The 72089-nt window shown below is 42.5% G+C and overlaps 1 long non-coding RNA gene across 1 annotated transcript; it reads right to left on the minus strand.

The window, feature by feature from the left end:
* Window positions 1–9363: 9363 nt before the first annotated feature.
* On the minus strand, window positions 9364–30145 carry LOC126260244 (uncharacterized). The gene is made up of 3 exons (XR_007546633.1): window positions 30066–30145; window positions 19996–20066; window positions 9364–9669 (listed from the first exon to the last, which is right to left on the minus strand). It is a non-coding gene; the product is annotated as an uncharacterized LOC126260244 (long non-coding RNA).
* Between the last annotated feature and the right edge of the window lie 41944 nt (window positions 30146–72089).

Below are 72089 nucleotides of genomic sequence, written 5' to 3' on the forward strand. Positions count from 1 at the left end.
GGTCCTGATCCCGACCGACATAGAGGTGCACTTTAATAGTTTAGTTTCTTGAGTTTCCGCATGTTAATATCTAATAGTCACAGTTCTCGCGTTTTCGTTTGCATCGGAAAGTAAACCGATTTTGTGACATATTACAAGTTACTAACCAGAGCCGAATTATTTAGTTGCACCTGAGTGCTTCAGTAGTTAGGTTTTTGAATCTCTGCGTATTAAGATAATTTGTTAGACACAGCACCTGCGTTTTCCTCAGTGTCTACAGTAGAGATGCGAAGCACGTGTCGATAGTCCGTATATCTGCATAGTTTAGTTTCCCACGGTCTTTAGTATGTACAGGGACTGTGATTGTTGTGTGCAGATGCGAGCCGAGTTGGTGCCACTGCCCTCTCAGCTTCAGGCTGTGACGGCTTCGATTACACAGTTTGAGGCTGCGGTGGATGGACACCACTGTTGTGGGCCGGCCATGGGAATCCAACGGACGTCCAGCACGTCCGAGTCCTCCGATCGGTCCTCACCGGTGGCCAGCCCAGTTACTGCTCGCACTGAGGTTGACCCTTCACCTACCGTCGAGTGGAAGGTCGCTCCAGGGCGTAGCAGGCGGCGAAAGACTTCCCAGGCGGCCGTAAATAAGGCCTCCCCTGTTTCTCACAGGTTCCAGGTGCTGTCTGTGGCTGACACTGTCGCCTGTCCTCTTTCAGAGGAAACCTCTCAGTCTGTAAGATCCGGACGATCACGGAGGGTGGGATTATTGGTAGTTGGGAGCTCCAACGTTAGGTGCATTATGTGGCCCTTTAGGACATGGCTGCCAAGAAGGGAAAGAAAACCAATGTGCACTCCGTGTACATACCGGGAGGAGTCATTCCAGAATTGGAACGGGTCCTTCCGGATTCCATGAAGAGCACAGGGTGCAGCCAACTGCAGGTAGGTACCAATGATTTGTGTCACTTTGGATGAGAGGAGATTCTTTCTGGTTTCAAGCGGCTAACAGAACTGGTAAAGGCTGCCAATCTTGCTTGCTAGATGAAAGCAGAGCTGACCATTTGCAGCGCAACTGACAGGACCGATTGCGGACCTCTGGTACAGAGCCGAGTGCAGGGTCTGAATCAGAGGCTCAGACGGTTCTGCGACTGTGTAGGTTGCAGATTCCTGGACTTGTGCCAAAGGGTGGTTGGGTTCCGGGTTCTGCTGAATAGGTCAGGTGTCCACTATACGCAGGAGGCGGCTACACGGGTAGCAGGAACTGTGTGGCGTGGACTAGGCGGTTTTTTAGTTAAGACGGTCTGGGGAAAACACAAGAAGGGCTTCAGTAATAAAGGGTGCAGGCTGAACACAGGAGGAACGTAGATACGGGAACCATCGGTATAACAGTTACAAATTACCGTAGCTGTGTTCCGAAAGAACCAGAGCTACAAGTGCTAATAGGAAGCACTGATGCTCAAAGCGTTATATGCCCTGGCTAAAGCCGGAGATAAGCTCATCCGAAATTTTTGCGAAGAACCCAACGGCATTCCGAAAGGATAGGCTAAACACGATTGGCGGTGGCATGTTTGTTGCTGTTGGTAGTAGTTTATCTTATAGTGAAGAAGATAGTTCCCGTAGGGGCAGAGGTCATTGTTGGCAACCGGAATAAAATACACTCCTGGAAATTGAAATAAGAACACCGTGAATTCATTGTCCCAGGAAGGGGAAACTTTATTGACACATTCCTGGGGTCAGATACATCACATGATCACACTGACAGAACCACAGGCACATAGACACAGGCAACAGAGCATGCACAATGTCGGCACTAGTACAGTGTATATCCACCTTTCGCAGCAATGCAGGCTGCTATTCTCCCATGGAGACGATCGTAGAGATGCTGGATGTAGTCCTGTGGAACGGCTTGCCATGCCATTTCCACCTGGCGCCTCAGTTGGACCAGCGTTCGTGCTGGACGTGCAGACCGCGTGAGACGACGCTTCATCCAGTCCCAAACATGCTCAATGGGGGACAGATCCGGAGATCTTGCTGGCCAGGGTAGTTGACTTACACCTTCTAGAGCACGTTGGGTGGCACGGGATACATGCGGACGTGCATTGTCCTGTTGGAACAGCAAGTTCCCTTGCCGGTCTAGGAATGGTAGAACGATGGGTTCGATGACGGTTTGGATGTACCGTGCACTATTCAGTGTCCCCTCGACGATCACCAGTGGTGTACGGCCAGTGTAGGAGATCGCTCCCCACACCATGATGCCGGGTGTTGGCCCTGTGTGCCTCGGTCGTATGCAGTCCTGATTGTGGCGCTCACCTGCACAGCGCCAAACACGCATACGACCATCATTGGCACCAAGGCAGAAGCGACTCTCATCGCTGAAGACGGCACGTCTCCATTCGTCCCTCCATTCACGCCTGTCGCGACACCACTGGAGGCGGGCTGCACGATGTTGGGACGTGAGCGGAAGACGGCCTAACGGTGTGCGGGACCGTAGCCCAGCTTCATGGAGACGGTTGCGAATGGTCCTCGCCGATACCCCAGGAGCAACAGTGTCCCTAATTTGCTGGGAAGTGGCGGTGCGGTCCCCTACGGCACTGCGTAGGATCCTACGGTCTTGGCGTGCATCCGTGCGTCGCTGCGGTCCGGTCCTAGGTCGACGGGCACGTGCACCACTGGCGACAACATCGATGTACTGTGGAGACCTCACGCCCTACGTGTTGAGCAATTCGGCGGTACGTCCACCCGGCCTCCCGCATGCCCACTATACGCCCTCGCTCAAAGTCCGTCAACTGCACATACGGTTCACGTCCACGCTGTCGCGGCATGCTACCAGTGTTAAAGGCTGCGATGGAGCTCCGTATGCCACGGCAAACTGGCTGACACTGACGGCGGCGGTGCACAAATGCTGCGCAGCTAGCGCCATTCGACGGCCAACACCGCGGTTCCTGGTGTGTCCGCTGTGCCGTGCGTGTGATCATTGCTTGTACAGCCCTCTCGCAGTGTCCGGAGCAAGTATGGTGGGGTTGACACACCGGTGTCAATGTGTTCTTTTTTCCATTTCCAGGAGTGTAATAATTGAATAATTTTACCGACCTCCCAATTCAGATGATACAGTTGCTGAAAGGTTAAAAAAGACTTGAGTTTGATTTCAAACACGTACCCGGTTGTGAAAATACACTTGACCTCTTGGCAACAAATAATCCTTAGTTAATAACGAGCATCAAAACGGATACAAGGAATACTGTATATAGGGTTGTCGGAGCTAAACTGAATATAGTAACTCATAAATCCTCCAAAAATAAACGAAAAAGATACCTGTTAAAAAAAGCAGATAAAAATTCACTTGACGCCTTCCTGAGAGGCAATATCCACTCCTTCCGAATTAATAAGTGTAGACCAGATGTGGCTTGAATTCAAAGAAATAGAATCGGCAGCAATTGAGAGATTTATACCAAATAAATTAACAAACGATGGAGCTGATTGCTCCTTGGTAACTACACAAAACGTGTCACAACACTATTGCAGAAACAACGAAACAAACATGCCAAATTTAAACATGCAAAATCCAAGAGATTGGCGATCTTTTACAGAAGCTCGAAATTTAGCGCGGACTTCAATGCGAGATGCTTATAATAGTTTCCACAACTAAACTTTGTCTTGAAACCTGGGCGAAATTCCAAACAGATTCTGATTGTATGTGAATATGTTGGCGGCAAGAAACCACCAATGCCTTCTCTGCGCGACAGCAGTGGAGATACTATCGAAGACAGTGCTGCCAAAGCAGAGTTACTAAACACAGCCTTCCGAAATGCCTTCACAAAAGAAGATGAAGTAAATATTCCAGAATTCGAATCAAGAACAGCTGCCAACATGAGTAACGTAGAAGTAAATATCCTCGAAGTAGTGAAGCAACTTAAATCACTTAATAAAAGTAAGTCTTCTTGTCCATACTGTATACCAGTTAGGTTCCTTTCAGAGAATGCCGATGCATTAGCTCCATACTTAACAATCATACACAACCGTTCGTCTCGACGAAAGATCGATACCCAAAGACTGGAAAGTTGCACAGGTCACACCAATATTCAAGAAAGGTAGTAGAAGTAATCCACTAAATTACAGGCCCATATCATTAACGTCGATATGCAGCAGGATTTTGGAACATATATTGTGTTCGACCGTTATGAATTATCTCGAAGAAAACGATCTATTGACACACAGTCAGCATGGGTTTAGAAAGCATCGTCCCTGTGAAACACAACTAGCTCTTTATTCACATGAAGTGTTGAGTGCTATTGACAGGGGACTAAGGACTGATTCCATATTTCTGGACTTCCGGAAGGCTTTTGATACTGTACCACACAAGCGGCATGTAGTAAAATTGCGTGCTTATCGTCTCAGTTATGTGACTGGACCTGTGATTTCCTGTCAGAGGGGCCACAGTTCGTGGTAACTGACGGAAAGTCATCGAGTAAAACAGAAGTCATTTCTGGCGTTTCCCAATGTAGTGTTGCTCTTCCTTATCTGTATAAACGATTTGGGAGACAATTTGAGCAGCCGTCTCAGGTTGTTTGCAGATGACTAACAAAGTCATCAGAAGATCAAAATAAATTGCAAAACGATTTAGAAAAGATATCCGAATGATGCGAAAATTGACAGTTGACCCTAAATAACGAAAAGTGTGAGGTGATCCACATGAGTGGTAAAAGGAATCTGTTAGACTTCGGTTACACGATAAATCAGTCAAATGTAAAGACCGTAAATTCAACTAAATAACTAGGAATTACAATTACGAACAACTTAAATTGGAAGGAACACACAAAAAAGTTGTGGGGAAGGCTAACCAAAGATTGCGTTTTATTGGCAGGACACTTAGAAAATGTAACAGATCTACTAAAGAGACTGCCTACATTACGCTTGTCTGTCCTCTTTTAGAATACTGCTGCGCGGTGTGGGATCCTTACCAGACAGCACTAACGGAATACATCGAAGATGCTCAAAGAAGGGCAGCACGTTTTGTATTATCGCGAAATATGGGAGAGAGTGTCACTGAAATGATACAGGATTTGGGCTGGACATCATTAAAACAGAGGCCTTTTTCGTTACGACGGAATCGTCTCACGAAATTCCAAACTCCAACTTTCTCCTCCAAATGCGAAAATATTTTGCTGACACCGACCTACATAGAGAGAGACGATCACCACGATAAAATAAGAGAAGTCAGAGCTCGTACGGAAAAAAATAGGTGTTCGTTCTTACCGTGCGCTTTACGAGATTGGAATAATAGAGAATTGTGAAGATGGTTCGATGAACCCTCTGCCAGGCACTTAAATGTGATTTGCAGAGTACCCCTGTAGATGCAGATGTAGACGTAGATGTAAAGGTAGCGTCCCTGACGTCTACCCCTCTGCCCTCCCTCTCCGGTCGGCGGGTCGCCTATTTATAAGGGGGGTTGCATTCGACACCACCCTTCTGGAACGTTCCATGAAGGCTGTTTTTTTCGTGACCGTCATGAGGCTAAAACGTCACTTCTTGCTGCTAGCACGTGATTTTGCTCGACGTCCTCAGCAAATGTCCCCCTGGTGCTTGTGCCGTCCAAGGGTCAGGCGACTGTGCTTGCTACTAACCTAGCGATGCTCCAGGGTTCGCTCCTTGTTAGCAGAACAAGGTTCGCATAGTGGCTTCCGGCGTGTCAGAGAGATATTTCACAAGCCTCTCCCTCGGCAGCGGTTTCTAAACTTTCTGACAAAATCTGAATACTTCTCACTTATCCATTTTACCATTCTTAGAACTGAATATTTTACTATATACGACAAACAGCTCGAAATTGCCCCCTCCACATTAACTTTTTGAAAGTTTGGAAGCTGGGCAGGAGTAAGGAACATTTACTGATGTATTCAGAGAAGAACGACCAAGGAGTCAGGAGAGAGTTGAGGGCGGAGCGTCAGACAGATGGGAGTTGCCAGACGTCTGGGGCTGTTTGGCACACTTTGTTGATCTCGAGGAAATGTGTTTGATGTCCGTTGTAGCACGATCCACAACCCGAGCAGCTCACTTCTCTTATGTTTCTGATACACATCTTATGTTGCTGATTTAATTCGAATCTGTATTTTGTTTCGATTATCTAATCTGTGACCTACACAGGTAAGGATACATTGGTGCTTCGTATTTCATACTGATAACACCAAATGGGCGTCTTTATGTTGGTGACGCAATGGCAATTAAGAGACCACCGAAACGCCAATGAAGGTATTAAATCGTCATATAGAGTACATTTGCGTGATAGTGAGTATATCTCCAATAATAATGGCACACTGGAGGTTCTCTGTAGACTTAATAATGGCAAATTAATCACTAGTTTTGAGGAAATTGAAATGTATACAGCCTTAAATAAACACCCTGAAAGTGTTGCAAATGAAGAAAGCAACTTAAAAAGTAAAGGATTCCTGGGGAACTTCAGGCGTCTGTTGGATTCATGGTGGATGCCACATTGGCAGCACCGCTTAATTCTGTTTTACTGTAACGAACATTTACCTCAGTAGGTCGTCTACGTCCTGTCTAAATATATTACTGTGTCCCTTCCCCCCACCTCTCCCCTATATCACCCTGATGACTTTAAGCAATACTTACGATATGAATATGAATGACGTTCATAATAATTTATGTAAATACTTTATGGGCATGGCCTAGATATATGCTCTCTCTATGTGTTTGGTGATTTGATACCCTATCTTAAGCTACGAATATGAATGGTTTCCTTGATATTTTATGTAAGGAATTTAGGTCCATGGCCTTATTCTTATTATATTACATCTGTGATTAAATATCATACAGGGTGTATCGGGTTTAAGTAAAGATATTTTTGTGTTTATTACCTTAGTAGGTACACACGTCAGTGTGTTGGTTGTTTTTTGTCTACATTGAACAGTATTCCCTCAAACACATCATATAATTTACTACCCGATTTTTCTGCGTGATCTTAATTGCACCACTAAGTGGACCATGACTGTCAATACACATTAACCATTAGCGTCCGTGTGTCCGCACTCCAGCACCTTATCTGCCCTCCAGAGGAAAGTCGGCATTAATGGCTTGCTTTCAACACGTTCTTGGAGGTATTACCCAGCCTAAAAACATATGACTTGTAATAGCTATAATTATTACTCTGCATATGACGTATATGCTGATGTAATGTTGTTCAGTACACCGTCCTACCGTCCTCGGCCACCAATAGAAAGATCTGCACTTACACCTGTTACATCCTGTATATGTTTCCATTCCCCTCCCCATGTTTCTCCTACCATTCCCTATAACTTCCCAGTTTTTTTTTTTTTTTTTACAACGAAGACGCGGTTAGTGGTTATAATTTTATATGTCAGCCAAATTGCTTCTAAGGACTGGGGCAAAGCCATAGAAGTATTCAATTTTAACTGTGACAGAGATCACTCCTTTCTTACTTCTTTACTTTCCCCTCCTTAACCGGATTTGGTGCACTTTCATATTTTGTAACATGGATGTGCGTTTAGTGTTTTTTAGATGCATGCAATTTCTGTAAGTGCACAGGACAGACGATACAAATGACGTTTTATATGTGTATCACATGTCCTTATTGTACTTAATACAAAGTAGTTAACATCTCTGTTATTAGGTTGAGGAGTTTTACCTTATTTTGCAAAGGGAGCAAGTCGTTGTCGCTGTCCTTACCTACGTTTGATGCGTGCCACCGATGAGACATCCTTTATCCATACAGACCTGTAGCTTAATAAAACATTTGGGTATGCTTTAGGTCAGCTGTTTTATGTCTGTCTGCAAATGGACATACAACAAGAATAAGATTGACACTGGTGCATGAAATGATGGGGTGCATAGTGAATTGTTCTTCAGAATGTACTTAAGTTATCTTGTGCATGGTTCTGTCACTTGCATTATAAACATTCTTTCCTTATGTAATATATATCGTGTAAGTGTTTCCTAGTAACACCTTCCACTTCGCACCCTGATTCATTAAGGAATCGAACCCTGGCTAGTTTTACAAGCATCTCAATATTTATGACGGCTTATCTCCTGAACTATGCGTACTACAATGACACAATTTTGCAGGTACATTTAATGGTACATGCGGATACTGTGTGCAAAAAGCGTTGCAAATAGAAGTAGTAGTATCGAAGTGATAAATTAAAATATCATGCCTGATACTGAAGTTTTAATGCACGAATAGAGAAAATATAGTAAGGGATAAAGCGTTTTCCTTTCCTTATTTTGTGAGAGGTATCACTGAAAAATGTTTCGAAAAAGTTTGCAGTTGTATGTGAAGCTTGGTGGAAGTCGTTAAGTGGTATCATTCTCCAATACTGGATGAATATAGTCTCAACAAGTTGCACACTGTTAGTTACATTGCATCGAGACATATACACAGATGGTAACTTTAATAGACTCATTATGTTAGATCTTTAACATAGAATTATATCTCTTTATGAGTAGATTATGACGAATTTTAAATTTTTAAATTCAGTCGATACTTAGATGAAATATTCAAAATCAAATTTTTGTTGGCCCTTTAAGCCAATAGATAAGCAATTTGCATATGGATTTGTGCCCCACTTAGGCGTTCAGTAATATAGATTCGTAGATAAGTGGTTCCACAGGTGGGCTAGTGGACGAATTTGCGTGCTAGACACGTTGCATTCTGTTACGTACAGGTTATATGAATGTAAGTACTAGGCTGAAATTTATGATGAGCTGACGACGCTACCATTTGGTTCTTTGTTATATGTAAGTTTAACATGCGTTACATGTTTTATTCTGTTTCTGATTTGGTATATTTAGAAGTTGTTTCATAATGTCTTGGAAGTTGGAATTGTCCAGTAGCAAATAAATTTGAAAATTTTGCAGCCCATAACGGACATTGTTTACGTTTAAAAATATATCATAGCTGTGGACCCATGTATAAACAAAATTGTAAATCACATTATCTTTCAGTGGGTACTCCTTCTTCTTCCTTTATATCGTCGCTTGACTGTCCAGGTTTCCCCCATATCTGTAAATTGCTTCCAATCGATTATCTTTTTCTGTTCAAGAACGAATAACGGGAAGTATTTATTCCCCTTTGTAGACTCCTGTTTTCGTATCAAAACTCGATTATCTTTTTCTGTTCAAGAACGAATAACGGGAAGTATTTATTCCCCTTTGTAGACTCCTGTTTTCGTATCAAAACTCTCAGATTATCCAATACAGAAATTTATGTGTTGAAGTGTTGTTGCGTAGTGCTCGAACTATTTTCTTATAGTAAAATGCGTGTCTGTGTATTGTGTATTATCAACAAATGTAGCTATAAGACTAGTGAGATTGTCTTAAAGTTTAGGATATGTTGCGCACAAGATCTGCACAGAGTCCTTGTAAACTAGAAATATTTTTTTTATTTATGGTCAACAATTTTTGATTAGATCTTCCAACACAATGAGCACAGCCGATTGCACTCGAAGGAGGAGGCCGCCATGTACTACTATTAGAAGATATTTTTACAGACAGCTACCACTATCTGGGTTCAGTAGCTGCAGCGATTATGGTGGTGGTCGCTAAACTCAGTGGAACACGTGGTGGTGGTTGCCGTGCCCTCCGTGGTCGATGATCTTGTAAATAGTGTGCGTGTGGTGGATCTTCTTCACGTGGTACGGCACTTGGATGATGATGTGGTGGTGCCTGCAACAAGAGCGCCCATGGTGAACGGCTACTGGAGAGCAGAACGAGGTAGTGAAGCTTCCATTAAGGTTCCTTGTGCAGATGTTATTTGACCATGAATGCTTCTCAGATGCTATTAAAATAAAGAAAAGCAAGATATTTGCTACAGATAACATGAACATTCTATGCGAGACGTACCATAGACGAGCTGTTTCTACCGGGCAGAATTACACTCTGGGACCCACTATGTTAACTAACATAGTGATTCTCAGGATGTTCGGTTACTCCGTGGGATTTTGTTTCACTCGGATTGTTTCAGCACGAACAGCGCTGGAAATGTTTTTAGGGCTATTAATTCTTGCTTTTCTTTTGTGTCAGGAACACGCAATAAAGGTTTCAACATGTATAATTCTTCAGGATTAGTAAGATTTTGATGGAGGTTTTCGGGTCAGTAGCCGCTTTCAGACAGGTATGAAATAACTCTTCCTGATCTAGTCAGTTCTTGATGCTTTGTTGCATCACAACAGATGGTAGTGATGAGGCTGTGAAAAACGTAACTGTATGAATTAATTAACAAAAGAAACTGCTCTTCATTTCATTGTGACATGAGCGATTTAGGGTCTTCTAGTGTATCTGATGAGGAGGCTAGAAGCCTCGAAATCGGACATGGTATAATCAAGTCAGGAGCAGTTAACTGTCATCACAGGCGATTATTTTTTCAAATTAAGTGGAAAAGATCTTCAATCGCACACTGTGTTAATGTCTTTAACATAATGAGGATTATTTTTACTAAAAAATTGATAGCAGAAGTGATCTGAATGGCAAAGGTATTCGTCGTGTTCTGGTGCGATAGTTCGCAGTACTTACACTCTATAAGAATGTGACATTCACGAGATATACACTACTGGCCATTAAAATTGCTACATCAAGAAGAAATGCAGCTGATAAACGGGTATTCATTGGACAAATATGTTATACTAGAACTGACATGTGATTACATTTTCACGCAATTTGGGTGCATAGATCCTGAGAAATCAGTACCTAGAACAACCACCTCTGGCCGTAATAACGGCCTTGATACGCCTGGGCATTGCGTCAAACAGAGCTTGGATGGCGTGTACAGGTACAGCTGCCCATGCAGCTTCTACACGATACCACAGTGCATCGAGAGTAGTGACTGGCGTATTGTGACAAGCCAGTTCCTCGGCCACCATTGACCAGACGTTTTCAATTGGTGAGAGATCTGGAGAATGTGCTGGTCAGGGCAGCAGTCGAACATTTTCTGTATCCAGAAAGGCCCGTACAGGACCTGCAACATGCGGTCGTGCATATATCCTGCTGAAATGTAGGGTTTCGCAGGGATCGAATGAAGGGTAGAGCAACGGGTCAAATGGCTCTGAGCACTATGGGACTTAACTTCTAAGGTCATCAGTCCCCTAGAACTTAGAACTACTTAAACCTTGCCCGAGGCAGGATTCTAACCTGCGACCGTAGCGGTCGCGCGGTTCCAGACTGTAGCGCCTTTAACCGCTTGGCCACCACGGGCGGCGAGCAACGGGTTGTAACACATCTGAAATGTAACGTCCACTGTTCAAAGTGCCATCAATGCGAACAAGACGTGACCGAGACGTGTAACCAATGGCACCCCATACCATCACGCCGGGTGATACGCCAGTATGGCGATGACGAATACACGCTTCCAATGTGCGTTCACCGCGATGTCGCCAAACACGGATGCGACCATCATGGTGCTGTAAACAGAACCTGGATTCATCCGAAAAAATGACGTTTTGCCATCGTGCACCCAGGTTCGTCGTTGAGTACACCATCGCAGGCTCTCCTGTCTGTGATGCAGCATCAGTGGTAACCGCAGCCATGGTCCCCGAGCTGATAGTCCATACTGCTGCAAACGTCGTCGAACTGTTCGTGCAGAGGGTTGTTGTCTTGCAAACGTCCCCATCTGTTAACTCAGGGATCGAGACGTGGCTGCAGCCATGCGGATGAGATGCCTGTCATCTCGACTGCTAGTGATACGAGGCCGTTGGTATCCAACACGGCGTTCCGTATTACCCTCCTGAACCCACCGATTCAATATTCTGCTAACAGTCATCGGATCTCGACCAACGCGAGCAGCAATGTCGTGATACCATAGACCGCAATCGCGATAGGCCACAATCCGACCTTTATAAAAGTCGGAAACGTGATGGTACGCATTTATTCTCCTTACACGAGGCATCACAACAACGTTTCACCAGGCAACACCGTTCAACTGCTGTTTGTGTATGAGAAATCGGTTGGAAACTTTCCTCATGTCAGCACGCTGTAGGTGTCGCCACCGGCATCAACCTTGTGTGAATGCTCTGAAAAGCTAATCATTTGCATATCACAGCATCTTCTTCCTGTTGGTTTAATTTCGCGTCTGTAGCACGTCATCTTCGTGGTGTAGCAATTTTAATGGCCAGTAGGGTACTAATTACACTCTGCTGGAGAAATTTTCTATTCAGTCGCAAATTTCGCTTGATAATCCATGCGATTGTTCTTTTGATAGCGAGTGTACGTGCGTTACTGAGTCGAATTCTTTTCGGCAGTCAGGGAGTACGCCATCTGCCTGACTGCCTTGATCCATGGCTTTCAGAGTGTCAAGTGAGAAAAGGGCAAGTTGTGGTTCACACCGTTGATGTTTCTGAATCCATGCTGGTCATTCTGTTCGAGATGTCGGTGCAAGCTGTTGTTCCATCAAGGCGAATTACGTGACGTTGTGCGTGATCTTCATAGTCGTCGGGCACCCTCACGTTTACTCGAATTTACTAGAAAGGAGAGAAATACGTTAGCCCCGAGTACAGGTGTCAAGAGACAAATATGTCAAGAGAGAAGGGGCTGCTAAAATATTATATGGACGAACAATTTGTTTACTGAATCGATGAGAATGACCGCGTAGAAACAGTAGGACGTGCGAATATCGCAGAGAAATGGAAGCTGTTCATTGACAGCTCGAAGAGAAGTGTGTCTTGTTGAGTGATGGTAACGGACTGGCATCTGATCCTGCTGGTCAAAAAAATGGTTCAAATGGCTCTGAGCACTGTTGGACTTAACATCTTAGGTCATCAGTCCCCTAGAACTTAGAACTACTTAAACCTAACTAACCTAAGGACACCACACACATCCATGCCCGAGGCAGGATTCAAACCTGCGACCGTAGCAGTCCCGCGGTTCCGGACTGCAGCGCCTAGAACCGTCCTGCTGATCACCCAGTGAAAATGAATGAAAACGACGTAACAATGAAAAGCAACGCTGCGAATTTTTAATGTGAGAACTCTTGAAGCTTTTTAAGTAAAACAAATGTTATTAATATTCTACAACTTTATTCTTCATGTCTTCATATTTATTTTTCAATCACCCTGGAGACGAGTATATTCCTCCCAACGAGAGACCAGTTTGTTCATACCGTGACTGTAGAACGTTTGACTCTCTTGACACAGCCACAAATTCACTTCTCTTTGCACCGCTCCGTCGCTATCAAAGTTAAGGCATCGAAAGCGTTCTTATGTTTTGGAAATACAATGGGGAAGACGATCGAAGTCAGGGAACCCAAGGCGTCGGATTGTTGCCGATGTCGCAACGCTTGTGTGTGGTCTGGCAGTGCCTTGCTGAAGAAAGGCCTCTTTCTGCAGTTAAAAAGTCGATTACAGCACGCTGGTTCTCTCGCACAATACGTTACTCACCGCGATGTTACACGCTACAATTTTGTGGCCTCTACTGGTAGAGGGCTACAAATATGCATACAGGAAGAAAAAATATGTAGGACGTTAACAACGTTTGTTTTATTTAATAAGCGTCAGGAGTTTTCACGTGAAAAATTCATAGACATTACTTTTAAGCACGTCCTAGTAATTCCGCATAACATAAAGTAATCTAGTCAGAGCCGGAATGTTCGTGGTGACGCGAAGGTAAAATGGATGCCATTGGGTAAATAGAGAGAGTACACAAAGTATTCTTGTTATACATAGCTATGGAACATCTGTGCAACGGAAGAAGACTACAGAAGAAGAAAATGGCCTGCGAGGGTCTACATGACATGTTGGCGACAAGAATATTACGGACGAGCCTCATTCTGACCGCAATAAAATACTATCCTTCCCCCTTCGTCCGGCATATCAACCATATCAAGCCAGGCCTGTGAATCAGTTCGTGTAAGCTCTGGGAAAAAATGGTGCTTGCTGCGACCATGGCCGCTCGATATTTCCTACAGTGATGCACGAGAATTTAAAATCCGGCATTTTTGATGGCCCTCAATTAAGCCTTTGATGAAAAACAATATTTTTTGGAAAACATGAATAACTTGGAAATATTTCTGAAATGACAACATTTTTCATATTTATTTGTAATTAGTATTTTCCACACTATTGACCAGTTTCGACTATTACGCCGTATCAAGCGGTAGTTGATGTACTTGAGCACGTGCTACGAAGCTGTCCAGACATCAGCATATGGGAGACAAATATAGAACTTAGGGCAAGTAACCATATGTACAACTGTTATAAACACAATAGCTGAAACGAGAACACTACCCAGCGTTAGTCAGTTGTGATAAAATGAACTGGCCTGCCGAGGTGGCCGAGCGGTTCTAGGCGCTACAGTCGGGAACCGCGCGACCGCTACGGTCGCAAGTTCGAATCCTGCCTCGGGCATGGGTGTGTGTGATGTCCTTAGGTTAGTTAGGTTTAAGTAGTTCTAAGTTCTAGGGGACTGATGACTTCAGAAGTTAAGTCCCATAATGCTCAGAGCCATTTGAACCATAAAATGAACTAACATAGGAATCAACTGGCGCTTGGGAGTATTTTCGTCTCAGCTATTACTTTGAAATTAATTTTGCACCAATAGTACACATGACTACTTGTAAGTATAATGGCTGTTATTTCAGCAGCTTCCTGACTGGTGTGATGCCAATCCTTTCATCTTAGAGTAGCACTTGCAGCCTACGTGCTCAATTATTTGTTGGATGTATTCCAATATTTGCCTTGCCCCACATTTTCCACACTCTACAGCTCCTTCAAGTGCCGTGGAAGTTAAATCCTTGATATCTTAACACATGTGCTACCATCCTGTCTCTTCTTCTGGTCAACATGTTTCGCATGTTGCTCTCCTCGACGATTCTGCGCAGAACACAACTCATTTCTTTTCTTCTCAGTCCACCTGTTTTCAACCTCCTTCTGTAGTACCAAATTTGGAACGTTTCGATTCTCTTCTTTTCCGAATTTCCCTCATTCCGCGATTCGCTTGCATACAATGCTGTGCTCCAAATGTACATTCTCAGAAATTTCTTCCTTAAATGAAAGCCGTTGTTCGATACTAGCGGACTTCTTTTGGTCGGGAATGAAGTTTTGCCTTTGTCACTCTGCTTTTTATGTATTTCTTGTTTTGTCCGTTGTGTGTGATTTACTCCAAAGGTAGTAAAAGTCCTTCACTCCGTGTAACTCGTGGTCCAAATTTTGATAGGTTGGTCGCTAATCTCATTTCTGATACTCCTCATACTTTCACCGCTTTTCGGTTTACTCTCAATCCGCAGAGTGTAGTCACTAGTTTGTTCGTTCCATTCAACAGGCCATCCAATACTGCCTCAGATTCAGTATGTCATCACAGAATATTATCAATGATACCCTTTGACCCTGAAAATTAATCACATTTCTGGAACTTATTTTTTATTTCCGTCATCGCCTTTCCGACGTTCAAGTTGAACTTTAGGGCAGATAAGCTACGTCATACCTTAAAATCTTTTTAATCAGATCACTTCTATGTTAGCTGCTTTGTACGTTCAAGTACATCTGACTGTTGTTTAAAGACGTACAAATTGTTGTTCTTGTACGTACTGTGTACAATACGTCTTCCACTAGGGGTTCTACCTATTTCTACCTATTTTTGTGTCCTGAACGGGGTGATTTCAACAGAAACAAGCGTAACTTCATGTGTGCCCCAGGGCAGCGTTATAGGTCGGCTGCTTTTTACGATTTACATAAACGATCACGTTGATGGTATTGACAGCGGCATTAGACTGTTTGCCGATGACGTTATAGTCTACAGGAAAGTAGTAACACACGAAAGTTGTGAACAAATCAATGAGAATTTGCAGAATATAAATGCGTGGTGTAATGACTGGCAGTTATCTCTCAATATTAGAAAGTGTAACCTACTGCGTATAACAAGGCGAAAATCCCCATTAATGTAAGAGTACAAAATATATGCCCACTCTTTGGAAGCGGTAACATCAGTTAAGTATCTGGGTGTGACTGTTCGAAATGATCTCAAAATAAATGATCACATTACACAAGTAACGGGCAGGACGAACTCTAGCTTGCGTTTTATTGGTAGAATCCTGAAGCCATGCAGTCCTTCAACAAAGGAAATTGCTTACAATACGTTAGTTCGTCCAGTATTGTTCATCTGTATGGGGCCCTTACCAGTTGGGTCTGATTCAAGAGATTGGGACCCAAAGAAGAGCGGCAAGATTCGTGACTGGTACATTTAGCCATCGCGAGAGCGTTACAAATCCCATAGAAAGTCTAAAGTGGGACACACTTGCAGATATACGACTCGCTAAACGGAGGGAGCTGCTCACTAAATTCCGAAATCCAATCTTCACCGAAGATGTAGAGCATATATTATCACAACCAACTTTCAAATCGCGCAATGATCGCCATTCAAAGATAAATTATAGCTCGTACTGAGGCGTTCAGTCGTTTTTCCCTCGCGCGATCCGTGAGTGGAATAGATGGAGGAAGTATGACTTTGGCGCGATTTGTGCCCTCCGCCACAAACCACTTGGTGGCTAGCGGAGTATATATGTAGATGTAGATTTTCACTTTTCATTTTTCATTGTCCAACTGTTTTTCTCCAGTTCGACAAATCCAGTTAAAGTGTCTTGGTTTTTCTTATGTCTCTCAGTGTAAGAGCTTGCTCTCTGATGTCTTTACCTTCACTACAGCAAAACTGATAGTGCTCTTACTTCTCTTTTCTATTATTCTGTGTATTATTGAGTTTAGGAATAGATTTTCTTCTCACTGCGAAAATGACCTACAATATTATTATCTACAGCTTGGAAGCATAAGCTGTTAGCTGAATATACCGTAGTTCTCGCATCATGTCTGCTCATAGTAGCTGCGGGATTGTGCGCATGATATCTTACTGAAAGTCTGATGGTATGTCTCCATATTCATACATTTTGCAAGCAGAGTTGAATAGCCGTTGGCTGCCATTTTCCCGAACGATTTTAGAAGTCTCTTAAGGCATACTAGCCAAAAAAAGGCCAATGGTGTAAAATGAACACTAGTTACTGCCTCTAGATTACGGGTTCCTGGGTTCGATTCTCGGCCGGGAGAGTTCCTTAGCTCTGGGACTGGGTAATTGTGTTCTCATCATCACTTCCTCTCATCTTCACCTACATGCAAGTCGACCAAGTGGTGTCAAACAGAAAGACTTGCAGCAGGCCGCCGAACGACGCCGGGCGTGTATTCCGGCCAATAATACCACGCCATCATTTTCACAGTGTAAGGCGGAAAATATTGTCGCTTCAGAAATTTTGTGAGATTGTGGTAGGCCTACCTGCCTGAAGAAAAGTAACCTTGCAGAAAGATGCTTGGTGAACTTTTTCGTAATGTAGTGAGGAACCTACTTGGTAACATATGGGCAAGCAAGTACGAGGTTTTAGATGAAGCACTGCTGATGTCAACGCAACGGCTACGCAATATGACTGCCTCAAGCTTGGTAAAGACAGTATTTTATTGGTTGTCGCACTTTTTGTGCCCTTATAAGTGTCAAATAATGTCTTACTTTGAAATGCGAGACAATAATCACTAGTCACAATTTCTGCACTACAGATACTAGTACTGCTGCCATGTGATTGCGCCTGTAACGCTCTAGACTTAACGTCTTAATAGGTTCCTTGAAAAGTCGTGACATCTGGGAACTTAAAAGAGTCTGTAACATAGTAAAATAGTGTTTGGGTCAAACAAACATAGTTTATGGATTAACAACATAGTTTATTAACGCGATAACAAATCTAAGAAAGTCTTTTCTTTTTGACGAAAATATTCGACATCCCGCAATAGGTGCCGCAGCCCACTACAGGACTGTCACTTCCCCGCCCTGTATCACAGAATTCGTAAAGTAAGGATTGCGTGACGTTACTCATAGACTTAAAAAAGATTCACAGTGTGACTGATGTTAACCCGCTTTCTGAAAGAATTAGATCTGTACACTAATGCATGAACAATCGTTCAATAAACCCATTGAAAACAACCTGTAAAATAAATTATGGGGAACAGATTGTGGATAGCTTTGAACTCAAGACAGAAGTGTTGCGAGTATCTTAACTCTCATCTTTAGTTTTGTTCTAGAGAGTGTTATTTACGAGTGTTGCAAAAGATGGAGTAGAGAATGTATTGAGTATGTGTACAGATTACATTATAATAACAGTAATCTGACAATACATTATTTACCTTGGACAAATGATGTTGTGAATTTTTCAGGTTATCTTGACACAGCTGCTAAATAGTTTACTTCAGAAAGAACTACAAGTTTAGACCCCGAATATCAGTTTAGAAAACAGTCTGGAAAGTTCAGTAAGTCAATATCCAGGGGCCTAATGGTAAAGTAGTGAGTAATGGAACCGGTAGAAAGGTCTAAGTATGTAAGAAGTCAGATGGAGCCCAAAAACACTAAGAAAGAGGCTCTTAAGGCAACTGTCAACAAGATGGAAATGAAGTATGTGCTGTGTTGAGACCTTGCACTCACTCAGCGAGCAACCAACAACACAGACAGGTTATGTGAGCGTGGACTTCACAGGCGACATTTCTTAAGAGATCTGAGAAGGGATGGCTAGCCTTCCGTGCCGGCCGTTGTGGCCGAGCGGTTCTAGGCGCTTCAGTCTGGAACAGCGCTGCTGCTACGGTCGCAGGTTCGAATCCTGCCTCGAACATGGATGTTTGTGTTGTCCGTATGTTAATTAGGTTTAAATTGTTCTAAGTCTAGGGGACTGATGACCTCAGATGGTAAGTCCCATAGCGCTTAGAGCCATTTGAACCATTTTTTGCTGGCCTTCCGTGTCACCACCAGGCAGCAACCCAAGTGCCGCCCGAGGTCACTGGCCCCACAGACATTTTCTCCTCCACTGGTTATGTGATCAAAAGTAGTATCTACAGTATCTGGTGACAGGGCTACCAGTTCGCTCTGATGAGTGTTTCCTGGGACAGGCACCGATTGCAAAAGCGTTCGCACAATCAAGATCTCACTCTGGAGCCATTGCTACGACGCCACTGCTGTCCATGTCAACCTTTGGCTCCAGGAGCTGCCAGCTATGGATCTCCTCCATCTGTGGCCTCTACACTTAAGAAACGTGGCCGCCGACGCTGTGAGCAGCAATTGGACGTCATAACATTTGTCTTTGTTTTTCATCAGCAATACACCGCATATAAAGTTTCGTGTGTCACTGTGGGGCTTTCTCGTGCATGTCCCTTCAAGACTTCAACTTCCGGACGTCCCTTCCGGACTTTGACTGTGCCCTTGCTTATTGCATGGATATTAGATTTCTGGACTTTCAATTTACTGTGACTTCTTAGGCCCTCAGCCTTCTGACATTATTATTGTTATTTAAAATTCAAGAAGTGAATTGTCTTCAGTTATTATGTTCCAGACTAGCTCCTATCGGAGAAGATTGTTTACGTGTGTTACCATAAATTTAACGCTCACTTTATACCTGGGTATTTTTCCGGCGCCGCCTTCGTTGGACATATCAGTACCACCACACAAAAGATGTTTATAACAAATAATCAGTGTCCACAGCGCCAAGCTCATACTATGCAGTACAGTAACGATGAGTCTGAGTGAGATACTGAATCTAGTCGAAAAAGAGATTCATGTGGCAGAAGATACATGTGAATAAAGTAACAAGCATAATTCGGAGGAAGAGTTTCTTCTATAGTCATAAATGAAATCGTTCCTATCGACTCGTAGTCTAACTTTTGAATCATAAAACCGGAAAATACTCTTTCGGAGAAATAGAAGAACTAGAACATAGTATCTTGAAGCATTGCTCTCTAAAGAAAAGAATTTCCACCCAAAAGGTAAGAAAAAGAGCAGTGAGACGTGAACCATGGAATACAAGGGGGCACACCGAAGGAGAAGGCGAGAATACTGGGAGAAAGAGCTGAAAGCAGAACGGAATGGGAGGTGATCGATTGATATGTTTTCCGTAACTGGCCGTAGCGTAAACATGAAAATTGTACGAAGATGGTACTCTGGATGAATATAAAATGTCCTTTGTGTTGTTTATGCTACATTTGTGGAGGTACTTACTTTTTGCCACCACCGTAACCGCCGCAAAGACAGACCATGGCACCAGCCAACAGCAGCGCCAACACGCGCACCTGAAGACAGAGGCAAGCATCAAGTTCGAAACGCCATCCTAATATATCTTTATTTTCCTTATTTTTACAACTTTTGGCATGGCTCAAGAATTGATAGAAACACATTAAAGATATGAGAGAGTTCTTCACTGTATGAGTCACATATTTCAGTTTCCAGGGAACGCAAATTACAGCATAAATGATGAATCGCTTTGTAAAAACTAAAGCTGCATTGGAACCAAAAGGATAAGGTTAATCACGGAAAGAGGGAAACTAAGAGCGATAACTAATGATTAATTTTAAATAATCGTAACGATTTCCTCACAAACAGGCGATTCAAGTACAGAAAAAGACTACTCGATTTCCAACAGACGTTTGCTTAAAGAGAACGAAAAGCATTGGTTTAGACATACAGTGCCCTTGTAGCGTTACATTTTCGTTGGGACCAAGTGCTAAAAGTCTCATACGCAACGTAAGGGCTGTTTGCTTATATTTAATGTTAGGGGGGAGTGCTCCTATCTGAGGATAAAAAAAGGCGAATAAGCAAAATTTTGGCATGCGAACATGCTAACGCTCATTTTAACATGCAACTCATCTCTCGCTCCCACAAGCTCCTCTGTGACTGTAATTCGCTCACACCCACTAGTTCATCGCTGTAACTCGTTCATACCTATCCACTCCCGCTTGCCCATTCTCACTCACTCATTCAGGCCAACTCATTGTCATTATCTCTCTGTGTCTCTCTAACTGCCACTGTCTCCTGTCTCTCAGCCACGTTCTCCTTCGTTCAGTCCTACTACTGTTGTCTCCTCTCACTGTCACTGTCTCCCTCTTGCTCTCTCTTACTGCTCCTATACAATTCATTTCTTTCCACTAGTGCCGATTCTTCTCTCCGTCACTCTCTCTTGCTCCTTGTGAGTGTCAAAGACTCTGTCTCTCACTATCACTGGCTCTCACTCAGTTTCACTTTCTCCTTCTCTTTCGTTCTCTCCCACTGCCATTCACTCATTCACTCTTTTCCTAGCAATGTTTTATCACTGTCAAGTATGTTCCATTACCTACTGGTACCTACTCTGTAGGAATCAGCATGGGTTTCGAAAAAGACGGTCGTTTGAAACCCAGCTCGCGCTATTCGTCCACGAGACTCAGAGGGCCATAGTCACGGGTTCCCAGGTAGATGCCGTGTTTCTTGACTTCCGCAAGGCGTTTGATACAGTTCCCCCACAGTAGTTTAATGAACAAAGCATATGGATTATCAGACCAATTTTATGATTGGATTGGAGAGTTCCTAGATAACAGAACGCAGCATGTCATTCTCAATGGAGAGAAGTCTTCCGAAGTAAGAGTGATTTCAGGTGTGCCACAGGGGGGTGTCGTAGGACCGTTGCTATTCACAATGTACATAAATGACCTTGTGGATAACATCGGAAGTTCACTGAGGCTTTTTGCGGATGATGCTGTAGTATACCGAGAGGTTGTAACAATGGAAAATTGTACTGAAATGCAGGAGCATCTGCAACGAATTGACGCATGGTGCAGGGAATGGCCATTGAATCTCAATGTGGACAAGTGTAATGTGCTGCGAATACATAGAAAGAAAGATCCTTTATCATTTAGCTATAATATAGCAGGTCAGCAACTGGAAGCAGTTAATTGTATAAATTATCTGGGAGTAGGCATTAGGAGTGATTTAAAATGGCACGACCATATGAAATTAATCGTCGGTAAAGCAGATGCCAGACTGATATTCATTGGAAGAATACTAAGGAAATGCAGTCCGAAAACAAATGAAGTAGGTAACAGTACACTTGTTCGGCCACTGCTTGAATACTGCTCACTGGTGTGGGATCCGTACCAGATAGGGTTGATAGAAGAGATAGAGAAGATCCAAAGGAGAGCAGCGCGCATCGTTATAGGATGATTTAGTAATCGCGAAAGCGTTACAGAGATGAAATATAAACTCCAGTGGAAGACTCTGCATGAGAGTCGCTCAGTAGCTCGGTACGGGCTTTTGTTGAAGTTTCCAGAACATACCTTCACCGATGAGTCAAGCAGTATATGGCTCCATCATACGTATATCTGCGAAGAGACCATGAGGATAAAATCAGAGAGATTAGAGCCCACACATAGGCATACCGACAATCTTTGTTTCCACAAACGGTACGAGAATGCAATAGAAGGGAGAACTGATAGAGGTACTCAACGTACCCTCCGCCACACACCGTCAGGTGGCTTGTGGAGTATGGATGTAGATGTAGATGTAGATGTAATTTTTTTCTCTCACACCTCACACCTCCATTGTCTTCTGCTTTCTTTCTATACCACAACCAATGGCTACTGTCTTCCAGTATTTGTTACTTTTCCCTCTGTTTGCCACTGCCACTGTGTCTGCCACAGCGTTAAAAAGTGCGAATATGTTCACACGTCAAGACGAGAAAAATTTTAAGATTGGTGAGGAAGGCAGAATGAGGCAACTGGTACCCCACTTTTCAGTCAGAGCTATTAAACGGGAGCTTATTCATCTTTTTTATGCATTATTAGGAGCACTTTTCTCATTTTTATGCTGGTTTCTTTTTCTTCCCTGCTACAAAAGGTCATGTCACTCACACGAAAACAAATTCATGGGACAGCAAAATTGTGATAGTTTACTTAGTGGAATTTAAAAAATGCAAAACTAATTTTCACCTCAGACTGGATTTTACGCAGACAAAAATTTAGCATTATAAGGGGCTTAGTTTGTGCTGTTGCCCCGGATGATGATTACACGAATATTTTGTCAGTATTTGTAAGCGGTGGGTCCTTGAGGTACGGCACTATGCGAATACCGAGAAGTAAGTTTAAATATTTTTACTAACAAAGGAGGATTGTAAAACACGCACGCTACGTGCGCCCATCATCACTGTGTGTGACATTCTACGCGTGTGACATTTTACGCGTACAAGTAGGATAACTTTGAACCTCTCTGTCTCGGAAACGAACAAAGATGACAAGTTTGAAGGCTGTTCCAGATCAGAATCTTAGGAATATATAGCAAAAATTATTGCCATTTTCTCTGCGTAGCCATCTTGGAATCGGCGGCTCGGTTTTGGTATCCAAAAACCATGTTTTTATGGTGTTTTTCGATAGTGGATAAAGATTTTTGGTAACCGGAAGATCGGAGTTCTGTTTCAACGTCTAGAGAATATACCTTTAAAATCCGACCAATTATCTGCTGTTAGTTGTTTAGATATCCTATGCTGACACCGAAAAAAGGGGGGAAACACATTTGTCGAGTTTTCTCAGGAACCGCCCATGAACCAAAAAGTGTCTACGTTAGCGCATTAAGGCGCACTGTAGGAGGTGTCTAATCCAAAAACAACTAACCGATTTGTTTCATTTGCCTAAGCTGGAGGAAGTAATATTCCAGCTTAGACTGTAAGCCTACTATAGGATAGTTACAGCAAGGCGATCCTTCTGATGACTATACAAATGGTCCCTAGCCCAAGGGTTGTCCAAAGCACTTGACCCTACCTTTCTGTCGATAACAGAAACAGAGGTACGAACCCTACATAATTCCATTTTTACATGTGGCGTTTCGGAACATACCGATTAGCACCCAAAAACGAAATTGTACAAATGCAAGATCATCGACTAAGTTTTTATAAAGCCATAGAAATCATAGTTTTGATTGGTTAGTCGCTTGACTGTGGGTGAAAGCAATGAACAATGACATCGAAAATCGTTGCTCTCGTCAGTTGCGAAGTTCACGCTATTAATCGATTTCTGTGTGCATAAGAATCTACAGCTGCTGTTATTTATCTAAAATTGAACCAAACCTACATGAATGAACTCAGCAGACTGAGGCGTGCCACCAAAAATCGGGAAAGTGTCGACCGAAATAGTCTCCCTCCACGACAACACGTATCGACACTCCGCTGCCCGAACAAGCATAAGGTTCTTCTTGCAGCTGAGGCAGTAGCTTGACGGACGATACTTAGAAGAGGACGAGTAACTCAAGACCGCCTCCATCAGCTGGTTCAATTTCCAGGTGGATAACTTCCATGCAAACGGCTGAAGAAACCAGTGCAATGCTACGGAAATGTTTACAATGAACGGCGATTATGTGCAAAAGTAAAGTAGGTTTGTAGACACTGAAATCTCCATTAAATTCTTTCCCTAAAAACATTACTTTTATGACTTTTCGAATACGCATCGTAGTATCTCAGTGATGATTCCAATGAAATACCATAGATGACATTTGGACACTGTTTTGCCGGCTAGAATCGTCATTATGCGCCTTGAAATAAGTCACACACCTTACAGTATGAAAGGGAAGGTTGTGCCACAATGCGTCATTTCATGGCTTTGGTAACAGGGGTAAAATGAATCGACGCAATTTCTTTTAACAGCACGAGCTTCGGCGTCTATTTCACGTACTGTTCCGGAAAGGCACATCGAGAACAGAGTGCGTCTCCACCATAACACAGTTTGATTGAAAAACATCGAGCACTGGGTATACTTACTCACTGATTACAATAAAACATTTCAGAAGTTAAGCAGAATCAAATTATTTCAAGTCTTACTGTTCAAATGTTTTTGTCAGCAGTAAGTAAGACGAATACAAAGTTTGTGTGACATAATATATACGACGCAACCTGAAATAGCCCAAGAACTTAGATAAGGGTGTCCTTTATCATCTCCTCAGTTAAATTTATATGTTGTTGAAAATAATAACACCACACAAGACACAATGCTCTCTGCCGGCGACCGAGTGATTTTATCTGTAACCGGAGGAGATCTGCGTGCACCTGCTCATGAAACTAGCAAATGAGTGGGGGAGAGTGTTCTCCCTTCCAACACATTCAGACTTATTTTCAGGCTTATGCCTCTAGCTGTGCCAGTAATAAAAATTTTAAATGTATTTTCTTATTCCACGTTTAATGATGGTATTCAATTTTTTGTGCTGCACTATTCTTCTAAAATTATAAAATTACTCCAGGAAAGTAAGGCTTTTCCAAAAAAAAAAATCCAAGGTGCAGCGTGGTCATGTACGAAGAAGCAAATATTCCATTGAAATTGAAAGATGTTGCTGTCGAGAAAACATTGTCAGTATTGTATTTAATGGGCTACCTGTTACATGATTACTTTACCACAAATCAACATTCAGTAAATGAGATCAAATCAAACAGAAGTATTATCAGAAACGAGCTACAAGTGAAATACACACTGTAACAGAATCCATTGGAAAATAATAGAAATTCTAATTTTCAATACAGATAAAATTCTTAAGATGTTAAGGAAACTTAATTTATTTGCAAATATCACAAGTTGCTTGATAAAGGCTTCCTTCCATCTCAAGGTTCAAGACGGTACACGGCCGACGAAGTATGACTCAGCTGTCCAAACGTTATATAACTGGTAAAAAAAATTGTAGAATTTTACTTGCCATAAAATTCTGTTATTGTTTTGTATTGCGCAGCACTTAAATGTGTAGAGCTCCTCGAGATGTTTACAGATGCGGCACAAACCACAACCTCATATCTCTCTCTCTCTCTCTCTCTCTCGAAAAAAAAAAAAAAAAAAAAAAAAAGAGGAGGGGGGATGAGTGTGAAATGTGGGAAACTATTTACGGCGTTTTCCAGTGCATAATCCTTCATGTGATTCTAAAGTCCATCATTAGCTTGAAACACTTATCAGGAAGCATCATGTATTCATAAGAACACTGTCCCCCAAGTACGACACTTCTTCCTCTACACTCTAATATATTCAGGTCAGAAACATCAGATCGTTTAGAGGTTATGAACGAGTTAGGGCCAAAATAGTCATTAAGGACAGAGTAGCAAAATACATTAGCAAGCTCCTGTATCTTGGGTGTAACAGTAGTCGTTTATCAAATGATGATGTGAGCCGAGAAGCACAGGAATATCTGTGTGACACAAACGGTGTTATCTAGATAGGAGAAAAGATACATTGCTTCAAGTTTGTAAGGCAATGGCGATAGTAACGTTCTTTTGTGGACGTTAGTGTAACACATTTACTAAATAACAAATCAAATGATACAATGTACAGTGATGAGATTTATGAGAGCAGTAGCTGACTAGACATTACTTAACAAGAAAAGAACTGAAGATATCAGAAAGAATTAAATATATTTAACTTGAATGAAGAAATAGTGAAACTCAGGAACAACTGCAAAGAATATGTAACAAGTAATCAACAAACAAGAAGACTGAAGCCACTGCTGAATTATAAGTCAAAACAAGGAGAAAGATCGGTTGGCTGAAGGAGAGATGGAGGAAGAAAAATGTTTGAAGGCGTTGCAAGACTGACAAGGCTGAATTCTTCGTGCTAATTGCTTGTATCTAGTGGACATGTTTCCAATATTTGTTCATTATCAAATCCGGGAGATTGAAATAAATGCGCGAATCTGCCTCTGAGGCTGCTGATAATGAACTCAAAGTGTCCAGTGCTAAAGCGTCGAGTGCACGCTGACAAGCGATGCGCCACGAAACGACATCAAGAAGGCGCTGACCCGCACACTGACGGAGAGTGTGCAGCGCTTCGACCATAAATATAACAGACTGGCCCTGACGTCATTTTCATGGGTCCAACATCTCTGGGCTAAAGTCACGTGAATGTTAGCAAAACATGGTTGTTTCGTGTTGCGCTTATGGCTGTACTCAGCGTTTTGTCGGGGGAAATGGCATTACATTTCACGTGTAAGTTTTTCTATGATAGTGCAGATGCGTTTATTGAAATCTGCTGAAGTGACTTTCATATGTTTTTACACTTGAAATGGAGTATCACGTAAATTAAAGTGTTGAAAGTGATGCCTGTAAAGTCAGACTCATATTACATTTTGGAAAGTATCTGTGATAATTCAGTTACAGAAGTAAGTATAACTGTTTCTCGTTCCTACACATAGGTTCCCTAAGGCTCAAAACCGAAGGCAGCTTTGGATACAGGCCCTGAAACGGAAAAACTTTAAGCCATCTGCAGATACGCGCCTTTTTGTATATACAAGTGAGATTATAATAAGGTAAGAGCACCTATAGTCGACACGTGAAGAGAATTTTTTTCTAGCTTCTAATACTATTAAATAAATGTAGGCTCCAAAATTATTTTGTAAAACTTCAGAGTCTCACCTTTCACTTAAAATATCATTTTTTAAACTGATAGTTTAAACTTTTGTAAAAATAGTAGGAACTGAACTTTGAAGTGCACCTAATATTTATTGACCTGCTCCTAAAGTCGACAATTTTGGCAACCATAGTTGACATAATTCCCACATCCCATTTTCTTTTATAAGTGACTAGAGCTCAAAACGCGGCGAATCCAATGTTTAAAGTTTTGACAAGAGCCCCTCTTACTGTTTAAAAGAATTTTAACGACATTTTAATTTAATTGATAGTTTATAGTAATTTCGTCCCGCTGCCCACCAGAGGGGCGTTCGATGTATTTGTTAGATTTTATAAATGGTACTGTGAACAAATCCAAGTGAAATGTAGTTCTGACATAATTTTTCGCAAATAAAAAAGAAATTTTGGTTGGAAGCGTTTGGCAGTATATGGGAAATGTGGGTAAAATACGATACAAACATAGGATGGCAGACTGCTGATTTGAAATCCCGCCACGTTTTGCCAACAGTCACGTGGTTTATGTTGGAGCCACACCAGCCCTATAGCTTCTGCACCCAGACTTCGAGAGCATCAGTACTGAGAAAAAGGAAGATGATACTTAGCCTGCGTTCTACAAGTAGTAATACTGAATAAAGTAATTGCATTTAGCAGACACAGGAAGCTCAGCAAGCAGCTTCATAATGACAAGATTACTTTTCTTTCATTTTTAGAAATGAAGAGTTCCTTTAGTTTGAAAGTGTTTTGTAGAGTTCATTTTGTATTCCTGCCACCGGCCATCGTAACTTCTTCCGTTTCTCTGTCGGTGCTGAATCCCACAGTAGCGGACACAACACCAAGATCGAAATACACCTAGTATAAGAACAAGAAGTATAAATTTCAGTTAAGAAAGTGAAGGAGATGGTATTTAATGAGTTCATGGGTGCTGTAACATTAGGGTCATTCAAAGAATCTATAAAACGAGAGTGTCATGATGTAAAAAACAAAACGCTGCAACATTTACGTTTTTCCATCTACAGCACGATACATTTCTAAATACTAAACAACAATTATTTTACATTCAATGGTAACACAGATCAAAAACGAGATGGGCTAGCCGTGGCCTCATCCATATCTGGCACGATTGCAGACATTTTCATTAATCAGCTACAACAGAAAATAGTCAGCAACCAGGAACTCTAATCAAAAACTAGTGTATTACAAAAGACAGATAGACGACACGTTAATTTTAGTCGAAGGTCACACCAGTAACACCAGTAACATCATTAACTTGTTCAGTAACGTAAACAAGAAAATAAATTCCAGAGCTGTATACCAGATAATTAGTAGGTTTAATTTCCTGAATTTGTGCAAGGAAAATCACAATTGGCTCAATGTCAAGATATAAAGGAAAAAAAATATCTTTCAGCACCACAGTCCCTGCCACATCACGTCACGCAGATACACCCAAAAAGTTTTCAAAAGAAACGATAGTAGTCAAAACAAACAAAGTTTCCTTGAACAAAGAAAAAAGGGATAACCAGTTGGCCACCTTTAAGCAAACTGTAATGCCCAATGATTTCCCCAGCTTAATTACTCAATGATAGACAAAATGCAGAAAGAAAATGAAATGACTGGTTCTATGGAAGAAACTACATATACGGATACAATTGAACTGGTTTCCAGAATACCTTTTGTAAGTAATATTTGCCCTTTCCCCACTCCCCCCCAAAAAGCAAACCTACTTAGATCACAAAAAGGGAAATTAGCTTTCTCCACAAACAACAAACTACAACAGAAGTTAGTTCACATCTTAAACAATAAGACTCAGGAATACACAAAATCACATGTAAAACGTGCTAACCTGTTACATAGGGCAGTCTGGCAGGAACTTTCATACTACATACATCGAACAGATCAGCTGTTGGAAACACAACCAATTCACAAAATCAGCCATAGCAACCCAGATACGAGTAAAAAAATCATTTGAAGAAGATATTTTAAGATACTCCATGATTTGTTAGTAGCACATACAATGGATTAATGGTGGAGCTGCTTATCTTTGTACACCACAAAATGCAAGGAGAAAAAATTCTCACTCATAATTCAGATGGTGAATCAATTAATTTCTTCAAATATCTCTACTGTATGTAACAACTACAGAAAATCCAAAAATATATTCATTCCTTCCTACACTGCACTCAATATTTGCAAAAAAATATTATATAATAGAATATAAATCATAATCGATAATTTAAATAGTAGTGTTAGGACAGAAGTCATAATTGGCAAATTATTCTAAATAATGTAATTTAACAGACTGTAATTAAACTCTTTAGGGACCCAAAATGTCGTAATACATTTGTAACATAATTTGATTTCACAGAAATAAACCACGTGAGTGATGGTTTGCGTGTGTGTGGATTTATGTACAATGAAAGAGGCGCACTACTTATTGGTAGACAGACAAGAAATAGTAGTTTCTAACATCAACACGTTGGAAAAACACAAAATTTATGTTTTTCCATTTTCTGATTGCAGTAGAAACACAAAAAATACAACTGCAGTACAAGAGAATCTGAACAACACACGCAAACATAATATACTAATGTAAATATTTGCACTTGTTAATGGGACTCATTTCTCGAAACGCAGCGTCCTATACATGAAAAAAACTTATCTCCTGCAGTGTTTCAGCACTGACTTTCAAACAACATGAGTGTCTACCTCGTTGGTTGTACATTCAGGAATCCCGCAATGTGCTCGGCACATAGTTTGTTAAACGTATGCAAGTCTGTTTCTTGTTAGCAGCATATGCGGAACACCGATGTTATGAGACACTCTTCTTCGTCTGAGACGTGTGATAGTTGGCAAACAACTGACACCTGCAGTGGCAACGGTGGAAATAGATGGTGACGTCTCTTACCAGGGCGGTGATCTGCATTGCTGGAGCCGGTGCTGTTACGAAACGAAACGCCCTGAAGAACGGGCGCCGCTTTTATAGCACCTCCCGACGCGTTTCCGCCTTTCTTCCGCCATCTGTTCTCCTGTTTCCCTCTCTCCTAGGCTTTCTATTATAACCGTCTCGGCAGCTAGCCAGCGTAACTGATGCATTCTCCTGACTCATGGGCTGCCAGTTTCTTTGTGCATATAGAGAAAGCTGTGCTAGCCACTTAGGTTTTGTATTCCACGGTCCGAGTCTCCTCGAAAGCCGAAACCCGCGGAAGATAATAGCTGTGGAGCGCGGATGCTGCTAATAGATTTGATGTATCAAGCACCACACCCTTAGTACCTTCTGCAACGGTGATTCAAATGAAAACCTTAACAATGCCGTCAAATTGTTGAAAGTTATACCATCGATTTGGTAGTTTGCAGCACCTGTCAGTCACTATTTCGACAAATGACCAACAGTTGGCAGCCTGTTGTTGCGTCGAGGATATGGAATTTGTGTCAGTGGGAATATGGCCGCCCCACGTCGACTTGCACCTCTCTGGAGCAGCTATTTTTGCGCGTTTTCTGAATAGTTAAGACGTTAAATCTGTGGATGAAAGCATTATGCGGTGCTTTGTGTGTGTTCCTTCAACCAGTATAATGGGTGACAGTTATTGAATTATATCAAATAAAATCTTTATAACTTCTGAACGGTTTGCGTCAGGACGTCCAAACTGCACGGTTGGCCGCGAGCCATGATGGGAATTAGTATGCGCACGCGCACGCGTACTGTTGGTGTCGGTCTCGTGCACGTGAAAACGTCACGGTACAGCGTGCCTGAGCGTATAGCGTATGTGAAGGCCTACTATGCGAGCAATAATAGCCCAACTGCGGCTCAAAGGAAGTTTGCGACCCATTTCAAGCTCAAGACCACCGGTCAAGGTGTGCTAACAATCAAGGATTTGATTCGCAAGTTTGAGAGAACGGGTAGTATTATTTATGGCAGTGTTGCCAATGTCGGTCGTCCAAAAATGGTGAAAACGCCTGAAAACGTCGAGAAGACACGCGCTGTGTTTCAAACCAGCCACAGGAAATCGATCAGACGAGCTGCACAACAGGTGGGAATCAACCAGGAGACACTGCGACAAATTGTTGTTGAAGACCTGCATCGTTTCTCACACAAAATTCAGCCATTAAGCCCCAGTGCCTTGGAACGGCGGTTGTGTTTTGCCAACAATACTGTCCATAGAACTGACGAACAGGATTTTGATGTGAATATGGTTTGGTATAGCGATGAAGCCCATTTTCATTTGGATGGCTTCGTCAATAAGAAAAATTGGCGCTTTTGAGGGATTGAGAATCGGCATTTCGCGATCTAGAAGTCTGTTCACCCTCGACAGGTGACTGTGTGGTCCAGTCAGGGAATAATGGGTGCGATATTAATTGATGGCACGGTGACTACCGAACGGTACGTGAAGTTTTTGGAAGATGATTCCATCCCCATTATCCAAAGTGACCCTGATTTCGACAAGATGTGGTTCATGCAAGACGGAACTCGACCCCATCGAAGCAGCAGAGTTTTCATGTCCTGGAGGAGCACTTTCGGGACCGCATTCTGGCCCTGGGATGCCAAGAGGCCACTGGTATGGGCCTCCATTCACCGGCATATTCTCCGGATCTGAACACATGCGACTCCCCTTTGTCGGACTATATATTAAAGACAATGTATATAGCAATAACCTCAAAACCATTGCTGAGCTTAAAACAGCCGCCCAGGAGGTCATCGACAGCATCGATGTTCCGTCACTTCAGCGGGTCATGCAGAATTTCACTATTAGTATGCGTCACATCATCGCTAATGATGGCAGGCATATCGAAAATGTCATAACCTAAATCCGAATGTCTGTAGTCACGTTTATATGTTGAATAGAGCGTGTGCACGCCGTAGTTTGTCACTAATTCACGTTATTTTTTCTTTTTCATATAGTTCCTGGTACCCTGTACAAATGGTGCAGTAATTTTGAAAACATCTAATAGCACCTGTGGGAGACTCTCAGCGCTCGGGCCAGGCAAATCGCGTCGTGACGGACGAAAACATTATCGCAGTTGAAGAACTTGTGAGGGAAAACAGGAATGTTACTCTAAACTGAATAGCCACTGTTTTAGATATTCGTGTTGGTTCAGCACTCAGTATTGTCAACGATGTGCTGCGAATTAATGAAGTGTCCGCAAGATGGGTGCCACAGCAGTTGACTGGTGAACTGGGTGATCGTCGAATCTATATCCGTAAGGAACTTTTGTGTCGTTCCCAAGGTGAATGTAATTGATATTTGTATACGACTCTTACAGGAGATGCAAACTTGGTTAGCTGTCACGAAAGTGAAACGAAAAGATCGAGGAACAGTTCCTCACCAAAATAAAATTTCCACTCTCAGTCATCGGCAGTAAAACTCATCCTCAATCTCTCATGAGGTGCAGAAGGACCAATTTTGGGACACTACATGGAAAGAAGATGGACATGACACGTCTCCTATGAAGTGTTCTGTTCCCTGCAATCAAGAGTAAATACTACGAACTCCCGACGACAGTTTTCGACCCCAAACTCACCATTCAACAATTGTGACAATACTGCGTATGAAATTTGATTATCTTGAACACCTCACCAGATCTTGCCCCCGGTGACTTTCATCTATTCGGACTGCTTAGAAAAGCGCTGGGAGTAAAGCGGTCATAAGTCCGGACCAGTATTTAAACTACCTCTTACTACGGCATTCATTCGACGGTTTAAAAAAATTTAATTAGTTTGAATGTCGTTAACGTGTGCCTGTACTCACTATGGTATTCAAATCCAGTTATTTCACTTCGGTGTCTATAATGCTCTGATAGTAAGTGTTCATTCTATTACTATCGCAAACACTTTGGACAACAGTGCACAATATAGAGACAACCAAACCTTCCTGTCCAACATTATTTCATAGTACTACATCCCCGTGACCCCACAACACGATTTTTCTAGTACGTTAATACTTTTCCATTAAGTGAGTGATCTTTGCAGCTCAGTAACTGCCAAAGCTAAGAACGTCACATCGTTAATTTCGTTCATCTTTTGTTAACTTCGTTATCCGAGAGAGGAGTGATCTGTATCGACTCTGCTGGAATTTTCCATTCGAAGGAGCAGGATGCGAGCGTGGCTGATCTGAATTCATTACAAACGTTGGGTACATGTACGGCAACATCCGTATATAATGAACACGGTCGATTGGCGGTCTCTGGAGAGAAATTGCTGTACAATAATACTATGAAACATTGTTCATTTGGAGTCAACTAATGTAAAACCTCAAGCTGTGTTCACTATGGGTAGCTCGTATCCCATGAACGTATCATTCTTTACACACGTTAAATACATCTGTACATAATGAGCTCAAGCGAACGGCGCTCTCTGGCGAGAAACTGATGAATACTGTGAAACACTGTTAATTTGGAATCTACTAACGTTAAAGCTCAAGCTGCGTTCACTATCGGTAGCTTGTATCCCATGAACATATCATTGTCGATGGTGAACCTGATGTCTGTGGTAAGAAATACACTGAAGCGCGAGAACAACTGGTATAGGCATGCGTATTCAAATACAGAGACATGTAAACAGGCAGAATTCGGCGTTGCGGTCGCCAACGTCTATATAAGACAACAAGTGTCTGGCGCAGTTGTTAGATCGGTTGCTGCTACTGCAATGGCAGGTTAAATGAGTTTGAATGTGCTGTTATAGTCGGTGCGTGAGCGATGGGACACAGCACCTCCGAGGTAGCGATGAAGTTGAGATTTTCCCGTACGACCATTTCAAAAGTGTGCCTTGAATATCAGGAATTCAGTAAAACATCAAATCTCCAACGTCGCTGCGACCGGAAAAAGATACTGCAAGAACGAGACAAACGAACACTGAAGAGAATCGTTCAAGGTGAAAGAAGTGCAATCTTTCCGCAGATTGCTGCAGATTTCATTGCTGGGCCATCAACAAGTGTCAGCGTGCGAACCACTCAAAGAAACATCATCGATATGGGCTTTCGGAGCCGAAGGCCCACTGGTGTACCCTTGATGACTGCACGACACAAAGCTTTACTTCTCGCCTGGGCCCGTCAACAGCGACATTGGACTGTTGATGATTGGAAAGATTTGCCTCGCGGACGAGTCTCGTTTCAAATTGCATCGAGCGGATGGAAGCGTACGGGTATGGAGAATCGCATAATCCATGGACCATGCGTGTCAGCAGGGGTCTGTTCAAGCTGGCGTAGGCTCTGTAATGGTGTGGGCAATGTGCAGCTGGAGTCATATGGGATCCCTGATATGTCTAGAAATGACTCTGACAGGTGACATGTACGTAAGCATCCAATCTGATCACCTACATCTTGCATTCATTCAAGTCCATTTTGCATTCCGAGGAACTTGGACAAATGCAGCAAGACAATGTGACACCCCACACATCCTGAATTGCTACAGAGTGGCTCCAGCTTCTGAGTTTAAATACTTCCGCTGGCACCCAAAGTCCGCAGATATGAACATTAATGAGCATATTTGGGACGCCTTGCAGCGTGCTGTTCAGAAGAGATACCCACCCCTCGTACTCTTACGGATTTATGGACAGCTCTGTAGGACTCATGGTGTCAGTTCCCTCCAACACTACTTCAGACTTTAGTTGAGTCCATGCCACGTCGTGTTGCGCCACTTTTGCGTACTCGCGGGGGTCCTACGCAATATTAGGCAGGTATACCAGCTTCTTTGGCTCTTCAGTGTTTTATCTATTGTGGTGAGCCGTGCTGTGTAACAGCGACAGCTCAAACCCATGAGAACATTTTGAGTCGCAGGCTACAACTTTTGTTCAAGCATAAAAGAGGGACTACTCAAACACACGGTATTGTTAACTGAGATTAAATAAGAAAAAAACATGGATGTACATAAATGAACTGACTGAGAGACTATGTATGATAAAAATTTTAATTACTATTCTGAATGAGCCTGAACCTCTTTCACTATGAAAATATAGTAATTAATAATTACAGTATATTAATATGGTAGTTAACAATTAAATAAGTTTGATCAGCGGACGCCACACAGGCGTGTGAACACGTATGTCGGGACGAAATATACCAAGCAGAAAGAAAGATCGCTACATTCCGAGACTGTACAGACGACGAAGACTTCTTCCATCATTGGAGTAAAAAAAGTCAGGAGTTTTCATTTTATTAACAGCTAGATCTTTGCGCAGAGTAGCGCTTCATTTCAAAATTTACAAATTTACTAATTCTACCTCCTGTGATGAAGTCATTTCCGTTTAGAGCACAATGGCGGTAATTTGTGCACGAGGCTTTCGAACCAGAATGCTCCGAGATTGTGTTGGTGCCAACTAGCAGCCATTATATGGCGTTGGTGCAATGGGTGCTTCAATTTTGAATTTATCGCTTTCTTAGAGATGAATATTAGTTGCATAGTCATTTGTGGGTTGTGAGTTAAATTTAACATCCAGTCAAAACTGAATCATAAAGTGAGGAAACCCCAGCAGTGAACTCTGACAGGTCAATGAAATGTTACAGAAATTACAAGCCTTAACATTAGCAATGCAAACGGTGCTAATTAGACAGGAACAGACAGAAAACGAATTACTGACGAAAGTACAACAATCGTCAAAAACTGAATTATTGACGAAAGTTACCGAAATTTCTCAAGCGTAGTACGAAATTTCTCGTATGCAGGAAGAATCAGCTAAAGCACTAGATCAATTTTCAGTCGGGAATTCTAAAATGTAGACCGATTTTTCAGTTGAGATAGCAAATATTTTTTGAAATGAAAGAAAGTCTTCATGAAACCTTTTGTCATGCTTCCTAGTGTTGCCTGGGCCAAGCGGCCGGCAGTCACAAAATAAATTCGACAAATGCTGGACTGGAGTATACTGCTTCGGCTGAGAACTAGGCTAGAAAAGCTAGAGCAGAATATTCAGGGTTTTTATCGTGTGAAATACCTCTCATGTATTGATCTTAGAGCGTCACGCTGACATATCCCACAGGCCGGAGAATCACGCAGCCTGACACCACACAGTAAAGTGCTGTGAGAAATTTTTTTCTTTCCTGATCTGGAAATCAAGTAATGTTGTTCCTCAGATTATTATCATTCTGTCATCGTTTCATGTGAAACGAGTTACTAAATAGAGAAGCTCTTTGACAATTGCTAAGGAAGCATGCACAGTAGTACTGGTCAAGCTGATGTCAGCCTGACTTTGAAAAAATTAAACAAGCGCTTTCCAGAGCTACGACTGTATCATACTAACATGAGCCAGGATTTTTGCCTGTCAAATAATGAAGCGAATATTGGTCTGGGAGCCTGCCTATTTCAAATATGCTCTACTGATTGTAAGCCAACAATCTGTATCATTGGTTTTGCATGTAGGATTCTCACCTGTCGTGGGAGATCCTACTTCACTACAGTACTACAAACTCTGGCTGTAGTGCTTTTTTTGCTTTTGCTTGCGCCTTTGTCCCACAGTTTTCGCAGGGTAGTCGTGGTTACTATCGGATTCGGCATTGTTAATTGAAGGGGTGCCCTGATGCCGTTGCTGCCGCCACCCCGCACCCCCGGGACGGAATCAGTGTACCCCTGCTGTCTGAGTCTAGTGTAAACCATGAAATAGTGCGAACGTGTTTCAGATGTCTGAAGTGGGAAGTGGGGACCAGCCCGGTATTCACCTCGTGGGATGTGGAAAACCCACTAAAAACCACCTCCAGGCTGGCCAGCTGGCCTTGTCGTTAATCCGCCGGACGGATTCGATCCGGGGCCAGCCGGCCTACCTTTGTCAAGCAGCGCATTAGCGCTGTCGGCTAACCTGGCTATAGTGTGGGCGCTGGAAAGATTTGATGCTAATATGTAATGTAACTACCAAGCACTCAGTTTTCTGCTGACCTGTAAACTGTTACATGTCAGATTAGCGTGATGGTTGCTGGCTTCGCAGAAGAACAGTTTCAAAATCATGTCAGGGTCTAAGGTAATATTATGGCTCACGCCCTGTCTGGGCTACTTGAACGATTAGATTATAGACAAATGGTTACTGATGAAGAGTGGCATTAACCTTATACATAATGAACGATGAGACCGACTGAGGGGTATTTCCTGAATCTATGCAGAAATATGGCACAGACGCAAGATACTGACCCGAAATGGATAAGAGTCAAACCGCTTTTGCTACAGAACGCATTTGCAAGGCTCAGATCTCCTTATCAGGCACACAGTAATGTACTCTTTGTGGTGTAGCAGCATCCTGGAAGTTGTCGCACCACTGTTTTTATCCCCTTGGCAAATACAAAAGAGAAGATGACCTAATTCAATTTAAAGCTCGTAAAAGCAATTTATTTGAATTCATATATAGTGTGTTTTAGAAGTGATGGTCAATATTTGGGGATATGACAGGAATGATCATTCGAAAGAAAAAAGCCAAGTAAACATGGGATGTAAAACGCATACCTTAAGAGCCATGGGCACTTGGTCATCTTCGCTACTTTGAAACACAACTCTTCTAATGAATAAGTGCTCATAACTTTTAAGGCATGCATCTTAGAGCCCATTTTATTGGACATTTTTTTCTTGTTTTGGTCGATACTACCACTTACCAATATGCAAAGAGATTGCAAAGAGACTGCAGTAGATCTCTTTCACAGTATCGAATTCAAGAATTGCTCGTAGCTCTTAAGGTGTGCATTTCAGAGCCCATGTTTAATTGACATTTTTGTTTCCTATGATCATTCTGTCGTATCCCTGAATACTGACCATCTGTTCTGCCACACCCTGTATTAATTCTATTGCAAGTGTTTATTGAGCGAATGTTTGTTTTCTTTGTGGAGACCGAAGGCGATGCAATACACCGACGGCAGAATCTTCGCTGCTGCGGCCAGAGGTGCTATACTATCCGCTGCTACATTCGCCGCGAAGGCCAGTGATAGCAAGAAGATCTTACCGTTGACTGCCATGAAACTCTGGTTTTCATTGGTCATCAGTTTCTGATACCGCAATTTAAAGAAAAAAACCTGTAATGAAATCGTAATGATATACAGTCAACTGTTGTCTGCTATTCAGGATTTACATTATATATATATATATATATATATATATATATATATATATATATATATATATATATATATATATATATGATGTTACAAAAAGGTACGGCCAAACTTTCAGGAAACATTCTTCACACACAAAGAAAGAAAATATGTTATGTGGACATGTGTCCGGAAAGGCTTACTTTCCATGTTAGAGCTCATTTTATTACTTCTCTTCAAATCACATTAATCATGGAATGGAAACACACAGCAACAGAACGTACCAGCGTGACTTCAAACACTTTGTTACAGGAAATGTTCAAAATGTCCTCCGTTAGCGAGGATACATGCATCCACCCTCCGTCGCATGGAATCCCTGATGCGCTGATGCAGCCCTGGAGAATGGCGTATTGTATCACAGCCGTCCACAATACGAGCAGGAAGAGCTTTCAAATGCCCCCATAAATGAAAGTCAAGAGGGTTGAGGCCAGGAGAGCGTGGAGGCCATGGAATTGGTCCGCCTCTACCAATCCATCGGTCACCGAATCTGTTGTTGAGAAGCGTACGAACACTTCGACTGAAGTGCATGAAACACATGTTGTGTCGTACTTGTAAAGGTACATGTTCTAGCAGCACAGGTAGAGTACCCCGTATGAAATCATGATAACGTACTCCATTGAGCGTAGGTGGAAGAACATGGAGCCCAATCAAGACATCACCAACAATGCCTGCCCAAACGTTCACAGAAAATCTGTGTTGATGACGTGATTGCACAATTGCGTGCGGATTCTCGTCAGCCCACACATGTTGATTGTGAAAATTTACAATCTGATCACGTTGGAATGAAGCCTCACCCGTAAAGAGAACATTTGCACTGAAATGAGTATTGACACATTGTTGGATGAACCATTCGCCAGTCAGCTGCTGATAGTGCCTGCACACGCTGTACATGGTGCGGAAATAACTGGTTCTCCCGTAGCACTCTCCATACAGTGACGTGGTCAACGTTACCTTGTACAGCAGCAACTTCTCTGACGCTGACATTAGGTTTATCGTCAACTGCACGAAGAATTGCCTCGTCCATTGCAGGTGTCCTCGTCGTTCTAGGTCTTCCCCAGTCGCGAGTCATAGGCTGGAATGTTCCGTGCTCCCTAAGACGCCGATCAATCTCTTCGAACGTCTTCCTGTCGGGACACCTTCGTTCTGGAAATCTGTCTCGATACAAACGTACCGCGCCGCGGCTATTGCCCCGTGCTAATCCATACATCAAATGGGCATCTGCCAACTCCGCATTTGTAAACATTGCACTGACTGCAAAACCACGTTTGTGATTAACACTAACCTGTTGATGCTACGTACTGATGTGCTTGATGCTAATACTGTAGAGCAATGAGTCAACACAAGCACCGAAGTCAACATTACCTTCCTTCAATTGGGCCAACTGGCGGTGAATCGAGGAAGTACAGTACGTACTGTTGAAACTAAAATGAGCTCTAACATGGAAATTAAGCGTTTCCGGACACATGTCCACATAACATCTTTTCTTTATTTGTGTGTGGGGAATGTTTCCTGAAAGTTTGGCCGTACCTTTTTGTAACACCCTGTATATTATAATAAATAATATATTAAGTACAAGTCAATAAGAGTCTATAGTATTGAAAATTAATTTTAAGTTGTAATTACTTTTGAAATAAAGAAGCTAATTTATTTTTAGAGAAAGATTAAAGATTTTTAGAGAAAGATTAAAGGGCAGTTCATATGTTAATCGTATACAAACATGGGTTGGTGCAACTAGAAGAATAAATTTTTCAGTCATAAAAATAGCTTGAAGTTACGATCACAGTTTGTGATAATAGAATTTGGCAAGAATTTGATCAATGTACATAATTCTTCACTGGTAAGTATTGGAACAGCAAATTTTCAAGAGAACAAGTGAATGAATTATTTTCTGTAATCAAGTCTCTTCCTGACACAACGGATCAGCAGGTTTATTACAGAAATCTTTCACTGTTAGACTTCACAACTTTGGTGTGGCCCACATTTTGGTTACATGAAATCTGACAAGGTAGAAGTGATTAACCTACAGTGAGCCTGTCTAAACACAGTCGTTCAGACCACAAGCAAAGCGCCACATCTTCTCCAGGAGAAATCCTCAATCTGATACCTCGTGCAAGTGTACATCTGCAGAGACAAAAGATAGAATCATTCGGCGTACTAAATGGGATTATTTTGGAGTGATTAAATGTGCTAAAAAATTAGGAAATATTGCTATCTCAATAATTTGCGGAAAATGTTGCAACAACAACTGAGAACTTGTCTGCGTTGTCGGAAGGTGAAACCTTAGAACGTTAGTAGGAAGGGTGAGTTACACTTGATATATTTTCAGGTAGTGGCCCTCTACACCTGTGGACCACTGTCCAAGAGTAGGACAGGAGCGTTCCTGATGCATGATAACTTTTCAAAGTATGTGCTATTATGTGTGACACTGACCGTAACAAGAGAGAGACAATCATCAGGAAAATATAATATATGTACCTCGATTTAGGCAGCCCGAAGCAATTTTTCGAGATGATGACAGTACCTTCAACAACAACAGGTGGAAGGACTTAAATCGCAGAGTGGCAATAGGCTGATCCTGATCTCTGAACACCATCCTGAAAAAAATACGAGAAAGTGTTTAGAGACTTAACCGGTTCAGTCGAACCTACTGTTACTAGTACCTAGGAAACTTTCAAGAGGTAGTAAATAATCTACATCACATCTGCATCGGTAGTGTGCAATCCACCTTACGGCACTGGTAACCCCTACCACTAATAATAGTTTCCGCTCCTGTTCCACGCACAAATAGTACGAACGATAAACGACTGTCTACATGCCTCTGTATAAGCCTTAATTCCTCGTATCTTATCTTCGTAGTCCTTACGCGCTGTGTATGTTGGAAGAAACAGAATTGTTCTGTAATCAGCTTCAAATACCGGTTCTCTAAATTTTCTCAACAGTGTTCCTCGAAAAGAACGTCGCCTTCCCTCCAGGATTCCCATTTCAGTTCTCGAAGCATCTCCGTAACACCTGCGTGTTGTTCAAACCTACCGTTAAGTTAGTTCGACTCTGAATTGCTTCGATGTGTTCCTTCAGTCCGGCCCGCTACGAATCTCAGACACTCGAGCAGTACTCAAGAATAGGTCACACTAGTGTCCTACATGTGGTCTCCTTCACAGATGAACCATTTCCTTGCTTTGAGGAAACGTATACGTTCATACATGACAATCTGTCGGATCTTCTTCGTACACTTTCCTAGAATAAACCGAAGTCGACCGTAATCCTTACATGTTCGTTCCACTTCACATCGCTTTGCAACATGATGCCCAGATATTTAAACGTTGTGTCTGTGTCAAGCAGGACACTATTAATCCGAACATGATGGGTTTGTTTTTCCTACTCATCCTCATTAACTTACATTTGTCTACATTTACAGGTACCTCACTCGTCCACAAACTGCGCTCTGAGGCTATTAATGCTTGATCAGCTGATGAACAATGAGTAGAACTTACCTACTCCTAAACTACCACGTGATGAAACTATGTAAGACGAAAAAAATTACAAATGTCATGTTCACTGACAAAGCTGGGATGTGTATCGACACTGATAACCTCGGTGTTAAGCGCACACGACAAAGCTGGGCTATGTAGGCAGTATTTCGACAGTGAGAGAGGATGGATGCGTACATACCAAGCAGATGGCAAAGTTCTTAAGGTGTCATATCAAGAAACTCTGCTGACAAAATGGAAGAAAAAGTGGTAATTACTGTACTCTGGGACTCATGTGATGGCTAGAGTAACAAAACTGGGCACTTATTTGCTAGTACATCCTGAGCCATGTAGAGAGAAGGAACTATATGCCTACCATGACGTTAAGATGTTCCAGAGGAACTGTATGTGCCATACAGCAATGTATATAGCTAACAGAACTGAATCTTGTACATAGTGTTTGGTGAGTGTATACAGGGTGGTCCATTGATCGTGACCAGGCCAAATATCTCACGAAATGAGCGTCAAACGAAAAAACTACAAAGAACGAAACATGTCTAGCTTGAAGGGGGAAACCAGATGGCGCCATGGTTGGCCCGCTAGATGGCGCTGCCATATGTTAAACGGATATCAACTGCGTTTTTTAAAATAGGAACCCCCGTTTTTATTACATATTCGTGTAGTACGTAAAGAAATATGAATATTTTAGTTGGACCACTTTTTTTTGCTTTCGCTTTGTGATAGATGGCGCTGTAATAGTCACAAACATATGGCTCACAATTTTAGACGAACAGTTGGTAACAGGTAGGTTTCTTAAATTAAAATACAGAACGTAGGTACGTTTGAACATTTTATTTCGGTTGTTTCAATGTGATACATGTACCTTTGTGAACTTATCATTTCTGAGAACGCATGCTGTTGCAGTGTGATTACCTGTAAATACCACATTAATGCAATACATCCTCAAAATGATGTCTGTCAGCCTCAATGCATTTGGCAATACGTGTAACGAAATTCCTCTCAACAGCGAGTAGTTCGCCTTCCGTAATGTTAGCACATGCATTGACAATACGCTGAAGTATGTTCAAAAAAGGTTCAAATGGCTCTAAGCGCTATGGGAATTAACATCTATGGTCATCGGTCCCCTAGAACTTAGAACTACTTAAACCTAACTAACCTAAGGACAGCTCACAACACCCAGTCATCACGAGGCAGAGAAAATCCCTTCCCCCACCGGGAATCGAACCCGGGAACCCGGGAAGCGAGAACGCTACCGCACGACCACGAGCTGCTGACTGAAGCATGTTGTCAGTCGTTGTCGGTGAATCACGATAGCAAATATCCTTCAACTTTCCCCCTGTCATGAAATATGCTATTCAATACCGCTTCAACCGCACGCGAGCTATGTGCCGGACATCCATCATGTTGGAAGTACATCGCAGTGAAACATCTTGTAGTAACATCGGTAGAACATTACGTAGGAAAACAGCATACACTGCACCATTTAGATTGCCATGGATAAAATGGGGGCCAATTATCCTTCCTCCCATAATGCCGCACCATATATTAACCCGCCAAGGTCGCTGATGTTCCACTTGTCGCAGCCATCGTGGATTTTCCGTTGCTCAATAGTGCATATTATGTGGGTTTACGTTACCACTGTTGGTGAATGTCGCTTCGTCGCTAAATAGAACGCGTGCAAAAAATCTGTCATCGTCCCATAATTTCTCTTGTGCCCAGTGTCAGAACTGTACACGACGTTCAATGTCGTCGCCATGCATTTCCTGGTGCATAGAAATATGGTACGGGTGCAATCGATGTTGATGTAGCATTCTCAACACCGACGTTTTTGAGATTCCCGATTCTCGCTCAATTTGTCTGCTACTGATGTGCGGATTAGCCGCGACAGCAGCTAAAACACCTACTTGGGCATCATCATTTGTTGCAGATCGTGGCTGACGTTTCACATGTGGCTGAACACTTCCTGTTTCCTTAAATAACGTAACTATCCGGCGAACGGTCCGGACACTTGGATGATGTCGTTTAGGATACCGAGCAGCATACATAGCACACGCCCATTGTCCATTTTGATCACAATAGCCGTACATCAACACGATATCGTCCTTTTCAGCAATTGGTAAACGGTCCATTTTAACACGGGTAACGTATCACGAAGCAAATACCGTCCGCACTGGCGGAATGTTACGTGATACCACGTACTTACACGTTTGTGACTATTACAGTGCCATCTGTCACAAAGCGAAAAAAGTGGTCCAACTAAAACATCCATATTTATTTACGTACTACACGAACATGTAATAAAAAGAGGGGTTCCTATTTAAAAAAAAAACGCAGTTGATATCCGTTTGACCTATAGCAACGCCATATAGCGGGCCAACCATAGCGCCATCTGGTTTCCCCCTTCAAGCTAGCCGAGTTTCGTTCTTTGTAGTTTTTTCGTTTTATGCTTATTTCGTGAGATATTTGGCGCGGTCGCTATCAATGGACCGTCCTGTATATCTGATTCACTTGTGTTAGTACAAAATATTCTACACTGGCTGGAAAAATCGCAGCATCAAAATAATTAATGCGGAGAAATGAAATCTCGGCAATAGATTTGTCTAGGTAACATATGTAAGTGATTAACATTGCAAGATCAGCGGTTAATGTAAGCGAGCGATATTTCATTCTAAATTTTAAATGCTAGTATATTAATAACTAGTATAACCGCCAGAATCTTGAATAAAATCATGCAAACGTCCATGCAATGCGTTGCACATGTGCCGGATATATATATATATATATATATATATATATATATATATATATATATATATATATATATATATATATATATTTGTGGGCTGGAATTTCACGCCTGTGGCATTTGGTCAGTCAATACAGGAACTATGAAAGGCATCACAACGGGTCGAATGACCTGATTGACTTACGGATTTGCTATCAGGGTACGTGAGATAACCACGAAGTGCTCCTGCTGTCACACGAAATTGCACATCAGACCATAACTCCAGGTGGAGGTCCATGTATTTTGCACGCAAACAGGTTGGTTGCAGGCCCTCAACGGCCTCCTCCTAACCAACACACTGCCATCACTGATACCGAGGCAGAAAAGCCTTACAGACGTCGAGCCTGTCCTCCAGTGAGCTCTTGGTTGACTGCACTGAAGTCGGAAATAGTGGTGGTTTGGGGTCAGCACGCTACAGGGCGTCTGGCTCGGATCTCTCGTTGAAATAATAGATTCGTAACACTTCGTTGTGTCAGTGGTGGTGCCAACTGCTGCTCAGATTGCTGCTGTAGATGCAGCACGGTGCGCCAGAGCCATACACCGAACACGATGGTCTTCCCTCTCAAAAGTGCCAACTGGCCTTCTAGAGCCCGGTCTTCTTGCGACTGTAGATTCTCGTGACCACCGCTGCCGGGAGTCAGGTACAGTGGCTACATTCCTGGCAAATCTCTCTGCAGTATCGCAGAAGGAACATCCAGTTTCTCGTAGCCCTCCAACATGACGTATAAACTCAGTGAGGTGTTGATAGTGGTGTCTTGGTCGCCTTAAAGGCATTCTTGTCAACATGAGCTTACCACGTCCAATCTCCAACGTAACTAACGCACACGACCGTTACAGCGTGTATTTAAAGCAAAGTTGATTTGGATGCTCATGTCGCGCTACTAGCGCCACTCTTGTGTGACTGGCGTCAAATTTCAGTAATCATATTTCAGCTGTAGAAACACGTTTACTAACTTTCCTTTATGTCGCACAACTCCTTCTTGGAGCTGCGACTTTTTTCTGTCGGTGTATTATGTGTGAGATGCTAAATAGTAGGAAAATAGCGCAGTCACAGTCAGCTGAGATTAATGTTAAGCATTTTGTATGCATTTAATTTAATTTGCTAATACTGTTAGTGTGAGTTAATGCATATATTTATATTTTGGGAAATTCTGTTTCATATTGCTTCAGGCAGGTTCTTTAATTCCGTAAAATAAGTATACAGGATGAATCACCTAAAATATGCAGAGTAAATATTGCAGAAACGGTAAGTGCTATTGATGTGCAGTTTTCACAGAACGAATTGGTAGTCAGAGTCTCGTATTTTTAAAAAATGAACAGATTACAATAATATTTGGAAAATGTAATTTCTGCACGAAGATATACTTTTTTAAATGGAACAATGCCTATTGACAATAACAAATTAAAATTAGGGTGAAGTAGAATGTCAGTGGCGTCTGTTCTATGATTGTATTGCGACTCATTTACGAGATATCGTATTTTGAGAAGTTCGCACACACTAAAGAACAACACAAATGCGTACACTAGTTATATGGATTGTGACCAGTAAAGAGACAATTGACCATTACAGGTTGAGTTCAAAGTGACCACCGGCAGGGGCCATACACGCTTCCAGTCTGGTAGGGAACGACTGCTGCACCTGTGCTAGCATTTCAGTGGAGATGTCAGAGCAGGCTGCAGTAATACGTCGTTGTATATCATCGCGTGTAGCTAGTATGTGCTTGCACACAGCGTCTTTCAGCTTTTCCCACAGAAAAAAGTTTACAGGCGTGAATTCCGGGGAATGGGTCGGCCAAGGTACATGTCGTCTGCGACAAGTCTAACGATCTGGAAACAATTCGTGGAGACATGCTGTAGCACTTGGTGCAGCATGGACTGGATAGCAATCCCAGTTTGCATCCGTGGAAGATGGTCTGTTACGTGGCTGGGATACTTATGCGCGTTCAGTATTCCGTCAATGAGAAACGGGCCCATGAGCTGATGATTCACTATCCCACACCAAATGTTTACACTTCAACAGGGATTGTCAACAGACCGGTAGTGCATGTTTTGGCAGTTTACCTCGTCATCATTGGTAAATGTGACTTCATCATTAAACAAGATACATGATACATCTGGAGGATCTTGTCTTAATGCTCATCTACAGAAGTTAACAAGACTTTCATAATAGTTTCCATGAGGCTCCTGATGGAGAGGACGTGGTAGGGATGGAACCTGTGTCCATGCAGAATGAATAGAATCCTTGCCTGACTCACGGCACTTCCGCGTGCGATTGCGCGGGAGCTAACGTGCGGATCAACTGCAACAGCAGCAAGGACATTAACCTCACCCTCTTCAGTCGTCACTTGTTTCCTTCTGTTACCTTGTCTAGGTGTTACGCTACCACTTATTGCCGAGATGGTTGATGTCTATTGGTATATCTTGCCACATAGAATGTATAAGAACGTAATGCATTCTTCCTACACTCTCCACATACCATGAGCATGTCGGCTTTTCTGCATTGGTAAGCCCCATCGTCCATTCACGACCTACTGCTTGGACTGTCATACACTAACTGACTACCAAGCCGCATTGCACTCGATAAACACACAAGCACACTGTAAGCAAACGTAACAACATCGTACCTAGCTACTATGCGTGCTGAATGAAACAAAGAAGTGTCGGAGAGTAAACTTTTTAAAACACGCTATCTCGTAAACGACTCGCACAAGAATCCTGCAACACACTCCGCTGACATTCTAATTTACCCTACTTCTAGTTTGTCAATGTCAGTAGGCATTGTTCCACTTAAAAGGTGTATGTTTGCACAAAAATACGCTTTATAAGTATTATTACACTCTGTTTACTGGCTAACAATACGAGCCCCTGATTACTAATCCATTCTGTCAAAACCATACATCAATAGCACTTTCCATTCCGCAATATTTCAGATGCAAGTTTTACGTGATTCACCCTGCATATGAACAATCTCCAGTTTTAAATGTCGCAGATTTTTCCTGTGGCACGATACGTTAGTGCTGTGACAGATTCCACTGACTTGTCCACAACGATTTAACTCTTTTATTTTGTTTCTCTACGTCTATGTAAGTACTTTCTGATGTTGCCTCCTTGCGTTTTTCTACGCTATTAGTGCACTAACGTTTGTGACTGGGCGCTAATAAAAAAAAAATCTGTGCAAGGATTTTGGCACGTTGATGGTTAGGAAAATCACAGACTTACTTGTGATTCATATCATGTGCAAACTATATGGATTAATGTCAGCGAGGCAGAAGAGCAACCAAAATGCAGTTATATTTTTTTGTGGTCAGAGGTGGATACATTTTATTATAAGTGATCTGTTATGTATTGTAGTGTTTCATATTACGTCGTATAAATTCAATGACATTGCAACAGTTAGTTGGAGTAATCACTCAACTTTTAATGTTTCATGGCAAACAATCTGAACAGACAGTTTGTGAAGTGATTCTTAAAGACATTTTTACTCAATATTCGGCACACTGCAACTACTTTTGCATAGCAGTGTTGAGCATTGAAAATCGACTCCTACACTGCTCTACAAACATACAAAGTACAAGCTCTGTGCTACACAGTGAGAAACATTTCTTAGTTCTCACCCCAACGCTAACACTGCGCATTACAGGGAGAACTGTGTGATGTGCTGTTCAAATCTATGTGCGTGGTCAGAGGTGAACACCTTCACACAATCACTTGAACGAATGTCGATTAATTCGTGCGAAGTACAGTGCACACTGAGTGACTGGAATCCATTGTCAAGTATTCAAGTTCAGAACAACAGCAACGCCAACAACATGTTGTCAAATAAGAGGCATGAAAACTACCTAGCTTGCAATATGGGAGCAACCGATTCTGCAATGCAATACCAACGCCGCACCATCAAGGTAGCTGGTGTTGTGGATTGGCAGAAGAGCCAACCCGTATGAATAGAGGAAGCCGAAAGGCACGCGTTTAGCTCACGCAGGCTGGCGTGAGGTCTGGAACAGGACAAGGATATTAGAACTTAGAAAAAAAGGAGGTAACTGGTGGAATACTTAACTTTAATCCATTAATGTTGAGCGTAGCTCTTGTCTGTACATTCTTTACAATATCAATAGCAACTGATAATGGCGCCTTGCTAGGTCGTAGCAAATGACGTAGCTGAAGGCTATGCTAACTATTGTCTCGGCAAATGAGAGCGTATTTTGTCAGTGAACCATCGCTAGCAAAGTCGGCTGTACAACTGGGACGAGTGCTAGGAAGTCTCTCTAGACCTGCCATGTGACGGCGCTCGGTCTGCAATGACTGATAGTGGCGACACACGGGTCCGACGTATACTACCGGACCGCGGCCGATTTAAAGGCTACCACCTAGCAAGTGTGGTGTCTGGCGGTGACACCACATTCCTCCCCCGGAAATCGGCGTACGGTTGTGTTATAAGGCTTCCGCCCGCCGTGGGGAGGACCCCATGTTGACGTATGCGACGAGGTGGGGAGCCTAACAACAGGCGAGGCTGTGCCACCCACACCCTGCCATTCGGTCCGAGGGGAGCTATTGAAACGCCTGAAAACCTACTCCAGGGTGCACGCCAATATGCGGTGTATGCGCCCGTAGAGAGACAGGAGGGGCCGAAGGGTCGACCTCCATCGGGCCGGGGCACCCGACGGGCGAAGACGACATATGGTCTGGATCGGGCAAGAGTTCCATGTCGGAGGACAACTGGTCACGGGAAGCGATCGGCGGCGCGTGACCCAGGGAGGCGCCCGGCGGTTGCAGCGACGCGTCCACTGCGGGCGTCGCCGGCGGGAGAACAGGCGGCGGCGGCGGTGGCGGCGGCGCGTCGCCATGGGGCAAAATGGAAGGCAGCGTCGGTAACACCTGGGGCTGAAGCGAGCCAGTAGATGGGTCCCCAGGGCGCTGACCGGATGGCACCGTCGCTGAAAGCAGACGGCGAGCGGCAGATTCCGTACGACGACAGAGGCGCAGCTGATTGAGATGCCGACGCACCTCACCAGAGGCCCTCAAAACCAGATACATAGCGCGGCCGAGGCAGCGAAGAATGCACCATTCGAGCCAACGCCGTGAACCTCGATAGTGACGATAGTAGACAACGTCGCCTGGGGCAAAAGCAGGTGTCTGCCGCTGCACAGGAACCTGATGCGGCGGATGTAGCAAAGACATCAAGGTTCGATGAGGGCGACCGTGGAGCAACTTAGCCAGCGAGCGACCATCTCGGGGCTGAGAGCGATACGAGGGCAAAAAGAGCAATAACGCGTCCTCCCGAGAATGCGACTCTTTCAACTTCAACATCTGGGACTTGAAAGTCCTGACCAATCGTTCAGCGGCACCGTGTGACTGTGGCGAAAACGGCGCGGACGTCAGATGTTGAATACCATTGGCCTTGCAGAATGACTGAAATTTTGCGGACATGAATTGTGGGCCATTGTCGGAAACAATAGTCTGCGGAAGACCTTCAATGCAAAAGATAGCAGATAACGCTTGGATGGTGGCAGATGACGTCGTGGAAGACATCCGGACAACAAAAGGAAAATTACTGAAGGAATCTACCACAACCAACCATCGAGCATTCCAGAATGGACCAGCAAAATCGATGTATAAGTGTTGCCAAGGGGAAGTGGCTTTTGGCCATGCAAAGAATTTCCGCGGTGGTGCGGGTTGTCGTTTGGCACACGCCATGCAGGAAGAGCACATATTCGTAATCGCAGCACCGATCCGAACCAAGTACAGTGCTGACGAGCAAGTTATTTCGTTCTCACTGTACCCCAATGTCCTTGGTGGAGAAGCCGTAAGACAGAGGACTGTAACGAACGTGGGACCACGACCCTGGACTGATCATTATCAGAACATAACAGCAAAACACCACATCGAACAAAAAGTCTCTCCTTGTGAGCAAAAAATCGGCGAACCAACGGATCCTCGATCCGTGACTTTGACAAGGGCCATTGCGTAGCAACAAAACGCAGAACGGTAGCAAGGACAGGGTCAGCAGCTGTGGCTGTAGCTACACGACGAAAATCAATCGGAAACGATTCGACCACGTGATCGGTTTCCGCATCAATGAACATGCAAGCAAGTTCAGGGGAATTGAATGCTCTATCGTCAGCAACAGGCAAACGGGACAACGCATCAGCGTTTCCGTGCTTAGCAGTGGACTGATACCAGATATTGTAGCGGTACTGCGAGAGGAAAATAGACCAGCGAATGAATTTCTGCGCTGTACGTGGAGGTACAGGCTTGTTCGGATGAAAAAGCGATGTCAAAGGTTTGTGGTCTGTGATGATGGTAAAGTGACGACCATACAAGAAATCATGAAACTTAGTAACACCAAGTACGAGAGCCAATGCTTCTTTCTCGATCTGTGAATAATTTCTTTGCGCAGACGAGAGCAATTTGGGCGCAAAGGCAATAGGGCGATCATGCGATCCATCTTTGTGCGCAAGCACAGCACCGATCCCGAAATCCGATGCATCCACCATCAACAAAAGGGGTTTCTGGGGATCGAATGGCGTAAGGCAAGTATTGGAAAGCAACGCCGATTTCAACTGGCGAAAGGCGCGTTCGCATTCCGTCGTCCAGACGAACGGAACACCTTTACGGCGTAAGCGATGAAGCGGAGCTGAAATGGAAGAGGCGTGCGGCACATATTTGTTATAATAATTAATTTTTCCCAGCACACTCTGTAGCTGCTTCAAATTCTGCGGCGAAGGCAAGTCTTGTATGGCACGGAGGTGCTCGGGACTGGGATGTATGCCTTGGGCATTGATTACATGTCCCAGGTAGGGTAAGTCACGAGCAAAAAACACACATTTGTCCTTCCGCAAGCGAAGACCATTTTGTCGCAAGACCTGAAATAATGTTCTGAGATTGGCTAAATGTTCTTCTTCCGTCTTTCCGGAGATCACAATATCGTCCAGATAGTTTGCTGCAGTAGGGACCGACGCACAAACAGTTTGCAGATATTGCTGAAACAATGCAGGGGCGGATGCACACCCGAATGGCAGTCATTTGAATCGATACAAACCAAGATGCGTGTTAACCACCAAAACACGCTGGGATTCTTCGTCCACCGGTATTTGCAAGTACGCATCTGCTAGGTCCAACTTCGAAAAATATTTACCCGGGCACAGTTGTCAAAAAGATCTTCCGGGTGGGGTAAAGGAAAAGTTGCAATCACTAGTTATGGATTCACTGTTGCCTTGAAGTCCACACAAAGTCTCAATTTTCCAGAAGGTTTTGGCAAAATTACTAACGGTGATGCCCAGAGAGAAGCCTGCACACGTTCAATCACACCTTGTGATTCCAAATCGTTTAATGTTCTGGCGACTTCATCACGCAATGCGTGGGGAACATTGCGCGCTCTGAAAAATTTCGGTTGCACGTTTACTTTCAGTTCCAAATGTGCTTTATAGTTCTTAGCGCAACCAAGGCCCGGTGCAAAAATGTCTGCAAACTTTTCACATAGACAAGAAACACTGTCTGAAAGCACAGTCTGGTTCACTGATAGGACCTGATTGACTATAGACAAGTTAAACAATGGAAATAAATCTAAGCCAAACAAGTTCACTGCAGAAGAAGAACGAAGGACGTACAATGACACAAGTTTTGTTTGTCCTTTGTATGTTGCAACAAGGCTGCACTGTCCTAACACAAGGAGCCCATGACCTGAATATGCAGTTAGCTTAACATTTGCGGCATGCAACGGAGGGGTGCCCAGCTGTTTGTACGAGTCTTGATTGATGAGTGAAACTGCAGCTCCTGTATCGAGCTGGAATGGTATCACTTTGCCATTAATGTCGAAGTGTACAATAAGATTATTGTCCTGCTGACGACAAGAGCGACTGTCTCGTGCAACGTGAACTGACACTGGTACAAAATCACTTGTGACATGATGGGATTTCCGTTGATGTCGACGCACACTATTTGTGGGACGAACACAGTCACTGTTAGAGAGAGGCACTGGGCGGAGTGGAATGAACTACATGAATTTCCATGGGCGAAGTTTCACGAGCCGGAGTATCCTTGGTTCGAATTCGGCGCGAAACAAAGGGCCTGGAATGGTTGTGAGTGTCTGATCTGAGCTTTTTCTGGCAAACACTCTGAACATGTCCTTTTTTATTACAGAAAAAACAAATAGCCTGGCGTGACGGGCAATTCTCACGCGAATGTCTAGTAGCACACCGCGGGCATGATTTTAGCACTGCATTTGCTTGCCTGCACTGCACTCGTGGCTGAGAGCCTGGTGGCAGCTGCGCGGACGGGCGCGAGGGCTGTTTACTGCTCCGTGCAGCTCGCCCGGCAGGCCGGGTAACGTGACACCCGGCTGGTGAAGTTTCAAATTATTTCTGAGCAAAGTCAAGTGTGTCCTGACGATCCAATATCTCCATCACTTGTTGAAGGGAGGGATTGACTAGTTTTAAAATCTGTTTCCTTATACGAACATCAGAAACGTTCTGTGCAATTGCATCACGTACCATAGTATCTGAATAAGGGAGTCCACATTGACACTCAAAAGCACAATCCCTAGTAAGGCCTTGCAAAGTTGCAACCCACTCCTGATTAGTTTGACCGGCCGTACGTTTTGTATGAAAGAAGGTATACCTTTTTGCAACGACATTGACTGATTCTTTGAAATATGCATCTAATACAGACAAAATTTTGTCGTAGGACAGAGTTGCTACGTCGCGTCGGGGAGATAATTTCACTATCACACGGTACGTTTGGATGCCTACGGAGGAAAGGAGAAAAGGCTGCTGCTCATTACCTTGAATTCTGTAGGCGGCGAGATGGAATCCAAATTGGCGTGACCACTCCGTCCAGCTTTCCAGTGCAGCATCAAAAGGACGAAAAGTTGGTGCAACAGCGTGTTGTGGCTGCGTTAGCGGTGGAGCGGCGGCCGCCGCATCGTTTTGCATTGCACGTTGACCCTGGACGAGCTGTCCAAGGGCATCCAGTAAGGCCTGCGTCTGCTGATTCTGCAAGCGATAAAATTCGGACAGTACATCTGGAGATTGTGGCGAAGCCATTACACAAGTAAATCAGGGAAATATCGAGAAGAACGCGGAAAACCTCATCGCCAATATGTTGTGGATTGGCAGAAGAGCCAACCCGTATGAATAGAGGAAGCCGAAAGGCACGCGTTTAGCTCACGCAGGCTGGCGTGAGGTCTGGAACAGGACAAGGATATTAGAACTTAGAAAAAAAGGAGGTAACTGGTGGAATACTTAACTTTAATCCATTAATGTTGAGCGTAGCTCTTGTCTGTACATTCTTTACAATATCAATAGCAACTGATAATGGCGCCTTGCTAGGTCGTAGCAAATGACGTAGCTGAAGGCTATGCTAACTATCGTCTCGGCAAATGAGAGCGTATTTTGTCAGTGAACCATCGCTGGCAAAGTCGGCTGTACAACTGGGACGAGTGCTAGGAAGTCTCTCTAGACCTGCCGTGTGGCGGCGCTCGGTCTGCAATGACTGATAGTGGCGACACACGGGTCCGACGTATACTACCGGACTGCGGCCGATTTAAAGGCTACTACCTAGCAAGTGTGGTGTCTGACGGTGACACCACAGCTGGAATGCCAAACTGTGTTGAATTCACAGCAGACAACTGACGAGCATATGCTGCAGAATGATAAGTCCATAGGTGACACGCACAAAGAGTCACAAAGAATTCAAACATATTGTGGCTACAGGAAGATTTATCTGTATCCTGATGGCATATAATTTAAAAACAAATACTAAATAAGAAATTCTTTAAGCAAATGCCACTTTTATTTCAAGTGAAAGTAAAAATCTTTCACTGCACCCTGTAGAACATGTATTACGAAAAGCTCATATGTTTTGTTTATGTTCCTTTTGCACGGCTCTGAGTACTAACACTGTACATAACGAAAAATTTTCTTTCTTATTGTTCTAAGCACTGTTTACAATAGCCGCTCGGGGTAGCCGCACGGTGTGAGGCGATTTGCCACGGTTCACGCGGCTCCCCCCCCCCCCCCCTCCCGCCGGAGGGTCGAGTCCTCCCTCGGGCATGGGTGTGTGTGTTGTCGTCAGCGTAAGTTAGTTCAAGATAGATTGAGTAGTGTGTAAGACAAGGGACCGATGACCCCAGCGATTTGGTCCCATAGGAACTTACCACAAATTTCCAACTGTTCACAATCTTGTTTATTTCATGTGTCACCATTGCTGTAGTGCTGTTCTTGGGTGGCCACACTCCTGCACCATCAAACTGACCGATCTGATGCTTAAACAACAGACTTGGTATAATTCCACCTCACTACCATGTTCACGACGAATAGTTATGCATTTGAGAGTTTCTAAACAAACTTAATAATTTGTTCTTATTGATAAATGTGTATATAATTATTTGGCTCTCGTACCATAGGTTAATTTGAAAAGTGTTTAACACTGACTGACAAAAGAAGAATTACGCTCTTCGTTTGTTACTTTTAGTAACAGTTACCTTTCGTTGTTCTTATATCCTGGTGATAAGACGTATAAACGAAGTGCTCTGTAATTTCAAGTGAAATTGTGCTAAATAATGAAACCAACTTTTGGAACAATTCATTTTTCTCATTTACGATACCATGGATCACAATTCCTGTAACTCTGAAAGATTATTATTATAATTTTAATTTTGTATGGAGAATTCGAATGGAGGCGACGATCTTCGCGACGGCACTGTTCAACAATAGAGGTACGTGAATGTGTTCATCTCTTTCTCCTCATGGTCGCCAATGTCGATTTCAGTATTTAGGTCATATTTGCCGCGACATTCGGAACCTGCAATCTTTCTTTTCATTTAGTTACGAAGTCCGATTATTTTCTTTCTTAGATGAATAAATGCATTTTAACCACAATTCTTTTTACCTAGGCCACGGAGAATGATAGTACTTAGAACGTACGTGCCTCTATCCCGATCGTATGTTCGCACACAACTGAGTGTGTGCCGACGTAACTATACTTAGGACCCATTTCCCTTACAGTATTAATTCTTATTTTGAACCACTCACTCGCGAATGTACGTGCCCTCTTATTTTGTGTAGTCAGTCGGGTGTATTCCCTAATAACGTTACTTTTAATATTCAGTGGCTTAGTTTCTACAATTGACCTTTTTCCTCTCTCGTAACGGCGCCTCAGGCGAAATATTTATTACGCAACATTCATACTAACTCTATTTCAAAATTACGACACCGGCTAAGTTTTTAACAATTTAACAGAGCGGTTGCAGAGCCTTCGAACAGATCTTCCCCTGTGTCCTACACCGCATACCCCAGCTAAAGTAACACATAAGGAAAAGGGAAGGAGTGAATGGCTACATTGGACCCTACGTTTGCCTCGCTGGAAACCACCTGGGAAGAGGAACTGAATCACTTATTATCGACCATTACAAAAATTGCAAATTTAAGGACAGCACAATGTGATAGGAAATTAAGGAATATGCAAAACTACTGTGTTCGCGAAAAAGTATTACTCGAGACCCATTATAAAGCTTTGTTGTTAGAAGGAAAAGTAAGAAATTTTTGGTTGACGTATACATGTCCCTTCTAAATAGTAAGTATACCTCATAAAGGCAAAATACCTTTTAGTGTACCTATCTAGTCCTACAAGGACATTGAAAAATACTTTCGCCAGTGCCTACAAGAAATTAATGAAGATGGAAGATTCACCCAAGGCTAAGGAACCATAATTCTTAATGTCGTAATTATTACTTGTCCAGTCAGGTACCACTGGTTATTTTCAGACAATAACTGAAGTAGAAAGAAGTACAAGCAAACAGATATTACCCTGTTTTGGCGGAATAAATAACCTCGTATTTCTATATCTGAGACGCTTCAGTTTCGTTTTCCTGTGTGAATGTTATTATTATTAATAAGTAATTAGGATACACTAGTAAATTGTTGCTGGATACCAATAGCAAAAAGGAAATTAAATGAGTGTGTGGAATTGTTGGACTGGAGGTCCCGTCCGGGGAAGTTCGGCCGCCGAAGTGCAAGTCTTATTACAGGTGACGCCACACTGAGTGACTTGCCTGTCGGCGATGAGCAATGATGATGGGAACAACACAACAGCCACTCCACGAGCGGAGAAAATCTGAAAACCGGCAGGGAATCGAACCCGGGCCTGCTGCATGACTGGGAAACGAGTTATCACTCAGCTAAGCAGGCTGATGCAACTAAAGGAATACGGTTGTTATAGTGAGTGAAGAAATGCGTTGTGAACACTGCAGTATTAGCTTAGGTTTATTGAAGAGAATTGGAGTAAACTGGCACAATTCCAACAGGTAATTAAATGCAATTTGGTAGGCATAATGGAATCTAGGATAGGATGAATACCAACAGCTATAGAAGTTAAATGATGGATAAGTAAAGAAATGTATAAGACTTATTGTGAAATATTTAAGAGACGACACAAATATTGTCTCATGTAGAAGTAGATAATTTGTTCATGTGTACTATAGATTAAATATTAGCATCTTCAGAGAACTGGACAGATAAGTGACGTTGTAGCAGACACTCATGAAAGTAAAAGTTTAATTGCGCTGAATACTGAAAGAAATATATGTACTTTGGCCTGAAGCCTTGAGGGTAAAACTTCAAGTATTGCTCATTCATTGCCCTAATGTGAAAGCATTCTTGTTATATGATATAAGGGAAAGAAATCTTCTCATGCCCTAATTACAACAGTAATGAAGCTTGTCAAGTGGAACTGATTTAACTGATGAACTAGCGTCTGGTAAATCATTTGGGGATTTCTTTTTAGCATGTAGGTGACCGCCTTGTGAAATGTGATGTAAGGTATGGAAATATTAATAATGTGCAACAATTAACATTATATCTTATTGTTTACCTTGAGCTACTATAAAAGATCAATATTCACAATATAGAAATTTTGATAGAGGGAGTAATCCTATCAAAATGTGAAGAGGATCTTAATCACTGTGATCCCTGAAAGGGAGCTGTTCACCACTCAGCTGAAAGAAACTCAAAGCAAGAAGTAAGAACCTAAAATGACAATAAGTTTATGGAAATTTGTATGTCTATAATGATCTGATAGAGCAATATTTCCAATGGCTAACTGATCCAACAAGTAATCCGTTGTTCTAAAGACGTTGCACTAGCTGCAGTTTTTGGAACTTCTGCAATAAACTAATTCTCGATTATACAGATCTAAAAATCTAAAAAAGTGCAAAATAAAAAAGGCACACGGTATTTAGATTTTTCTTATCTGGAAATATTTGTAGAGAGTAAGTGGGTAATATCACATCCAAAGAATTACTGATTTATCATTTGCTACCGTAATGAAGAAAAGAAAAAGAGTTGTGGTTTCGAATCACCAGAAGGTGACTGCAAATTAAAATATTTTAACTGATATTTTATATTTACTTTCTATGAATAAATAACCATATAAGAGACCCAGTCAAATTTCATGCATAGGTCTCAAATAAATGGATTTGCCGCAGAAAAATTCGCGGTGAGGATTTTTTCTGTCTCCTTTAGTTGAGAGTAGTAACTTTTGGTACTGGTGCTGTTAATGTGCTATTCTGCATGTTGAAAGTATGTGTTTCTTATCAGGGCTGGAATATAACAGGAATGGACAGTAACTGAAGTCATCATGAGGTCTTCATTTCTTCCTGTGGATAACACCAAATGTTAAGAAGAGCAACATGAAGTACGCACATATCGGTAGGTGTGGCAGTGTGGCGTAACCTGTAAGCCACTCCGTGCGGTTGTTTAAATTGCTGTGGGAGTTCTGGTGCAAACCACTGCATTCTTAACGTACCACGAACAAACAAAGGGGTTTTAAAATTGACAATGTGACACACATAACACTGTATGCTGTACCTGTGGCTAGTTATCTCTAGCTGGTCACTAAATAATAAAGACGATTTAAAACTGTCTGCAGGTTTTCTGTAAATAGGTGGTGCTAGAGATACGACTGTCACAGTAATGAAAGGGTATTCCGGCCTCACGCTAAACTCACGAGAATTACAAATGAATTTCGATGTAAATTGATGTTGATCAGTATCAATTGGAGAAAACAAATTAACTCTATCTTAAAGTGAACTATGCTTTCTACACACGTATGTACCTCGTGTATGTATCTGTTCTAATTTACGTCTATGTATCTTTTCATATAATTCGTCGAACGCGGACACCATCCTAATCCTCTGGAACCCTGTTCTAAACGGCCTTGAGGCATCCTGTCCACTGATTTCGACAACCTTTACTGGATGGTCTTGGCTTCCGAATATGTGTCCTAGGTCGACATACAACCATCTCTCCATTCTGCGTGACATGTCTGTCGTGTGCATCGCCTTCGTCGCCAATCCATTCCAGCTGAAACTTCCATTAAAATTGACGTAAGTGAGAGAACTTATTGCTATCTAAAGCTCTGTTAAGGAAAGAAACTGCCATAAAGGTGAAATTATTTGTAATGAGTGATCATAGCAACTGAAAGGCAAACAAAACTTTGACTGTTGTTAATTATGCGACTGAAATTAGGTCTGAAAATTGAAATTCTTTTGGTGTAAATTGGAAGCTAAATGTGGTAAAAACTTTATTTTTGTCTAAGTGTATAGGTACAGCAGTCAAAGATTTTGTTTCAGGTCACAATTAAACATTTGTATGAATACAGTGAGGTAGGAAGAATACAGAGCTTGCTTGCTATATTACGTACGAAGTCCGATTCGCCTGTGCGAACAAGATTGGCGCGCTTGATATATTTAAATCTCACGGTCGCAGACTAATTAACCAAGCCAGATGCTTCTAAATCGTAATATTTCCTGTTCCCAATATTTGGTTTTTTGATATTAACTCCATATATATTTTTTTAACAGCCACAGTTTTGATTCTCAGATTCTGCAGGCTGCGCTGTGATTTGGGAACAATTATCAGTTAAGCCGGAATGTAATATGGTTTTCCAGAACTTTACGTGTAAAAAATTAAGATTTTAATGAAGAATGTATGTAACCATTATCATGGCACTTTCAAGGGGGCAATAAAGAGAAACAATAATTTTATGTCTATTATTCTACATAGAAAGCTGTAATGGTTTTCTCGAGTATCACATTTTTCTTTTATGACAAGTTAGAGACTCGTGTAATATATGAACATGAAATCCTAATGATTCTGCGTTGAAAACTGTCTGTCAGATGTTTTTTCTTTTGTATCTCTTTCTTCTTTTGTTACATACCTGTTCTGCTCCTAGTGTATCTCTGTAGGGATACATATTAACGTGTAAGTAAATTACCATTAAATAGACATGTTACACTGTACTTTTCGGTTCTTTTTTGACACTAATTATATATATATATATATATATATATATATATATATATATATATATATATATATATATATATATATATATCAGCACGTCCTCTGGAAGTGTTTTGTTTCATGATCAGAATTAGCCGGTTTGGACGTCTTCTATTTAGGTGCCTATACGGCTGAATCACTCAGATAACTAATAATTGTATTAATTACACAGAGTCTGCCTGCTATATTACGTACGAAGTCCTATTCGCCTGTGCGAACAAGATTGGCACACTTCAGATACTTAAAACTCACGATCGCAGATTCATTAACCAAGCCAGATGCTTCTAAATCGTAATATTTAGTTTTCACAACATTTGGTTTGTATTGTAACTCACTTTATAGAAAAACACGTTACATGTAGACTGGCAATGGCAAGGAAAGCGTTTCTGAAGAAGAGAAATTTGTTAACATCGAGTATAGATTTAAGTGTCAGGAAGTCGTTTCTGAAAGTATTTGTATGGTGTGTAGCCATGTATGGAAGTGAAACATGGACAATAAATAGTTTGGACAAGAAGAGAATAGAAGCTTTCGAATTGTGGTGCTACAGAAGAATGCTGAAGATTAGATGGGTAGATCACATAACTAATGAGGAGGTACTGAATAGAATTAGGGAGAAGTGGAGTTTGTGGCACAGCTTGACTAGAAGAAGGGATCGGTTGGTAGGACATGTTATGAGGCATCAAGGGATCACCAATTTAGTACTTGAGGGCAGCGTGGAGGGTAAAAATCGTAGAGGGAGACCAAGAGATGAATACATTAAGCAGATTCAGAAGGATGTAGGTTGCAGTAAGTACTGGGAGATGAACAGGCTTGCACAGGATAGAGTAGCATGGAGAGCTGCATCTAACCAGTCTCAGGACTGAAGACAACAACAACAACAACATACAGACTAAAAGGGAAAAATCAGTTCGATTCATGCACAATATGTGCGCCACATTAACGAGTACCCTAATGGACAACAGTATAAAACTTTAACTGTACAAAGCTACGTTTCTGTCTGCAATGGTAAACGGGTGCGTGGCATAGAGTGCAACATGTCAATCTGATGAAAAACTACTACAGGTGTTTCCCAACAGATGCCTCAAAATGATTCTCAAGCCCCCAATGTAGACAAGAATGCACGACCTACAGCAGGAACGTAATACTGAACCAATATCAGAGTAAATAAAAATCCATACTAGGGACTTGCCGTTTAAAAGTGGGCACCCAATGCCCGGCCACTACACTCATGAACTATACAGAAACTGTTAATTTTGAGACATGGCTATAAAATTAGAGTGCAATGTGCAATTGCAGGCAAAACACGTTAACCAAATGAATAAAAACAACAAATGGTTCAAATGGCTCTGAGCACTATGGGACTCAACTTCTGAGGTCATTAGTCCCCTAGAACCTAGAACTACTTAAACCTAACTAACCTAAGGACATCACACACATCCATGCCCGAGGCAGGATTCGAACCTGCGACCGTAGCGGTCTCGCGGTTCCAGACTGCAGCGCCTAGAACCGCACGGCAAAGAACAACACCTCAACAGGCCTCAGCGACCGAGAGCCCTAGAGGCCCGTTTAACGATGACTAAATTTTAAAGATTTCTGTAAAACACAACAAGAATAAGGCCAGTGGTGGTACTGCAGATAAAAAGTTTCACGCTTATGAAACGAATCCGCCATGAAATGCACTGATCTTGGGACCTTCAATGTTCCCGATGGTAACCTTACCTGGCGAGGCTGCCATGCTACGTTGATTCTGAGTATGGCCACGAAAGCGATCCACAAACGTCTCGGAAACTCCGAGGAACGTTTCAGTATATGTACTCTGTTTTCAAGGATAGATAAATACACTCCTGGAAATGGAAAAAAAGAACACCGTGAATGCATTGACCCAGGAAGGGGAAACTTTATTGACACATTCCTGGGGTCAGATACATCACATGATCACACTGACAGAACCACAGGCACATAGACACAGGCAACAGAGCATGCACAATGTCGGCACTAGTACAATGTATATCCACCTTTCGCAGCAATGCAGGCTGCTATTCTCCCTTGGAGACGATCGTAGAGATGCCGGATGTAGTCCTGTGGAACGGCTTGCCATGCCATTTCCACCTGGCGCCTCAGTTGGACCAGCGTTCGTGCTGGACGTGCAGACCGCGTGAGACGACGCTTCATCCAGTCCCAAACATGCTCAATGGGGGACAGATCCGGAGATCTTGCTGGCCAGGGTGGTTGACTTACACCTTCTAGAGCACGTTGGGTGGCACGGGATACATGCGGACGTGCATTGTCCTGTTGGAACAGCAAGTTCCCTTGCCGGTCTAGGAATGGTAGAACGATGGGTTCGATGACGGTTTGGATGTACCGTGCAATATTCAGTGTCCCCTCGACGATCACCAGTGGTGTATGGCCAGTGTAGGAGATCGCTCCCCACACAATGATGCCGGGTGTTGGCCCTGTGTGCCTCGGTCGTATGCAGTCCTGATTGTGGCGCTCACCTGCACGGCGCCAAACACGCATACGACCATCATTGGCACCAAGGCAGAAGTGACTCTCATCGCTGAAGACGACACGTCTCCATTCGTCCCTCCATTCACGCCTGTCGCGACACCACTGGAGGCGGGCTGCACGATGTTGGGGCGTGAGCGGAAGATGGCCTAACGGTGTGCGGGACCGTAGCCCAGCTTCATGGAGACGGTTGCGAATGGTCCTCGCCGATACCCCAGGAGCAACAGTGTCCCTAATTTGCTGGGAAGTGGCGGTGCGGTCCCCTACGGCACTGCGTAGGATCCTACGGTCTTGGCGTGCATCCGTGCGTCGCTGCGGTCCGGTCCCAGGTCGACGGGCACATGCACCTTCCACCGACCACTGGCGACAACATCGATGTACTGTGGAGACCTCACGCCCCACGTGTTGAGCAATTCGGCGGTACGTCCACCCGGCCTCCCGCGTGCCCACTATACGCCCTCGCTCAAAGTCCGTCAACTGCACATACGGTTCACGTCCACGCTGTCGCGGCATGCTACCAGTGTTAAAGACTGCGATGGAGCTCCGTATGCCACGGCAAACTGGCTGACACTGACGGCGGCGGTGCACAAATGCTGCGCAGCTAGCGCCATTCGACGGCCAACACCGCGGTTCCTGGTGTGTCCGCTGTGCCGTGCGTGTGATCATTGCTTGTACAGCCCTCTCGCAGTGTCCGGAGCAAGTATGGTGGGTCTGACACACCGGTGTCAATGTGTTCTTTTTTCCATTTCCAGGAGTGTATGTGCGTCTTCGCCGAGGTGACAGGTGATCGTGCGACTGTGAATTGCAGTTTTTACAACTGGACGCGATAGTAACGTCAATGAACGTGACTTTCAGATTGATTGATTAGTTATTTACACTTTCGCATTTTCGTTTCCTAGTCTTTTGTTTTCTTTCACATGAGATTTTCAAAAAATCAACTGACCACGTTCTAGCATTAACTGAATTTTACATCACTGACTTGCAGGACATGATAATAACATTAAATAGGAAGACACTTCCTTATGTTCATATATATGAAGATGGTATCTGTTCTTTCGGACATGTTAGGCTGACCGGCCATTTGACCATCAGATGCACAAACAGTGCCCGAACTCTTACAGGAATCGACAGTAAAGCCGCGAGTAATGAGTATAATGGGCAGGGGCACTATGAGTATAGTGCGGGACAATAAGTTGCGAATGTGGGTCTGATGGGAGGCGTGCCAGAGATAAGTCCCTGCAGTCGCACTGTCCTCTGTGTCCTCGGTGGCTCAGACAGCCGGCCCGGTAGCTCAGCGTGTTCGGTCAGAGGGTTTAGCTACCCTCAGTAATAAAAAAACTGAGTGAATGGATCAATGAACAACCTGAACGAGTGTCATCGGACGTCTACGACGAACAAAGTCAACGAACAGTATAGAACAATATGAGATTAAAAAAAAAAAGATGGATAGAGCGTCTGCCATGTAAGCAGGACATCCCGGGTTAAGGTCTCGGTCGGGACACACATTTTCAACTGTCCCCGTTGACTTATATCAAGGCCTGTTTGCAGCTAAGGGTATTCACTTCATTGTAGGAAAGGAAGGATGATTGCAGTTTATCGTCTCATTGACATCGAATTCATTAGAGGCGGAACACAAACTCGGATTGGTTCAAGGATTGGCAAGGAACACCGGCTGCGCCCTTTCGAAGGAACCATCCCGACGTTTGCCTAGATATAGGAAAATCAATGTTTACTGAGGTATTGTCACAAGCTCATAGCTTCCGTCATTTTCGTACCTTCGGAAATGAAACGGAAATTCGGTCCTGAAAGAACCTGAATTATCTTGGTCTCTGGCTTAACGCTTATGATATTTTTTTGTTATCATAAAGATAAATATCTGAGGAAATTTTATAAAATTTAATACATTACTGGGCATGTAAGCGAAGGAAACATAATATTGCTATAGATGAAGGTATTGCAGCACTGCCCTGTGGGGCACAGACACTGGCGAGCGAGGTCGGCTCACCAACTGGCATGCGGAGCATAGAGTAAATACTGTATCTCTGGAGTGAGCATTCACATGCACAGAACAGATTTTGTGTTGTCAACATACATTGCCGGCCTGGTCACGTGTTCTCGGGACGTCGTGTGTCTATCCGTATAGCGCCCTGTATATTTAGAATGTCACTACATCCCTAATACAGACGGATTCTTTTCGTACGTATCATGGATTATTTATATATTTTGCGAAGACATTTTAACAGTATCCATTTGATACAGGGAATAGACCAGCTACGTAACTTTTAAGGGCAAGTGGTATTACATCCTGCTTCTTTGCGATAGGTATCACAGTTCAGATACACTCGATGTTTGGTAGTTTTCGGTATGATACGGCACTTTATAGTGTTACAGAGCCTGACGTATATTTTTGCAGTGATAGTCTTGCAAAACGACTTGACAGTACGCTAGTACTTTTGCAAGTGTCCGAAAAACACCGAATTTGCCACAAATTAGCTATTATATCCGTGCTAATTCGTCCTTTTTTTCCTGCTGTTTCTGAGTATTTATTTTCTCGTTTTTGCGACCTAAAGCACAATTTTTCTTACTGGTGACACTTTCAAATATTTATTTAACGCATTTTACGTACTTGCTCCCAGTTTATTAAATAAATAGTAGACTGAGTAATCTATATACATAATCGACAAGTCACTGATAAATGCATGGAGGATAGTATTTGCGGAAACAACTAACCATTTCCTTTCCTATTCCACTAGCAAATTTACGAGAGGAAGCCATTGTTTGTAAGCTTTTGTACGAGCCGTAGTATCTATTATATAGTCATAAAATCGTAGAAAAATAGGTCTACAGAATCAAGCGTTAATTATAATGCGTCTCGAAATTTTTAAACATATACAGTGTCTCTTACTAATATGATAACTATAATTAGAGCTACATGGTATGTACCCATGAAAAGTTACTATCCCTCCTTTCACATTTTTTTTTTTTTTTGCATTCGTAGCAACAACAGTAATTCACCATCGCTATTACACTATCAACAAACGGTGAAATACAACAAAATCTCTTGATATTATAAACTTCAAACGCTGCAGAAAGCACACACGCACAGCGAAGTCCTTACACTATCAACAAACGGTGAAATACAACAAAATCTCTTGATATTATAAACTTCAAACGCTGCCGAAAGCACACACGCACAGCGAAGTCCCGAAAACACGTCAGAATCCTGGCTTAATGTTGACAATATGCGCAGAACGCAATGCTCACTCCAGAGATATTTACTCTATGATGCGGAGACAGTATAGCAGACGATCCAAGTGTCCCCGCGGCACACTTTCTGTGCGTGCGCGAACCACGTGACCTCCCCTGGCAGTGGTCGCAAGGCCACGGCAGTGCGGTCGCGCTTCTGCAGCCAGCGGTGAGCCGACCATGGTCGATGCCTGTGTGCGAAACCAAGGTAGCGCCTTTTTTGTAGATGAGTGGTCCACTTCACTACCATTTCGAAAAAGATGCCTAAAAGAAAGCCTATGTTATGCAACAATTGTTTATGAGTGAACCACTTTGCTACCATTAGGAATAAAATGGCTAATAGAAAGTATATGTTACACAACAATTATTTATTATGCGTCTACTAATATATCTTGAATACAAAGAAGATACAAATTAGAGAGAGTAAGGATTTTATTTTTGCATATTTATTGGACTTCTTTAGCCATAATGTTTCAGGACGTTTCATGTTTATAGAATCATGACAAATATTACATCTCTAAAGTGCTTTTTAAAGGAAAATAATAAAAGTAAAATTATGTGTGTACAGCAAAATGTTTCTTGCTCTTTTTCTCCCGGTTATACTCTTGTGGTTTATCGTCACGTATCTAGATTTTAACATAAGCAAAAAATGGGGTTGGAAAATCTCATCCTGTTAGAAAATCTGAACACGGTTGTACACTATGAACTCTTTCAGCTTATCTATTCGCGAAGTCCTTAATAATGATGTGAGTATATATGTTATTTAAAATTACTTCATCTAAGATGTTCCAAACTACGTGTATTACGGCCAAGTCGGAAAATCTTTCCTGCCTCATGGTTGATAGCAAGTAATTTCTTATTAATTTTAATCTTGAAAAGGATCTTTCTGCACTGGCCACTGTGACTGGCATCGTTATTAAAATTCGTAATGAAATTGTGTGATTAGGGCATGTGGCTGTTAAATTGTGTAAAAACGTAGATTCCAGAATTTTTGTTGCGTCATTGTGTAAATCCTTAAGAAGGGACTGACGTGACCTAATTTCTTAGCACAAAACTCCAACATCCATATCTGACAAACTACTGTTCACAGGAAATCTTTCCTTTAAATGACTCTGAGCACTATGGGACTTAACATCTGAGGTCATCAGTCTCCTAGAACTTAGAACTACTTAAACCTAACTAACCTGAGGACATCACGCACATCCATGCCCGAGGCAGGATTCGAACCTGCGACCGTAGCAGTCGCGCGGTTCCGGACTGAAGCGCCTAGAACCGCTCGGCCACCGCGGCCGGCTTTCCTTTAATAATTACAGTTAATTATATGGTGGTTTTATCATGAACATTGCTTAGGTTTACCAGAAACTAAATACGTTGTTCTGACTACATAAAGAAATGAAAACTTTCTTTTATTGGCATTAGCGCCTGGTCTAAAATCTACTAATTAGGCTTAAAAGAGGTTCCGAGTCCATTTTCATAAAGGTTTTCGGAGTTTTTCGACGCTTTAATGGTGTTTAAGTTCCAAACTCACTTTTTATTTCTAGTTTTGCAACAGTTTTTTTGGCGTTATTTAGAGCTATTTCAAATTTTTCGTCGGTACGGCAACCTACCAAACAGTTATTCAAATCTGCCAAAACATCTGAAGGGACCTACATATTCACATTAACAGACCGAAGAATTTTACTAACAAAGTTTGCTTTTGTCTATACACCATACCACACATAAACTGAGCTACTAAATGGAAACGTATATACTCTGTCCGCTAGACATTACGCATCATATTTTGCGTTTTGGTCAAAAGGAGAAGTGTTGGTTATTCCGCATAAAGCATCATGAATCTCTGGTAATTCTTACAGCATCTGTTCTGCGAGTAAATCTTGTTCCAGACAATGGCTTTAAAGTTAAAATGGTGACGTGTTTTTTAATAAAGCCCATATTTTTGCAGATGATGAAAAATAATTGTCTAACTCTTGCACTATACTGAAAAATCTTGTCGTGTAGTAATTTAAACGAGCTACGTTGTTAACTGCTAAATTTGAACTGTGGGAGGCGGCAGATATAAACCCCGCGTACCTAGCTCAAACAACCGCTTTTGCAAACCATTGTTTTTACCATGCATGCCTAAACCGTTGTCGTAACCCTGACCTTTTAAGAATGAGATTTTCACTCTGCAGCAGAGTGTGCCCCGATATGAAACTTCCTGGCAGATTAAAACTGTGTGCCCGACCGAGACTCGAACTCGGGACTTTCGCCTTTGGCGGGCAAGTGCTCTACCAACTGAGCTACCGAAGCACGACTCAGGCTCGGTACTCACAGCTTTACTTCTGCCAGTATCTCGTCTCCCACCTTTTAAATTGTTTATATCCAAATTATATTTTGGTCACTCTTCTGAAATAAAATCGGACAAAAAGGTAAGAAGTGCTTTGTTATTTCCAACTGTTGTAAGTGGTCGCTGAAATTAAAGAATCTAATAATAACATTAATTTGTTCTACAAGCGGATAATCGGGAATACAGTTAAATGGAACTGAATAAATTTATTAGTTTGTCATAAATTTGAAGTGTGACTTTATGTCTGGGTGGGAAGTACAGAAATTATTTCATTTTGAATTCTGTCTCCGAGATATATCAGTATATTCGTGAGACCTGTGTCAGTCATCATGTATCTTATATGTTCGGTAATACCTGGATAGATTTCCTAATCATTTCAATGCATTTCAAAAATCGCCATTTTCCTGGTCATACAATTTTCTGCTCTTTCCTAGTAATGCCATGTTTCACAAACTGAGAAACTGAATCACGTATATAGCCCCTTTAACGGCATTGTACGAGAGCTCCTTCTCAGCGTCTGCAAGCCTTTATGCACGCTTTTGACAGATACTTCGTCTTTTGAGGGGCTTCTTTCGTATTATTGAGTTGCTCGTTATTTTCTATACCACTTTAGGCAAACATGGGCGTGAGTTAATGAAAGAATTCTCCAACTACTGGTGGACAGGAAATCGCGTATCTGTTAGAAATCACAGTGACTGAGAAGTCACAGATATCACTGTAGCAACTTTACAGACTCTAACTGCGATTTCAGTCACAGTTAGCAGTCGCAAGTAGTATTTCACATTCAAAGACGTGAGCCATCTATTCGTCTAATTTAGCACTGCTTTCTGCGATTTCAGTGACAAGTAGCAACTAAGAGTCGCAAGTAGCATCTAAAAAGCGCGGTTAACAGTGGCATCTGTTGGCCAAAGTACTACGTCCATCTCTGCGGTACGCTATGAAGTCCAACAGCGATTTCCGTGACAAGTCGCAACTAAGAGTCGCAAGTAGCAACTAAAAAGCGCAGTTAACAGTGCCATCTGTTGGCCGAAGTTCGTACTACGTCCATCTCTGCGATACGGTATCGAGTCTAACTGCGATTTCCGTGACAAGTCGCAACTAAGAGTCGCAAGTAGCAACTAGAAAGCGCGGTTAACAGTGCCATCTGTGGGTCAAAGTTCGTACTACGCCCATCTCTGCGATACACTATTGAGTCCAACTGCGATTTCCGTGACAAGTCGCAACTAAGAGTCGCAAGTAGCAACTAAAAAGCGCAGTTAGCACAGCCATCTGTTGAGCAAAGTTCATACTACGCTATTCGCTACCGAGTCAAACTGCGATTTCTGTGACAAATCGCAACTAAGAGTCGCAAGTAGCAACTAAAAAGCGCAGTTAACATACTTTTCCTAGTGCCATCTGTTGACCGGCGGACGTACTTCGTAATGAGAGCCTTGTGCCACAAGAGATCGATGTGCTATGTGTGCATATGAAGGGCTTATTTCAATAGTGGTACAAGTCCATTTTGGTTCATTTTGAGATACAGAGTCGTAAAGTTAAATGAGCGCTGAAAAATCTGCAGTTGAGATACCAGAAATATTCAAGCATATGGCTTCTTGCTAGAGATGAACCTTTATTTATGTTTGCTTGGATCATTAATTTCAGAAGCATTATAGACAGAAAAGTGGAGGTAATGGACTTGTACCACTATTGAAATAAGCCTTTCATATTATATGACGACATGCACATTCAGCATCAGTTATGGTTGGTCAAATACTACTGTGACTCTGAATGTATTATATTAATAAGAAGCAACATTGCCTTTTTCTCCTGAAAATATCAAGTAACGTAACAAATGTGTTTGATTCTGCTTCCAATATGACAGTTTTGGTTAATACTCCACATGCCTACAGGACTTTGCAATGTTAACACAGCAGAACTCAGACTTCTGTATAAGTGTAGTGAAATGAAAACAGTCATATGAATGCCTCACTTTTGTTCCGACACAGTTCAAGACTCGGGAGAAAAGTTTTACACCTGGTGTTCTACATGGCAACTTCACACACAAGAACTTTTTGCCAGAGTAGATTGCTAATATTTGCTAAAATGAATGTCACATTTGCAAGAACGATCTCACTGAAGTAATTAAGTCCATCGAAACGCTTAGAAACTAACCTCTCGTCTGACGAAAACGGTCTAAAGACGCAGTGGCTTTCTTCAGATCTGCTGACAATGATATTTTGAGTTATCACTTTACTGAGTGACTGAAATGTAGTTCAGGAACCTGTGAACATAACAATATGTTAGAATTCATTTTCTAAACACGAACTATTACGGTACTGTACGGCTACTTACATATTAATTACACTATCAATATTTTCACAGTTGTTTCTTTAATACAAAATTAAAGCCAACGGAAGAAAAAACGTAAAACATACTTGCCAATGACAGGTTTGTTGCGATGCAATTTTCTGTGTTGACAGATGTAACTTTTTCATATGGTGGTAAGTCACAGAAATCGCAGAAGTAGCAGAAATCGCAGAAGTAGCAGAAGTCACAGAAGTAGCAGTAATCGCGGTCGCAGTTAAGAATAACAGATACTGAAAAGCAGCATTCACTGAAATCACTGATATCGGAAAGTCGCAGTTTAGCCCTTCACTATCTCCAACCCTCTAGTTCCTGTTATACTTCATTATAACTTTGAACATTTCAACTGCGAGAAATGAGCTCTCAACAGTGAACAGAGCGCTTTCTATTCTCTAAAATGACATTGCTCTCTTGAGGAACTGGGTAGAGTACACAAGCACTTATCGCGTGGAACATTATGCCCACCTACCTTTTAGTCGGTATCTCCACCTTTGGCACGGATAACAGCCTCCACGTGTCGTGGCATGGAAACGATGAGATTGCTCAAGGCAGTTGGCATCATATCTGCACACTCAAGTCACCTAATTCCCATAATTACCAGGGAGAGGATCAGGAACTCTCAAGCCGCGTTCAATCACATTGCAGATGTGGTCGATCGTGCTCAAGTCTGGCGAGCTGAGGAGCCAGCATATCAATAGCAACTCGCCATGGTGTTTCTGAAACCATTCCTTATGACATGGAGCATTACCTTGTTGAAAAACCCCACTGTCGTCTGGTAAAATGACCGTCGTGAATGGGTGTACGCAGTTTGTAACCAGTGTACGTTACTCCTTGGCCGCCATGGTGCCTTACAGGTGCTCCACAAGTTTCTGAAGCTATAAAACGTGATTGACACATTCAGAGATATCATACCACCCTCATATGACAAAAGACTTTTTATTACCACTGACACACCATTTTTTGAATTGGGGACATGCTTGTTCCAACTTCTAATGACACAGGTGAAACTCAGTTTAGGATAAGAAGTTTTCCCAGACGAACTTTGTCGGAATGTGAAAGAGCGTTTTCAGCTACCGAACTGGAAATCTTGACCGTAAACTGAGCGTTCGATACGTCATTTAAGTATCTGTTCAGAAGGTATGTGAAAGATTATTGGGACCACCAACCTATAAGTTTCTTGTTGTCTTGTAATTTATTGTATAATCGTCCAGCATGCTGCACCATGTTTTTATAATCATGTGATTCTGAAATGATATACGTGAAGGGAAAAGGCGATAACAGAATGAGATTTTCTTTGCAGCGGAGTATGTGCTGCTATGAAACTTCATGGCAGATTAAAACTGTGTGCCGGACCGAGGCTCGGGATCTTTGCCTTCTGTGAAGTTTGGAAGGTAGGAGACGAGGTACTGGCAGAACTGAGGCTGTGAGGACAGGTCGTGGGTCGTGCTTGTGTAGCTCAGATGGTAGAGCACTTACCCGCGAAAGGCAAAGGTCCCGAGTTCGAGTCTCAGTCCGACACACAGTTTTAATCTGTCAGGAAGTTTCGGAAAAGGCTATGTTATTTCCGACGCCTTATCGCAGCTTCCGCGAGGTTTGACAGAATTTGAACATCTTGTAGAGCAAACCTCTGAATTTAAGATCTCTTAATGAAAGACACTCACTATAGGCAATACGTTTTACATATGAGTAAAAATGTGGAATAATTAGAAGATAGCGATCCCAGATGGAAAGAGTAAAGTTGCTTCTCAGGCAATGAAACAACAATAAAATATTGCAGCAATGTAAACATAATGTAGATGTACTGATTTATAGAAGGAATGTTCCTACTGATATGTGGTGTTTCTCTATAC

Source organism: Schistocerca nitens, chromosome 5 (genome assembly GCF_023898315.1).
Source record: "Schistocerca nitens isolate TAMUIC-IGC-003100 chromosome 5, iqSchNite1.1, whole genome shotgun sequence".
In the NCBI taxonomy this organism is placed as follows: Eukaryota; Metazoa; Arthropoda; class Insecta; order Orthoptera; family Acrididae; genus Schistocerca; species Schistocerca nitens.